The sequence below is a fragment of the Crinia signifera genome, chromosome 1, assembly GCF_055691185.1.
Source record: "Crinia signifera chromosome 1, ASM5569118v1, whole genome shotgun sequence".
Classification (NCBI taxonomy): Eukaryota; Metazoa; Chordata; class Amphibia; order Anura; family Myobatrachidae; genus Crinia; species Crinia signifera.
This window is the reverse complement of record NC_139217.1, coordinates 415,753,395-415,814,342: the sequence shown is the minus strand read 5'-3', so window position 1 is coordinate 415,814,342 and position 60,948 is coordinate 415,753,395. Positions and strand designations below refer to the sequence as shown.

General features: G+C 40.7%; 1 protein-coding gene across 1 annotated transcript; it reads right to left on the bottom strand.

Moving 5' to 3' along the window:
* Positions 1 to 283: 283 nt before the first annotated feature.
* Positions 284 to 15,815, bottom strand: CCNH (cyclin H). The gene is made up of 9 exons (XM_083151824.1): positions 15,609 to 15,815; positions 11,872 to 11,994; positions 9,196 to 9,269; positions 8,426 to 8,636; positions 5,600 to 5,763; positions 5,418 to 5,488; positions 4,408 to 4,519; positions 3,627 to 3,687; positions 284 to 478 (listed from the first exon to the last, which is right to left on the bottom strand). The coding sequence occupies exons 1-9, from the start codon at positions 15,723 to 15,725 to the stop codon at positions 440 to 442; spliced, it is 972 nt and encodes a 323-aa protein (XP_083007950.1). The 5' UTR covers positions 15,726 to 15,815; the 3' UTR covers positions 284 to 439.
* Between the last annotated feature and the right edge of the window lie 45,133 nt (positions 15,816 to 60,948).

The window sequence follows — 60,948 nt, the reverse complement described above, 5'->3', positions numbered from 1 at the left end:
CATGCTGTAAAACTGCAGCCTGCAAAGTCGTAATGCAATAGGACTGCGGCTGATTACTGCACCACTTGATGTGATTTGTAGATAAAGGAATATTATTACTGGGGTGTAGAGTTTTCTGCTTTGTGGCTCTAACTCTATGGAATTCTCTTTCCTGCACGGCATCACACGCAGCTCATACCACCCAGCTAGACTGCATTGCCAAAAAGGAAATATGTAACTGTACTTCAAAGATACCTGAAATCTACATCAATAAGGCTACTAATGTTAAGCAGGGGCACACAAATAATTTTTCTATAAATTGTATTGCATAAAGTATATTACATCCTTCACATAAATACTGACCCCATCTCAGAAGCTTCAAAATGAACAAGGAAAAATAACTTTATTAAAAGTATTTACAGAAAGCTGCAGCACAATGTCCCGGTAACTGCTGTTACCACTATAGAGAATCCAGCAAGTCATCATCAGTCCACTCATCCTATAAATGAAAAACAAAGGCGATGGTTAACTAGGAAAGCCGATGACTTGTCCAGGATCAGCCTATGTCACCTAAACATTTATTCTGCTTATGTTTGTAATATGTTTACTTGCAACATATACCCATTTTACATCGCTATGCCGAGTCAAACAATGAATCTCAAACCCAGGTCATGCGTAATCACATTAAACCCGGGTTGCCCATAATACAGAGGGTGACCCAGGTTTAACCTTTCTTATATTCAGGGTGTCCAACTGGGTTACAAGCTTTGGTGCTTTCACACTGCACCTCGACTCTGGTTGACACGTCAGTAGCCCAGGTCCAAGGTGCGGTGTAATAATATAAATAAAATATCTGTATATATCTGCACATACATTTGAGGTCCATGCAATATGCCTCTTCCATCATGTCTCTCTGCAACTTGCTGTCATTTACTCTCCCCCTGCCATTCCCTCCAAATAAACCAACAACTTTGCTTCTTGGCTTCACTTCCTCTCTTCTGACTTTCCCTCCATTATCTGAGGCAATTGCAACATCCCCATCAATAGCCCAATAAAGTCCCTTTGCCTCAACTTCTACCTCACATCTTCACTTGGTCTCTCCCATGGACCTCCTCTCCCTTCCAGGTGAATGGAAGCTCACTTCGTATGGGCTTTACCCACCGGTTTGATATTTCTGATTTCTCCTCTATGACCACCACCTGCTCTTGTAATTTATCTCTCTGCTTCTCCATCTCTAATGCTTAAGGCTACTATCACTAAGTGTGACACTGAGGCTATTGATGTCAGCTCCCTATTCAACTCGCATCTCTTCCCTATGCGCTCTCTCATGCCCTGAACAAGCCACTTCCCTAACGCTGTTGCTCTACTGACCACTATCCACCTTTGCAGGGAAGATGTCTACCGATCTAATCCCCGGAGATTTAGCTAGTGAAAAGTTACAGGAAATCAGCAGAAAGATCTCACAGTGAGAACCTATGTCTTTAGTCATTGTTGCAATGCTTTAGTGCAAATGTACATCTAGGTCAGGTGTTCTCAATTCAAGTTCACCAGTATCACTAACAGGTCATGTCTCCAGGATTTCTGCACATGTGAGTTAATCTATTGCTAGGACACTAATTACCCCACCTGCTTCCACGGGATGCAGTTTAAATCCCGGCGGTCAGGATCCCGGCGTTCAGAATCCCGACCGCCGAAATCCCAACACTTTCTCCCCCGTGGGTGTCCACGACACCCCTGGAGGGAGAATAAATTAGCGTGCCAAGCGTAGCGTGGCACCGGGCCCGCTGCGTGGCGAGCGCAGCGAGCCCGCAAGGGGGGGCGATCCACGTCCCCCCCTTGTCGGGATTCCGGCGGTCGGGATTTTGAACGCCGGGATTTCATACTGAATCCGCTTCAACAGACAGAAATCCTCAATGGCCTTTTGGGGATACTTGAAGACCACTGTGCTAAATGAATGTCAGAGATGAAAACACATGATAAAATGGGGACTATATAATACCCCTTTTACACCAAAAACCCTGGTCGGACCCTGGTCTTTGAATGCTGGAGTATCCAGGGTCTGACCCTGCTTTATACCCCATTTACACAGCACTTTGACCTGGGTCGGACCTGGGTCTGCACCATTTACACTGAACCTGGGTCAGCCCTGCCTTAAATAATATTTTATATATATATTTATAGAAAAATATATATATATATATATATATATATATATATATATAGAAATATAATATATATAGAAATATAATATATATAGAAATATAATATATATAGAAATATAATATATATATATATATATATATATATATATATATATATATATATATATATATATATATATATATATATATATATATATATATATATATATATATATATATATATCAGGGCTGACCCAGGTTAAGTGTTTTTTTTTTTTTTTTTTTTAAGGTGCTGGGGGTGCCGGAGGGTACCTGTCCTGCCTGCTGTGCTTGGTGTACCTGGGGGTACCGGGGTGCTGGGGGGTGCAAGGGGTGCTGAAGGTACCTGTCCTGTCTGCGGTCGGATCTCAGCGGAGAAGATGATGTGCGCCGTTGCTGTACCACCCCCCCCCCCTCCCCGGCAGACGGTCCCTGCGGCGTGCGGCGTATGGAGTGTCAGTGGCGGGGGTCCCTCTGGCGCATGGGAACTAGTACTAGTTCCTATGCGCTGGAGGGACCGCCGATACTGACACTCCATACGCCGCAGGGACCGGCTGCCGGATGCGGGGGGGGGGGGGTGATACAGCAGCGGCGCACATCATCTTCTCCGCTGAGATCCGACCGCAGGCAGGACAGGTACCCCCAGCACCCCCGTACCCCCAGCACAGCAGGCTGACAGGTACCCCCCTCTCCTCAGCAGCCGCAGGGACCCCCCTCCTCCCGCAGCAGCTGGGAACATCTTCCCCAGCGCTGCACGCTGTGGACCCGCTGCGGGTGCCTGCACCCGCAGCGGGACCATTTACACCGACATTTACACGGGTCCTATCCGTGTTCTACCCAGGTCAGGACCTGGGTAGAGGACCCGTGTAAATGGAAACGGATACCCCCCATTTACACCGCCGCGGATCCGGGTCTGACCCGCCGCTGACCCGGATTTTTCGGCGGTGTAAAAGGGGTATTAGAGATGGGCAGGTTCAGAATTAGGGCCAGATGCACCAGTCTTCAAAAGTGATAAAATGGAGAGTGATAAACAACCAACCAATCAGCACCCATCTTCCATGTTACAGACTGTGTTTGAAAAATGTCAGGCAGGAGCAAATTGGTTGGTTGTTTATCACTCTCCATGTAATCACTTTTGAAGCTTAGTGCAGCTGGTCCTTACTCGTTACTTGTATTTTTCACCTACGTAGCACGATTTTGGATTTATCCAGATTTATCTTATTGGCTATCCAAAACACATGAGAGCCAATAGAATATTAAGATGGCGTTTTTGAGATTTTAGTAAAGTCGAACACACTCATCTCTACAATCTATATATGTGAACAGATGATTTCTGAAATTTGGATTTTTAGTTAGACTGGATTATAAAGCATAGCAAACAGGATGGGTGTTTTGCAAGCAGCCAGGCATGGTGCACCTACTATTCTGTATAAATGGTCATAAACAAGGGAAACAAGTTGTGCAAACCTCTTCCGTTTTGGCCTTTTTTGATATATAACTGTCATCTTCATAGCCCTTTCTCTTCCTCCTAAAACAGCAAAGACAGATGTTATGCACTTGTGGTTTTATAAATATAAGGTCTGTTACCTGTGATACTGGATTACGCCGGTCACCTGTATACTACTCATATTACACTAACAGGAGGGATATAAGGACACATTCAGATATGAGTGGCAGAGACAAAACGGTTCATGACTCAAAACAAGATGCTACAGAGCTGGAGAACAGCGCATCCCAGATAACAAAGGTGCGGATGTTATGTGAACATTACTCAATACAGGTAAACAGCAACAGCATCAACATCCCTGACTCCAACAGAGCAGGTCTCTGGACTGTGGCTCTTCCAGGTAAAAAGGAGAGAGATACAGTATGGAGGCAGAGTGGTAAATGTCCAGGACCAGAAGGTAAGAATTGGACCACAGGCTAGACAGGAATGGTTCAGAACATACACTCAAATTTGAACTTAAAAGTTTCAAGAGCCTGTTACATATCACCACTTCTAAACTTCCTGTTTCACATAAATAATAATAATAATAATGCAAAGTAAAAAATACACCTACAGATGTAGCCATGCTCATTCATCTATGCCACGATGGGCATATGCATCACAGTATGCTGTGCTGTTAGGCATAGCTGCCATTCCCTCCATAGAAGTCTTTGATGTGCAAAAGTGTACACGCCATCCATGCCGCGATGCGTACACATCATGGGATGGATGAGCGTGGATACAACTACATCTGCTACTTACACATTGACCACGGAGGCAATCTCACTGCTGTGGCACTTTTCTAACTTCTTTTCGACCACAGCAACATCTTCGGGCCTGGGAAATTCATATTTCGATACCAGTATCTTCAATCCTGTAGGAGTCATTTAAATATACATATTAGTCTACTGTACTTCTAACATCTTTCCCAACAACAGATATTTAGAAGGGACTTCCTATCATTACACATAACATTCAGAGAGATATTTACTAACACGGTGCAAAGCAACCACACACACTTTTATGGTCTAAATAAAACACTGCCGGTTGGGTGCTACAGATTACTGTGCAGAACATACAATATCTATTATTTTATCATCTATGTGGATGAAGTAGGTTTGAATGCCTCCTCTATACAGATGTGTCCTCATACACCAAAGCTGCAGTCACTCCGACCAGCCCTGTGAGACTCTGCTAGTGTTGGGCCTCCTTTTTGCCCCGAAAACGTGTCTTACTTGCAATGTGATGTGGCCAGGATGCAAAAGGAGACTTCTGCTTAATTTGAAAGCAACACTTGTATAAATGTGTATACAGTAACTGGCTTTTTTTATTTCTTTCTTGAGGAATTATTTAATGTACATAACTTACAAATCTGCTGCTGAACTGTTGCTTTGGCCAATGTAATTTTAGCACAGACATGGTTGAAGATTGATTTTCATAGTGGAGTTTTATTGGTTATTGACACTGCCAATCACAATCATGGTCGGAGGATTAACACTTCCATCACTTAGGTAACTAGGGAGGGGCTGATGGTGAACTACATTTGTCCTTGGTCCTCTGTTATGTTGTATACACTGTTAATAAGTGTTGCTCTTTCTGCATGCTGCTAGTTTACCTCATCAAAAGTATGTTCTTTTGCACATGCGGTTAATGACCTATTTTCGTACTATAAGACGGGATCTGGTTTGTTATTGCCATGTGTTAAATGAATGCCGGCAATTAAATACCCTCGTCATAGGATCATTATGTACATAAAGAAAATGAAAACATACGTCTCATTCCATCCAGTAAATGTGCCATGGTTTCTTTATCATCCTTTAATGAGAGACACTCCAATAAATAACTGGAAGGCAAAGGAGAGATGTTTGAGCAAAAACATTGTCTGTGAAATGCTATGAATTATGATGAAGATTCTAGAAACACCAATGTGTCACATTCCTAGTGGACAGCATACCTTTCCATGTTTAGTCCCGCTCTAGAAGCACTAGATAAGACAGCTGTGAGAGCGATTATCGATGGCGTGAAAAGGAGACAGGCATCAGTTAGTGTAACACGGGTTATGAAGTCATCGGCTGTTTTTCTTAATATTTCTGGATTTTCCAGCATAGGATATCGAGTCTGTAATGAAAATTCGAGTTTCTGTATTACATGCAATGCATTCACCTCTCCATACATATTTCCACAGGACTCCTTAGGAGAAGGCTTGGTTTATTAATTTGGTTTTTAAGAAAAAAAATATTGTTCATTGTAGCACTGGCTACTGGCATCTAGGAGCCTCAGTGCTACCTTAATATCTCCTGGGATAGCTTGGACTTCTTTGCTGGATTCCAAAACTCTCAAATTATTGGCTATGCAACATACAACTACATTCACTTTTGTGCCTTAACAATCCTAAAGTACAGACTTGCTTCCAGTTATCTTTTACATATATTATAGCCCCTTTTTTTTTTGTTCAGGAAACCCACCTTTCAAAAGTGTGGCTACCTAAGATTAGTGTTCATTCTAGCACCCTGAACCTTTCAAAACTCTGCAGTTTCTCTTTCCTGCCTGGGGTATCGCTGTCTGCGTTGGTGCTTCTAGCACAGTCTGGTCTGTATTGAGATACAGGATATAAAGTGATAGAGACACCACAGCCAGAAAAAAGAGGAACTGCAAGGGTTTGGAAAGGTGACTTTTTTGTTTGGGTCCCGCACTGGATACTCCACTATATAGACTCAATTGTCAGGAGTTTAGTGAGTGAAGTAAATAATTTGCAATAGATCCAAATCCTCTCAAAAAGAGAGGGGGATCTTTTAGTATTAATAGGTTGGAGGTGCACCCCAGAGTCAGTGGTAAGTATATGTTAAATAACACAGAGAAAAAGAAGACTCTTTTTGGGGGCACTCTTGAGAAGTAGTTTACATATATTTATGTGTAAACAAAAATACCCATGAACTACCGAGATATGTGGAAAAAGTTTATGTAATATTGGTACTTAAAACTTAGCTTTTAATTAAATGTTTTAATATAAGTGGTAATACACACAATATATAACAATATATATCAACCATCTATGAGCTCTAAAGCCTGATTTTTTGACAAATGTTTTGTTCTGAATGAAGAGCTCCTTTTCGTGCTGACATAATGACATGTGGGCTACAGTGCATCTTTTAAACTTTATTGTTATATATTGTGTGTATTACCACTTATATTAAAACATTTAATTAAAAGCTAAGTTTTAAGTACCAATATTACATAAACTTTTTCCACATATCTCGGTAGTTCATGGGTATTTTTGTTTACATATAAATATATGTAAACTACTTCTCAAGAGTGCCCCCAAAAAGAGTCTTCTTTTTCTCCGTGTTATTTAAGGGTTTGGAAAGGTGCAAGGTGCTAGAATGAACACTATAAGATTGCATGTAAGCATCACACACACACAGGCTTAGTTAGCCAGCTCGAACGACAGAGCTAACAGGGTGAAGCTTTAATTGTACATCTATATCTATCTATCTATATATCTAGCGTCCGTGAGTCTCCGAAACACTGCTATCTGCTGGCAGTAAGTAAAACTACATCTCTATCTCACATACAGAAACACAGAGGCAATCACAAGGTACCAAACTAGTTTTCGAAGCGTTTGCTTCAAGCGGGCTTAGCGAGTAGGAAGTATGAATTGCATGCAACACACACAGGGGGTTATTCTGGTTGATTCGCAGCCTTGCAAATCCACCAAACCCTACCCGGCGAATGTCCGCCCACCCGCCTCCCCCCTCGCAGTATGTATGTATGTATGTATGTATGTATGTATGTATGTATGTATGTATATATATATATATACACACACATACACATATATATATATACATACACACTTCATCATAAAATGAATGGAGCTGACGGATGAGTCCAACAGAAAAGGTGTGAAATGTATTCTAACATTATTGCATGCTCATACTAGTGCTGGATAATTGACTGATTCAGACCTGATCGCAAAAACAAAATCTTTCTCAAATGGACAAAACCATGTGCACTGCAGGTGGGGCAGATGTAACATGTGCAGAGAGAGTTACATTTGGGTGAGTTATAGTTTCTGTGCAGGCCAAATACTGGCTGCTTTATTTTTTACTCAAGATTTTGAATTGGTCATCAAGTCTGAATCATGCTTTTCTATCCTGAAAGTAAAGCTGGCCATACATCTACAGATCGATTGTCAGATTGGGCTGGTTGGAACAAAAACCTGGTAATATCCAAATGACAGTTTGGCAATTTCCCAGCATTTCAAAGCAAACAATCACTTGGCATCTGCTCTCATTCATTACCAGGTTTTTGGTTTTTCAATCAGCCAGATCTGACAATAAACTGTCTATGGATGGCTAGCTTAAGGCACTCATATGTCTGATTCACTTGAATCAATAAAAAAGAATGTTCACAAAAGAATTACATCTTATATTCCAACCTAAAAAGGCAAAGCAGGGTATAAATCAGTCATTGGAGGGAATTTAATTCTGCATAATAGGTTTAGCATCGCGAATTTCAGTAGTGCCAACAAAACAAGTTAATTAATAAATGCAATGTTACAGAACACAAACATAGGGGCAGATGTATTAAGCTTTGTGAAGAGATAAACTGGAGATAAATTGGAAAGAGATAACGCACCAGCCAATCAACTTCCAACTGTCATATTTCAAACACAGCTGATTGGCTGGTGCGTTATCTCCTTCCAATTTATCTCCACTTTATCTCAAGTTTATCTCTACGCCAGGCTTAATACATCTGCCCCATTGTACCCTAACGATACCTTTAAATCAATTAAATATCCTTCAAACGGTCGGTATGGATTGTGCACGATAAGGTGGAAATTCAGCTGCTGGATGAGCAATAACTCATACTCCAGAATGTGTTCCAGGATCCTTTCCTGGGTGGCTGCGTTTTCTGGTAGGTTCCCCACAAACTGGACGCTGGATACATTAAATTCATCTACTTTACAAGCCAGGAAAGCACAGGTCAGCCTGAGGTGCAAAGACAGGACATAGTCATTCAGTTATAGTCATCTTCTACAGTAAGAAACTCAACTTACATTGGGAGCTGTGCTTATGCACACAAACAATAAGAAAGTATAAAATGCAGATAGATCAAAATATATATATAAATATATATATATATATATATATATATATATATATATATATATATATATATATATATATATATATATATATATATATGTATGGATCATTAGGAAGACAGCATGATGGTCGACAAGCATTAAGGTCAACATGACTGTAGGTCGACAGGGTCATTAGGTCAACATGGGGAAGGTCAACATAGGGCACACATTTTATTCTCCCACCACACCCTAGTGGACGGTAGGGCATGAAATACCACCTGTCGACACATGTCGGCTCAAAAGAAAATTGTGAAAAACCCCATGTCGACCTAATGCTTGTGTTGACCTACAGTTATGTTGACCTTACTGCATGTCGCCTAATGCTTGTAGATCTAGTGACCGTATCCCTCAGATCATGCAGTCTAACAGTATTGTTCTATCTATTTCTGTAAGCAGCTTACATTATTATACGTGGGTGATGCTCCATAACTGAATTATTCAGGTAAAAGCGTTTGAAATACATACATGCTGTCCCCTGAAAGAAACAGATAACATTAACAAATGATTAAAACAAGCAAAAAAACACATATAAAATATAGAGCCTGGATGCATGCTGCAAGTCTTTTTACATAATAGGATTTTGTATAATGTAAGATACAAGAAAGCTCAGTGGTCACAAGTAATATGCAATACATGCCTCCGTCATTCCGTTTTATGGCTGTTTAACAGAGGACAGACTGAAACTCACATGGAGACCATGGGGTAAATGTAATAGCCTGTGTGACTTGCAGGCACCAGCGAGTTCCTGGTGTCTTAAAAGGGGCAATCATTAAAAGGCAAAATCAGTTAGGGGATTGCTGGGAATTTGCAGATGCCTATATGTACAGTTCCATAGAAAGAAGGAGGTAGATACTGTACATGGACATCTTACCAAAGAGGAAGGAAGTGTGGCTGTGAGAATACATCATGTTCTCTTTTACCTTGCTCGATCATCTGCATGGCCAAGATGTCCACAAGTGATGCACCTGCGCCTCGCCATACCGACCAGCTATCTCTGAAGCCACATTCACACTACACAATTTTTTTTAAATATATCGCTAAAAAGAACAAAATCTTTTAAACAACTGTAGTGTGTATGCTCAATATAATTAACGATCCCCCCTGCCCCCAATCATCTGAACATGCAGGTCAATTTTGACTATCAGAATCAGCTTTATTGGCCAGGTATACTTGCGTATACAAGGAATTAGATTTGGATTGCTGTGCAACAGCCGGTAAGGTAACAGTACAGATATACATAACACATACAGGAATACGGTAGATGTACCCTGGGGATTATAGACGAAGGGACCATATATTTGCTGGGCAGCACAGTGCCTAGGCAGCCATCAGCAGGTGGTTGTTGCAACAGCCCGGCAGATAACTATATAAGCAGAGACAGTACATTTATCACACAGGGAACATATACCCGCTGAGCTGCACAGTGCCGAGGCAGCCATTAGCGGCACCACTGGTAGCCGCAACAGCCAGGCAGGCAACAGAAAAAGCAGAGACAGCACAGTTATCGCACAGGTAGCATGTTCAGCGAGGTCCCATTGACAAACCTAAACAACATCATTAACTATATCATTCAGCTTAAATGCACTATATTGTCCATCTGTGGCCATTAATGATATTGGTCATGCTGCGGGCCGTCTAGTGTGTTCGGGGCTCAAGCGAGCTTCAGTTCCTCCTGTCAAATGCAGGTGGACATGTCCTAAACAGTATTTTGTAAGTTTCCATTAATTATTTATTAAAGATTAAATAATTTACCTGTACTCTTAATTCGATCCTAGTGTTCATTCTAGCACCCTGCATTTTCCAGAACCCGAGCAGTTCCTCTGCCCTGCGTGGGATGTTGCTCCCTGCTGCGGTGCTTCTACCACAAGTCCGGTCTGCATATCAGTGGTAAAATACAGACCATGCGGTGCTAGAAGCACCACAGCAGAGAGCGACACCACGGTTCAGGGAATAGGAAATGCAAGATTTTTGGAAGATACAGAGTGCTAAAATGAACACATAGGGCCAGATGTAACAAGCTTCAAAAAGTGATAAAAAAAATGGAGAGTGAAACAACTAACTGCCATATTACAGGCTGGGTTTGAAAAATGACAGTTGAGCTGGTTGATTATCACTCACTATTTTATTACTTTTTGAAGCTTCAACTGGGCCTAAATCTTCTTTGAAGTTCAAGTGTAATGTTTGTATCTTCTTAAAGTGTTTATTTCCAACTGTATGGGGGTTGAAAAAAAATGTTCTGGTTTAATACTTTATGGCCTATAGATTACACTAACACAGGAATTAGGTGTAATGCTGCCCATACACTTGTGAAATATGTATACAATCATTCCATTTCAACCAATTCTGGCCGATAAATCGAATGATTGTATGCATTTTTAAGGGACTTTTCGACGCAATGCGCGGCGGGCACGCCGTCGAAAAGTCCCTTAAAAATGCATACAATCATGTTGATAGATATTATGTGCTGCACATAATATCTATCGAATTGTAGGAGCAGTCGCATGTGGTTTTTAACCACATGCGATTGCTCGAATACAATCCGGGGGTGGGGGGCGGAGGGGACGCATTCAGCGGTGTGGGGTTTGGGGAGAGGGGGCCTTAGGGACCACTGGCGGCGTACCTGCATCTCGTATCAGGGGGCGGCGGCGTAGTGTAGCGCTTGCGGGAGTCAGTGGTGGCGGGAGAATTGTTTAAAATACTGGGTTGACCTGTGATTGGTTGAGAGAGCTCAGCCAATCACAGGGCAGCCCAGTGTTTTAAACAAATCTGCCCCCACCGCTGACTCCCGCAAGCGCTACTGCTAGCATAAACTACTCCGCCGCCCCCTACCCGCCCTCTTCCAGCACCCGATGTGCCATCGGAAGATGGCCTGCGACATCGGGTGCCGACTTTTGCATCCAAAAATTTGATCGGATTCGATTGACATCGTACTTCGAATCCCATTGCATAAGTGTATGGCCACCATAAATTTACTGCGTTCTATTAATCCTTTCATGAAAGTAGAATATATTCATGGTGGGTTTTTTTCTATTTTCAAAGCATTATGGAGATGGGACATCTTGTGGTTGGCTACTCACCAGGACAGATTTTGGCATTGCTGGCTTGAAAGCATTGCAGAAATCAATCATTTTTTTCTCATAACTTTTACATATGATCAACTCTTCATCAGCATCCAGACTGAATATCTCCTGCAGTTGTGCCTGCAAAGAACAGCTTACATTAGGTTCCCAAACTTTTTTAAATCATGGTGCCCCTAAGCCAAAGTTTTTCATTGAGAAATTCAGAAAATCAAATCAAGTAAATTGTGTTTATATGTCATCCTTGGGTTCACTTATGCATGAATGTGGTGAGGGACAGGATTCACTTCTGTTTGTCCACATATTTTGACCCTTATTCAGATCTGATCGCAGTACAAATTTGTTCTCAAAATGGGCAAAACCATGTGCACTGCAGCTGGGGCAAATGTAACATGTGCAGAGAGTTATGGTGTGTACACATGGTACAATCCAGAATGAGATTTTGACTATCCATGTCGGCGTGGAGTTGATTTTATATAGTGTGGCGAGCGCAGCGAGCCCCGCGAGGGGACGTGTAATACATGTCACGTAAAACGCGGCCGCTCGCCACGCTTCGGGCTCGGTGGCTCGCCACACTATATAAAACAAACTCCACGCCGACATGGATAGTGGGGGTATGAAAAGGTCGGAGGACGCGTACCGCTGCCCCTCACTACGCTTCGGATTGGCGTTGGTAGTGGGGGTGGCGTGGGGGTGCATTTAACATTGTAAGCACCCATTAGTGTGCTTATACAATTTAAAATCTCATCTCATCGTATGCCATTGTATGGCATATACAATGGTATACAATTTTAAGTTGTATAAGATGCCATAAGGTGGAAATCGTGGGCGCCGTGCTAAGACACAAGTACCCCAGATATCCCAAACGCCACTATTACAGTCGAGGCTTTACAGTTAACCATACATGAGCAAATGACTTCATTAATGCCTCAGTCAATTTGATTTAATCACCAGGACACAAACATGGATAACCCCATACTTTGGGAGCAGGGCCTGGCAGGGATGTCATTTGCCCAAAGATAGCAAATGCCTCAGGTTATAGGGCACAAGGCGCGTCTAAATTGCATCTTTTAACCTTGCCTCCATCATACATATGCTGAGTGTGTACTTTTTTTTAATCAGCATTCTGCCGGCTTCCAAGGGAAGTTGGAGAGTCCCCTACACTTCCAGGGCTGCATGAGGCTACTCTAAAAATAAGGAGCCTCTCACAGCTTCTTGGAGGGTAGGCAAGTATGGATACTCTAAAATGGTTGGGATCATTTGGTCTACAGCATGATGGTCGACAGTCATTAGTTCGACAGTCAAAAGGTCGACATGGGGTTTTTAATTTTTTTTTACCTGAATGTCAACACCGTCGACATGGACACAGTTTTAAGTGCACCGCAGGCCCTCGCATCGCTTGTTGCGCTCACTATGCGTCGGGCATGGTGCCTCGATATACTCGGCACACTATTTTATTCTCCCACCACGCCCTAGTGGATGGTAGGGCATGAAATACTGCCTGTCGGCACATGTCGGCTCAAAAGACAGTGAAAAAACCCATGTAGACCTTTTGACTGTCGACCTAAACATTGTCGAACTAATGACCTGTCGACCTAGAACCATGTCGACCTAATGACTTGACCATCATGCTGTAGACCAAATTACAGCATCCCCTAAAAACCTGGGCTGTAATGATGGTTAGGAAACTCTGTACTATACAGATAACAGAGTCAGAGTTACTTTACCTTAATTCACATTCCAACCAATCAAAACCCTGCCAGAGACAGCTTCTCTCCACAGAAGGAAGTCTGATTGGCTGGTGTCATATAAGGGGGCTTTTTTTTTTTATTTTATTTTGCTAATTGAAACAGAAAGCAAAGCCTTCCATCCATTTATAAATCACTCAACCCATACTAGGGTATTTGAAGTTATATATACACTAATGAGGGGCACCGCAGGTGCAATCTGAGATTTCTCCACAGTAACCCCTTCTGTCAATGGAATGCAGCAGTGAAATGCAAAGTTATCACTGATGAAGGGCTTTACATTAGAACATGAACAAACCCTTTAGGGAAGGTTTGTATGGTATCTCCTCCAGTAGATACTTTTCCTCAGTCCCCTTTTCCCTCTGACAATCAGTAAAGTGCTGGAAAAGAAGACAGTCACCTCACAGTGGAGGCTCAATTAAGAAGCAGGACTGCATTTGGGAGCAGGAGGTCCCCTGGTAAAGTGAATGACACAATGCTGTGTGCACTGCGTTTCTGATGGAGACTAGAGACAGGAGGTTGTACGATAAGGCAAGCCTCAGGTTATTGTAGTTGCACCTTTCTAGGCCAACCGGTACTTACTGTCCCTTCCAGAAGTGCGAGGAAAGGGATGCAGTTAAAATCCCGGCGGTCGGGATCCCGGCGTTCAGAATCCCGACCGCCAGAATCCTGACCGCCAGAATCCCGAACACTTTCTCCCTCCGTGGGTGTCCACGTCACCCCTGGAGGGAGAATAAATTAGCATGCCGAGCGTAGCGAGGCACCGGGCCCGCTGCGTGGCGAGTGCAGTGAGCCCGCAAGGGGGGGGCGATCCACGTCCCCCTTTGTCGGGATTTTGAACGCCGGGATTTCATACTGAATCCCGAGGAAATGCTAGGCCACCTAAAAGCCTCTCCTCTATGCTGATAATAGCAGCGCCAAAGTGAGCTGGATACCTTTCACCAGTTGGGAAAGTCACATAGAATGGCTATACATCATCAGACAGACAGATCACATATGTGACATTGCCATACACTCCCAGATATCTGATCCATGTCTCTGATGCTGAGGATATGTTGAAAGATTTTTTTGACCAACAGGGTGATAATTGCTGCTCAGTTACTGCCATACCTAATCAGGGAATTCCTTCAGGGGCTGCAATGTTTTATATATATTTTTTAATTGTAATAATGCCCAACTATCCAAATGGAGGGCAGCGCAGTATTGGGGCATATTACCAAGCTATGGCATGATGGGGGCTGGATGGTGTTATCACCATTTATGGACGTTACCAATAAGTACCACCATGGGTTGATCCGCAATAGTAAACGGGTGCCAGACGGGATCCCGACTGTCAAAACACTGACAGACGGGTTCCCGACGGCCACCTGCTATTTTCCCTCGTGGCGAGCGCAGCGAGCCCGCAAGGGGCTTAGTTGCGCTCACCATGCTGTCTGGGTCCGGCCAGTCAGGATCCCGACGTGGGGATAATGACTGTCGGACCCCTGTACCACATCCATAGTAAACACAGGGTAGTTGCTAAATCCAAGTGGGCTAAAAGGACATTTCACGCCCAGGTGGGGGAAGAAGGAAAGGGTAGTAACATTCGCTCACCACCGTACCTGAAGCATGGCGAGTGTCCATTTGTGCCCCTTCTTCTCTGATCTTGGTCCTCCCCTGTCACGTGACAGGTCCTTTAGCCCACTTGGATTTAGACCTAACAGTGAGCACAGGCCCCACTATGTGTATGTGGCATATGCATATGTGCACAGCTTGTTAAAGGTAGCTAATAACAATAGCAGAACCGTACATGGTCATCATCAGTGCAGTATGTATGCACTAGCTAAGTATAGTAAATTAATTACTTTATTTACTATGTAATATGGGGCGGGGCTATGGCGAAAGTGGGCGGTCCGTGGCGATGTCGCACATGTGTGCGGTGCAAATACATCGGCAGGTAGCCCTGGTGACATGTGATGTGGGTCTACGTGCATAGCACCAGCAACCTACCTGCCCCATCCTGCCGATCTTCCCCCGGTACCGGCTGTTAGCCTGGGCTCGGAGCCGCCGCGGCTCCTCATCGCTGGGGAAGGTCCAGTGCTTCCTTTGAGTACTGTTGTGGTACATAGCGCTGCTGCGTCTCCCACTCCACACGCGCACGCCTTACACGTCATACCCTGCGCGGCGCTTGCGATGATGTCACGACGTCAGTGCTAGGAATACGCCACACACACAGGGTAGAGACGAGACGAGCGTGTTTGTTTTGTGCAGAAGGCGAAGGAGATCAATGTCATGTGCGTGTGACAGGAACAAAACTGTACACCTGCCCCGCATTGTTGCCGTCACTGTTCCCATCCCATACAGCTATGGCTTCTCAGCTGCCGGCAATGATGGTGCTCGCAGTTCCCTTTCAACTAAAGAAATTACGGTTGCCTGAGCTGCAGTTTAGTTGCAGTGATCGGCTTAGCGCAATTACATGTTGTTGACATGGTGTAATATAAACATACATCTATAATAATGTGATGGTTGGCAGGAGTATCTGATGTTGCAGACCTGTTACTCCAGTGGTCGAAGTAGAAATTTTGAAGTGGGGGGGTTATGGGAAATTTATATCAGGTTGTATTAATGTGTACATACTTTTTCATTAGTGTAGGTGTCATGCCCTGTACTCATGGATATAAAAAAACAGGTCTTAATATGAGAAAAGACACCTAAAGTTTCTAAAATTAAAAACATGCACTCAGGCCGCAATATGAAAAAATACACACACACACGCATCCCAAAAAAAAAATTAATTCATGGGATCCATAGGAAAAAAAATGAAATTAATTGACTACGCATAAAAAATAAAACATGGGCCCGCAAAAGGAAAATAATAAAACACTGACTTTTGGTGTGTACACATGGTGAGATTCCTTTGCTATTCGACTTAAGATTTGATTGATATGCAATCTTTGCTAACTCTGTACTATTTACATACAATTCATGCTATCTACATTCAATGTGCACTATATAGTCATTGCTGCACTGTCTATTTGGCTTATTGATTTCAGCTGAACGGGAGCTCGCATCGGCATTGAATCAGGCAAGAAAGCTTAAAAACATGTTCTATCTCCATACGATGTATATGCGATCCCGATTCGATTTTGACTATATAGTGTAAAAATCTATAATGTCAAATTGGACCGTGTTTACACAGCATTCGTTTAAAAAAAGAAACACAACATTTTTAAAATAATAAAACATGTCAGCTTAAGGGCACATTTAAGCTTACATGTTTTATTATTTGGCCAACCGGATGTGTTTGACAGTGTGTAAACAATAGAAAATAAATGTGTTCATTACAGTGCAGCACGTTCTCTGATTGTACTCAGCGGTACGCAGTAGATCAACCTTATTCTCTTTATCTTTGGATGTGGGTATATCAATAATACAATTCGGGTTGTACTAAAAGAATGATCACAAAAAGGGGATGATCAGGACGATTGCCTGCAGTTCCCATTCACAGCTCTAAAGGTCACTATAATTTTTAACTTCATATGAGAAACTACAGCAAGCACACATAGCTTTTAAATTATAAGTACTTTTTTTTATAACATTTATATAGCATATCTGCACTGATATCTGTGTGTGTGTGTGTGTGTGTGTGTGTCTGTGTGCATATATGATACAATAATGCTTCCCTCCACTGTTTAATTGCTCTGCAAGGCAGAATTCTTCCAACGTTTATTTTGGCATTCAACTTACTGTGCAATAGTCCTCTAACCTAATGTCTCTTAGCTTCTTTAAACTCCTTTGTCTCCCCACCTCCTCAATTACTGACCTTTATTTACTCTTAAGGGGCATACACATGAGAGATCTGTGCTAAGCAATTTTGCTGGTGTCAAAATCTCCCATGGAGAGCACATACGCACGCAGAGATTTGTGCTAAGCAATTTTACTTAAGCAAAAAAAGGCCGGGTAGTTGTGAGAGATTGCGATCAGTATCTCTCATTCTGTACATACAGAGAGATTTGCAGTCATTTGCTAAGCAATCTAACTAGATTTTGAATGCATGCACTGACTTAGTTAGCAAGAGATATTTAATCTCTCGGAGCATACACACTGAGAGATCTGTGCTTACTTTCTAAGCAATCTAGTCAGATTGCTTAGAAAATAGCACAAATTTGCTCTGTGTGTACACCCCTTTACTCTTTACTTTTATAAAATTTACCTCAAAACATCACATCCTACCAGACTCATCATCCCACCCATCCCAAACTCTTATGCAGAGTACACACTATACAATTACGAATATACAATATCATTAAATGATTTCCCTTGAAAGCCCCTGCAAATGATAAAGTGCCTGGTGCAAATTGATAAGAAGATGGTGTCCTGCGCTGATTGTTCCAATATCATTTATTCTTTTTAAAAGAAGTAGCCGTTCTGAGGAAAGGGAGAGGGGAGGTATTCCTCGTATATGATTATCCTCAGCTCATATATGATTTGTTCCTCTGATTTTCCAGTTTGCATAAAAAGGGGAAACCAATATACATATGATCAGTGGACTGTGATATTAGATTGCCACTCATTAAAAACATAGAAAAGGGACATAAGTCATCTCTGAATGTAACCAGTAGTAGCTTACATTCGTCTTACACGAGATAGTGTGTGAACAAGCCCATCAAGGTTTCTTGAAATGATGTTGATTTTGTATTTTAGACACCTCAAGTGGAATGGAACTATATGGTATGCTTACATAAAGCTTATATATAAATTCTTTGTTGGAAACACACAAAGGTATCTTTTGTCCGTCCTGTTAAACCACAGTGCAGTCACCACTCCTGTGATCAAGAAACATACATATACAGGTTGCTCACTTCTTTCTTACAATCATCAGGAGAGATCACAACATATCTGGGTATCTTTGGCATCTCCTTATTTTGGCTTTGTTGCATATGTGGGAAAATAATGTAGAGACTCCCATAGTGCAGCATATACAAAACTTTGGTACTTATGAGTTATCTGGGCGCCCGATTTTTTGATTGTATGCCTTAAGTTAAGGCATACAATCAGATGCGATGCGATATCGCATCGCATCGCATGCGACCATCGGATGCGATGACCCGATTTTTCCATAGGAATCAATGTTAAAATGGACAGAGTCCATTTTAACATGGAATTCAATGGGAAAAAGGGGTCCTCTTCATACCCCTACTATCCAAGTGGGCATGGAGTTGGATATAAACCTGTGGCGAGCGTAGCGAGCCACCGAGCCCGAAGCGTGGCGAGCGGACGGTATTCTATGTCCCCTCGCGGGGCTCGCTACGCTCGCCACGCTTCGGGCTCGGTGGCTCGCTACGCTCGCCACAGGTTTATATCCAACTCCATGCCCACTTGGATAGTAGGGGTATGAAGAGGACCCCTTTTTCCCATTGAATTCCATGTTAAAATGGACTCTGTCCATTTTAACATTGATTCCTATGGAAAAATCGGGTCATCGCATCGCATCGCATCCGATGGTCGCATGCGATGCGATGCGATGTGCCCGATCCGACCCGATTTAGAAATCGGGCGCCCGGATAACTCATAAGTACCAAAACTTTTATTATACAAGATAAAATTTTAAAAGAAGAAAGGGTATTCCCTGTATCATAAATTCAGGAAGTGAAAACTTTTAACAGCATCAACAGAATGATGTTGGAACTCGGGTGTTCTTTATGCGCTGAAAAACATCTTTGACCTTTCTAAATGGATGGGGTGGAAAAGCCTTAATTAAACTCCTCCAACATGTTTCGATGCTCTCAGACGTCTTTTTCAAGGTGGAATGAGAAATGTCCCTGCTGGGGTTTATATACCCATATCCTGGAAGTATATGGGTACTGTTTGATTGAATAGCGGGATTCCCCGCACGTGGTTTAGCTATTTCCGGAAGGGACGCCAACCAAGTGATGATAACCGGAAGTGGCGTCAGCGGAACACTCTGTCATGCAGCACTTTCCACATGTATCGCCGGTGGTTGTTATTTGCCTGAAAGAGATTTGGCAAACATAATACATATATAAGATATTAAAAGACATCAGCTGAGATGTCATTAATAGAAATAGATTTTGATTATAAAATAATAATAAAAAAGATCTCTTAGTATATGGTGAATTCTGTAAATATATCCATAAATAAATCTGTGTTAATAAATCTAATACTTCCATGCATATGATTATACATGCATATATATATATATATATATATATATATATATATATATATATATAACAAGTCAACAGGTCAGGTACTAAAAGATTACATGCCATGACAGCGGCATCCTTCACAGGGAGATACTATACTATTACACTGAAACGGAGACTCTGCACCTGCCATAGAGGTCACATAGACCACACTAATATAGGGACTCTACACCTGCCACATAGGCAAATGCAGGGGGCTTTCTGGTTCCCTCCTCTTGGCAAGTGCCTTAAATTTTGACAACAATAGCACTGGTATATAATATTATCAATAGAGCTGCGACCACATCATGCAGTGTAAGGGACACAGCAGAGCTGCTGCACATGCCTAGTGTACCAGCTTCTTCTATCACATTTACTGTATGTGTAAATCTGAGCCCTTAAACATCACAATGGACCAGAGGGTAGCTGCCAGGAGGAAGAGACAGGAGCCTTACCATTAAGTGGGAGATTGTGAGCTAAGAAAGTGCAGTATAGGTTATATTATGTTTGTGTATTTATTATATGTTTAACCTTTTCCTGACCACTTATTTTATTGAAATTTTTGAAATAGCCTATACTATACACCATCTTTACTGTTAAATATTAAACCTGTATCCATACAGTATCCAGTGTATAGAAATACCAATTTTCAGAACTGTTACCGCTTCCCCAGTGGGAGATTTTGGATTACATTTGGAAACCGCCTCTATAAACTCTGCGTTTGCCACTGTGCCATAAGGCTCAATTAGGAGGCTCAAACAGGAGACTCAAACATTTTTAAGAATGTTCCAAACAGTTTATTTGGTCACACCTAATGTTTTTGCTATCTCTCTGATGTTTTTGCTATCTCTCTGATCTTTTGATTTTCAGCCTAATGATGGCATGCTTCACTGATGGTGGCATCTCTTTGGATCTCATATTAAGATTCAACAGCAACGGATTCCAAATGCAAATGTCACACCTGGAATCAACTCCAGACCTTTTACCTGCTTAATTCATGATGAAATAATGAGGGAATAGCCCACACCTGTCCATGAAATAGCTTTTGAGTCAATTGTCCCATTACTTTTGGTCCCTTAAAATGTGGAAGGCACATATAGAAACTGTTGTAATTCCTACACTGTTCACCTGATTTGGATGTAAATACCCTCAAATTAAAGCTGATAGTCTGAAGTTAAAGCACATCTTATTTGGTTCATTTCAAATCCATTGTGGTTGTGTATAGAGCCCAAAATATAAGAATTGAGTGGATGTCCCAATATTTATGGACCTGACTGTATAATATGTCGGTACTCTGCCTTTGGTTGAGTCACGTATTTGGCAATACTAATTTCAGCATACCACACATAAAAATAGTTTTCCTTTATGGTTTGAGTCTAGTAAGCAATGGCTCATTGAGCATATTGTTCAGCCTTCTGTCCTGCCATAGTGGGATGTAAAATTTCTTATGTCCGCTTTTGTACTACTTTGTCTTAGTTTTACTATAGGTGGGTTATAATGCAACAATTCCTCTGTTCTGTTGTCCTTTGATGATTATTTTCTCTTTTATCCATGTGGTGATAATCTTGCTGGTTAATTTGTTCATCCAGCCATTTTCGCACTTTATTTATTTATTAACAGTTTCTTATATAGCGCAGCATATTCCGTTGCGCTTTACAAAGGGGACAGTGATACAACAAAACAGGGTATTTACAGACAGTCAAAATGTAGGAGGACCCTGCTCGCAAGCTTACAATCTATAGGACATTCTAAACAATGTATGTGTCCAAGGTTATTACATATGCCATATGTGTGGATTACAACGTGTAATCCACAGTCATAGACATTGTGTTGTTTTGGGTAGGCAGCCAGCACAAATTATCTAAGTTCATTCTGTTTCTACATACTTTAAATTGGGACATAAAATATGAATGCAGTAAATTACAATTTGCAGTATTTGGCCATTCTTGCCATAGTCGCTGTTTGAAATTGAATCAAGTTTAATTATGGTCTAGATGCAAAAGCCACTGCCAACGGCAAATGTAGACCTCCACCAGACAGATAGCTCTGTATTTAAAAAGAATAGCAATGAATCAAAGTTTAAACCTGACATGGGATCTGCAAGTTTAAAAAATGACAAGTACCCTCCATTTGCCAGGGCATAAAAATAATGGGTTGGCACAGCAAATCAACTGCTAGAAACACAAGATGGCTTTACAATGTTGGTCAATGCAGAGTTTAAAATGTCTTCTTCAAGCCGAGCATGGGGTTTGAGACATGTTGTCTGAATGTCTGAGTCTTATTGATTATTATTTAATGGATAATTCTCTTTCTGAATGATTATCTTTTTTGGCGTACTTGTGCTTTTTGGAAGTGACAAATCCTCATCCCATAAATCAATGGAATTATTTTCTGATGACAACTCTAATTGGCTAATTGGGTATTGAGTGCAAGCATCGAATCAAGCTCCAGCTTGTTTTTTGGAGGCGCTAAATCCTGAACAAATAATCAATTGACATAATTTCTGATGGCAGTTCTCTATTGTATGGAATTACTTTTCTGGCTAAGCGGGTTCTACTGTAAATACAAGCTTGGAAACAGGTGCTGGCTCTTTTTTAGGAAGTAGAAAATCCTCATCTGATAATTAATGGAATTACTTTCTGATGCAAACACTATATTTGGGTGGGTCTTTTTTTCTGACTAACCAGGTACTAAGTGCAAGCATCGAATCAGGCGCTGGGCCTGTTATAGGTGCAAATGCATCTTCCTTACATGGCTTTTGCAACCTGATTTTCATTCACAATCCCTTTTTTTTCAATTGTTTTTTAAAAGTTAACAATCAGTATGAATATTTTCAATTCACTAAGATTTTGGTGGACTTTTGGACTGCAATGATGTTAAAACAGAGGCCAGAACTTTTACAAAAACAAGTTGGCTTCAGGGATAAAAAGACAGAGTGCACATAATTAATCTAGTTTTTAACTGTGGATTTAGAGAAAACAAATTTCTTTCTATGCATAAATTAGCAAAAGATGTTTGTGGAAAATGTATTACATAATTGCTTATGTTTACTGGTACATGTATATCTAGATCCTGTGATTTAAACTTTTTGAACAATTTTTTTCTATGGGTAGATAATCTGGAAACTTTGTATGTTCTGTTGGCCTTTTCAAAAGATCTTGAAATGTGTCCTTCAGTCGAAATGTCCCAAGACCATTGTGAGCCCTATCAAACTGTCTGCAGATGTTCAAAACAAACTACAATGCTTCCTAAAGGTAATTCTGTCCAATCTGTTGCATCCTTTAAAATGTGATGTATGCTTTCACTGACATTGGTTGAAGTTTTGTGCTCAAATGCTTTAAATTGCGTGGTATAAAACTAACAGGAAAAAAACAGTCCAAGCATCGGTTCATGTTCTAATCAAAATATTCGAAATTGCTCATATTTAAGTATCCATTCTTCCTTGCGGTTTGCATTTTGCAATTGTTCAAGGTGATCTTTTTTTTTTCAATATTCAATTTTTATTAAAGCGTACAGCACACAAATCAAAGTACATCACGCATTTTAACATAGAGACTTCCAGATAGGACACATTGCGATATAGTACATGTCAATACTGTTACTCAAAATAACTCTATCATAGTGCACTGTAAGCCTGTATAGGAACAGGAACATATCTAAGACTAAGACAAACAGGAACAGGAGGAGGGGGGACACATAGGACCGACAAATATACCTCTAGTACCAACTAACTTAAGTATCATGTAGGTAGCTATTGATATTAGTTAGCATTACACTATTGTATTACAGATGATTATCATTGGTCCTTGGTTGTGCCTTGTGAATTGAGTAACGTGGTGTCGGCATCAGCTTGAGGGATAATTGGTAGGCCTCTTCTCTCGCAGTATACGGACCATTTAAGCCACTTCGAATGGATGGAGGTGGCAGAGGAAGAGTATTTACAGTTAGCCGTTTCATACAGGAAATGCCTGTGTACCTTATCTACTATGGGGCGTAAGCTTGGAGTTGTCTCTGACTTCCACAGTTGGCCTATAGCGGCTTTGGCGGAAATCAAAATATGGCCCAGAATATATCTATCGCCGCTCTGGATACTTGTATGATGGTGGAATAGCGCAATTAATGGGACAGCTTGAATCTGGACCTCCAACACCTCCCCAATTAGGTAAGAATATCTCTGACCAAAACGGCCGCAATATGGGGCATTCCCAGAATATATGGAAAATAGTGCCGATGCCGCCACACTACCTCCAGCAGTGCTGGGAGACAGATGGCCAAACACTATGCAGCCGTCTAGGGGTGAAATATGCCCTCTGAGATAATTTATAAAACATCTCTGCATGGGTTAGGCACTTGGACATCTTGAAGCCAGATATAGATATAGACTCCCATTCATCTTCCGATAGTGACACAGACATATCGCCTTCCCACCTAACGTGGGCTGGTAGTTTCTCCTTTTTAGATTTAGTAATGTCGTACTGGTACCATTTGGAAATTCCACCTCTATGGTGCTGGGAGGATAGCCAGGTGTATAATATTCTTGGGAAGGCAGGGAGGGTTGTATTATTTTTTAAATATCTATGAAGCCAGTGGCGTATTTGGAGAAATTTATGAAAGTCCTGCTTGGGAATACCATACCCAGATTGCAAGTCTGCAAACGACGCTAAATTACCTGAGGCCTCGTGATTCCCAGGAATCCAATCTCAAGTTTGGTATAAGGGAGGCTATAGCGGATAGAGATAAATCCGGACCAGGGAGTAATACATCTACGTAATCTGAGATTAGTTTATGCCAAACCTTCAATGTTGCCCTAATGGCAGCCCCTGGTCCCAGCCACTCTGACGTTGCCTGTTGGGGGAGCCAGAGTAAGTCTGTGAGGTTATAATCACCAAGAAATGAGCGTTCTATACGGACCCAGGGTTTAGGGGAAAATGGAACATACCAGTCCCTGGCTTGACTAACCAAATTTGCAGAGTGATACTTCTCAAGGTCAGGGTAAGCCACCCCACCGCAACTTTTGGGTAGAGTTAGGGTCTTCCTAGCAATGCGAGGCCTAACCCCTTTTCAGATGTATCAAGAAAACATTTTATTAAAACTGGTGCTAAGGGATTTAGGTGAGATTCTGGGTATAGCTCTGAAGAGATACATGAGTTTTGGCAGCAGTATCATTTTGGAGGCTGCAATGCGTCCCAACCAAGAAATCTCATGTGTTAACCAGTCATCTATCAATTTCCCAAAAGAGCACAATAGTGGTTTGAAGTTACAATCAAATACATCACAGTCCCTAGTTACCTGCACCCCTAGGTATTTAATGGATCTCAACTGCCAAGTGTATCTATATTGGTCCTTAAGAAGCTGAACTTCTTCCATGGGGATGTTAAAGGGGAGGGCCTCTGTTTTAGATGTATTTAGTTTGTAGTAGGAAATCTTTGAGAATTCGTCTAGCACTGTATGTAATATTGGTAAAGATGTGGTGGGGCTCAATAGGGTCAAAAGGATGTCGTCTGCAAAGAGACTGATTATGTGGTCTAAACCACCAATATTAGGGCCCCTCAAATCCACCTCAGCCCTAATCTTCTCAGCCAGAGGCTCAATGGCCAAAGCAAAAATAAGAGGGGACAGCGGGCATCCCTGTCGGGTACCATTGGTGATGTCGAACCCCGAGGAGAGACAACTATTCACAAAGATCCTCGCTGAAGGGACTGAGTACAGGGCAAAAATAGAGTCTAAGAAACGACTGGCAAAACCAAATCGGGACAGAACCACCCTTAAGTATCCCCCATGTAGTCTGTCAAATGCCTTTTCAGCATCCAATGACAGGATCAATAATGGTTCTTTTTTGTGTTCGCAGTATTCTAGTATATTAAAGACTCTACGGGTGTTATCTGGGGCCTGTCTGCCCGGAACAAAGCCAACCTGGTCTTCGGCTATAAGGGAGGGGAGAAGCGGGGACAGACGATTGGCAATCATCTTGGCAAACAGTTTGACATCCGTGTTTAATAAGGCAATAGGGCGGAAATTCTGAACTGCAGTGGGGGGTTTTCCTGGTTTTGGGAGTGCAACAATCTGGGCTTCTAGCATTTCTTTTGGAAAACACCCTGATTCCGATGCTTTGTGGAAAACGTTCAGCAGTATAGGGGCGAGTTCTTTTTTGTAACATTTATAAAAATTAGTGGGGTATCCATCTGGCCCTAGGGCTTTATCACGCTGTAAAGCGTCGATAGCAGCTTCTATCTCAGTAAGACTCCAAGGAGAGCATAAGGCTAGGGAGTTCTCAGGGTCCTGTCTAGGTAGAGAAATGCTGTTCAGAAAGTTTTGGATGTCTAAATCCAGGGGTATTAATGTCAGATTTGAGGTTGTATAATACTCTGCGAAGGTGTTCGCTATATCATATGGATCAGACACCTTGGCCCCCCTAGAATTATGAATGAAGTTAAGTCGTGCCTTGGCTTGACGCCCCCTCAATTTCCTAGCCAGTAAGCGTCCCGCCTTGTTACCAAACACATAGAATCTCTGGTTAAGGCGAGTCAGGTTACATTGTACTTCTTGTAAGGAGAAAGAATTAACCTTCTCTCTTGCTTTTATAAGGAGTTGGAGTAAGGATTCATTAAGGGGGTCTTTCTTATGATCAGCCTCTAGCCTAGCCACCTCTTGTTCCGCTAAAGCAAAAGCCTGAATACGTGCTTTTTTGATTCTAGCCGCAGCTTGGATAGCCGATCCCCGCACCACAGCCTTAAGGGAACACCAATGGTTGAAGACAGTCGTCTCCTCGGGACAGTTGGAATCTATATACACCGACAGGGAGGAGCGAATGGCTTCACGAGCCTCCAGCTGAGATAGAATGTGATTTCCTAATCTCCATGGGCCCGGGGCAATTCTGCGGTTACTCAGATCCCAGACAACAGATAAGGGGGAGTGGTCTGACCAGGACATGGGGAGTATCTTAACCTTTGATAGGGATGCTAACGTCCATTTATCAGTTAGTACTAAATCTATCCTAGAATAGGTTTTGTGGACATGTGAGTAGAGCGAATAGTCCCTAGTGGTCGGTGTTTAGCCCGCCATGCATCATAAAGGTCATATTCACCTAGCACATTTCTAAATTTAAGAGACTGGTCTGGGGGAGGGCTTGATCTTGGGGCCGTGGAGCGAGACCTGTCCATGTTGGAGTCTGGTACCAAATTAAAGTCCCCTAGGAGCATGATAGCGCCTTTAGCATGTTTATGAACAACATTACATAATTTCCTACAAAAGGGTCTCTGTTTGGAATTAGGGGCATAACAGGAAACCAGGGTGACCTCCTTGTCCTCCAGCTTACCGACTAATATGATTAGATGAGTGAGGCAGGGAGAGCTGTGCTCACTCAGACGGCCGAATCCAAGATGGCCGCCGCGTCTGGAGCCTGGGGAGGTCGCACGGATCTCTCCCCACAACTCCCGTTCACAGGGCTCCCAAGCGGGTCAGGGGGTTAGTTGATGGCAGGGGCACCCGCCGCTTACCGCCTCTAGCAGGGTCCGCTCTCCAGGCCGCCTCTGAAGTCTGTCTCCCGCCACGATGCGGGCGTGGAGCTCCGCCTCCCGGCACAAAGATCTACTCGAGGCCGCGGCTTCAAGGTAGGTGAGGGCCGCAACCCGCAGGGAGAGGTTTCTCCCCCCCCCCCCCAGTTCCGCAGCTCCTCTATCTGGGGAGTGCCTGGGGTGTAGCTGGGCAGCTCCCAGTTGTTTGAATAGGCTGCCTGAGCAGCAAAAGGGCACTTTTAATCTAATATTTGCAGGAGCACTCTGCCAGTGTGTCCTGTCTCCTGCTCGGCTAGGCCACGCCCCCCCTCAAGGTGATCTTTTGATGCTTTGAGGTCATCCTTTTTTCCCCACGAGCACATTTTACCAAAAATGTAACATCTTTTAAGATATGTTTTCCACACAAAACTAGTGGAATGTTATGTACAACTTATTGAAAACACTAATTATTCCTTTTTCAGGATCGGTCACCACAGGGATATGTTTAACACTTCTTAGTTTTAAACAGTTTTAAAGTTCACTTCTAATGTTTAATGGTGTTTTTGAATTTTGTTTTCATGAATCATAAATGCAACTGAAAAAATTGGATTATGCTCTGAAATAGTATTTCTTAGTACAGAATTAGAAACATAGAAATCTCCCAGGTTGAAGATTGTGTTGTATAAAATCATTTGATTAGTGCCTGGATCATTGTCTGCCATGCTTAGATGTTTAGCTAAATGTATTATTTCTTTTTTTCCATATAACAACAAGATCTGGAAAAATATTAATGATTCAAATAAATTCCATTTGGTATACAAGCTGTAGTGTTGCTAACATATCATCTTGGTTGAAAAGATTTGGCATTGCCATGTTGAGTTGGCCGATAAACTGAACGATCTCTGATGTAATGAATTGTTACTATGTTTTTTCTAGTCCCGTAATATATTTCCAAATTTGTTTTTTGAAGTTCAAGCTAAATTCTTTTCCTTTGCCATCAGGATCCTTCAATGAAAAATACCTATAAAACAAGTGAATACAATACAGTTTAAACCAAAACTATACTTTTCTAATGCTTATCAACACAAAAATATAAATAAATAAATCCAATACTTCATGTACACTAAAATCTGAAATCATATTTGTTTTTTCTCTTTGTTCTTTTTACTTATCTTACGATTACAATGCAGATTTTATTTATTAACTTTAATTTTATCTCCAAGGTCACAAAATACAGTCTTATTAATGGAAAAAAATGAAAAATCTATTGACATAGTAAAATATCTAAAATATTTGATTATGGAATGTTTAATTGATATTAATACATTTCCAAACATTTTTATTATTAAAAATGCTATTTGAATAAAAAATTTTATAGTGAAAAATTGTATTTCTACAGTTAGTGTACAGTATGGGGGAAACAGAAGATGATTTTACAATGTTGGTCCATGCAGAGTTTAAAATGTCTTCAAGCCAAATCTTGGGGTTTGAGACATGTTGTCTGAATGTCTGAGTCTTATTCATTATTATTTAATGGAATAATTGAATGAATATCTTTTTTTGGGGGGTGCTTGTGCTTTTTGGAAGTGACAAATCCTCATCCCATAAATCAATTGAATTACTTTCTGATGACAACTCTAATTGGCTACTTAGGTAATAAGTGCAAGCATCGAATCAAGCTCCTGCCTGTTTTTTTGTAGGCGCTAAATCCTGAACAAATAAATCAATTGACATACTTTCTTATGCCTGTTCTCTACTGCATGGAATTACTTTTCTGGCTAAGCGATACTAAGTGCAAGCTTTGAAAGAGGCACTGCCTTTTTTTAAGAAGTAGAAAATCCTCAACTGATAATTAATGGAATTACTTTCTGATGCAAACACTATATTGGATGGGTCTTCTTTTCTGATTAACTGGGTACTAAGTGCAAGCATCTAATCAGGCGCTGGGTCTGTTATATTTGCAAATGCATCTTCCTTATGTGGCTTTTGCGACCTAATTTTCATTCATAATGCCTGTTTTTCAATTGTTTTCTCAAAGTTGAGTCAGTATGTATATTTTCAATTCAATAAAATGTTGGTGGACTTTTGGACTGCAAAGATGTAAAATCAGTTGGCTTCAGGGATAAAAAAGACAGTGCACTTTTTTTATCAAGTTTTTAACTGTGGATTCAGATAAAACACATTTGTTTCTATGCATAAATGAGTAAACTATGTTTTTTACATTATTGCTTATTTATGTTTACTGGTACATATATATCCAGATCCTGTGATTTAACCTTTTGAACTATTTTCTATGGGTAAATAGTCTGGAAACTTTGTTCGTTCTGTTGGCCTTTTCAAAAGATCTTGAAATGTGTCCTTCGGTTGAAATGTCCCAAGACCATTGTGAGCCCTATCAAACTCATACAAGTAGAATGACTGCAGATGTTCAAAACAAAGTAGAATGCTGCCTTAAAGGTAATTCTGTCCAATCTGTTGCCTCTTTTAAATGCGATGCATGCTTTCACTGACATTATTGGTTGATGTTTTTTGCTCAAATGCTTTAAATTGTGTAGTACAAAACTAACAGGAAAATACAGTACAAGCATCGTTCATGTTCAACCCAAAATATTGTATCCTTTCTTCTTTACTGTTTGCATTTTGCAATTGTTCAAGGTGTTCTTTTAATGCTTTGAGGTCATCCTATTTTCCAAACGAGCATGTGTTATTGAAAATTAAACATTATTATTATTATAATTTTATTTTATAAGGCGCCACAAGTGTTTCATTCAATGGAACAGTACAGGGAGACAAAACTTGGCATAACATTGAATAAATAACAAAAATAGAGTACAAATAAAGAGTGCCACAGTTCAATACACATTACAGCTTAAATATAAGTAGTGAGGACTCAATCAACATACTGTAAGAGGCTTGAGGCCAATGATGGAGATGAGTATGCGGACGAAGATGGTCACTGAGTGTTTGAGTATAGGAGAGCTGTGAGTGAAATGTGAAGAGAAGAGGGCTTTAACAACAGGAGGGAAGAGGGCCCTGCTCGGAGGAGCTTACAATCTAGTAGGAAGGGGAGACAGACAGATTACAAGAGGTGCAAGCAAGTGGGTGGTGGCTAGATAGCAGGATGTAAACAGGCAAGGGGTCGGAGAACCAGCTAGTTTATGCAGGACTAGTGTATGTAGTGGAAGGGTATGCTTTGATGAATAGGTGAGTTTTCAGTGCCCATTTGAAGCTTTGCAAGGTCGGGGAGAGTCTAATGGAGCGAGGGAGTGTGTTCCACTGAAGGGGTGGAACCAGTGGAATGTTTTGTACAACTTATTGAAAGCACTAATTATCCCTTTTTCCTGATCGTCACCACAGGGATATGTTTAACACTTCTCAGTTTTAAACCGTTTTAAAGTTCACTTCTAATGTTTTCATGGTGTTTTTGAATTTTGTTTTCATAAATCATAAATGCAACTGGAAAATTGGATTATGCTCTAAAATAGTATTTCTTAGTACAGAATTGGTACAGAATTAGAAACATAGAAATCTCCCAGGTTGAAGATTGTGCCGTATAAAATAATTTGATTAGTGCCTGGATCATTCTCTGCCATGCTTAGATGTTTCTAAATTTATTATTTTTTTTTTCTATACTGTAAAAAAGAGATCTGAAAAAAATATAATGACTCGAATAAATTCCATTTGGTATGCAAGCTGTAGTTTTGCAAACAAATAATATTGGTTGAAAAGATTTGGCATTGCCATTTTGAGTTGGCCTATCAACTGAACGATCTCTGATATATATTGAATCTTTGCCTTTTTTTCTGGTCCCGTAATATATTTCCAAACTTGTTTTTTGAAGTTCAAGCTAAATTCTGTTCCTTTGCCATCAGGATCCTTCAATGAAAAATACCTAAAAAACAAGTGAGTAAAATACAGTTTAAACCAAAACTATACTTTTCGAATGCTTATCAACACAAAAATATTATTATAATAAATCAAATACTTCATGTACACTAAAATCTGAAATCACATATATTTTTTTTTTAATGTCCGAGTCTGATTATTTAATTCTCTTTCTGTATGATTATCTTTTTTGGGGTACTTGGGCTTTTTGGAAGTGACAAATCCTCATCCCATAAATCATTGGAATTACTTTCTGATGACAACTCTAATTGGTTAATTGGGGTATTAAGTGCAAGCATTGAATCAAGCTGCTTGTTTTTTGGAGGCGCTAAATCCTGAACAAATAAATCAATTGACATAATTTCTGATGGCAGTTCTCTACTGTATGGAATTACTTTTCTGGCTAAGCGGGTACTAAGTGCAAGCTGGCTCTTTTTTGGGAAGTAGAAAATCCTCATCTGATAATTAATGGAATTACTTTGGGATGCAATCATTATATTGGATGGGTCTTCTTTTCTGACTAACCGGGTACTAAGTGCAAGCATCGAATGAGGCGCAAATATGTGCAAATGCATCTTCCTTATGTGGCTTTCTGAGACCTGATTTTCATTCACAATGCCTTTTTTTCAATTGTTTACTCAAAGTTGACAGTCAGTATAAATATTTTTAATTCAATAAAATTGAAACACAAGATGACTTTACAATGTTGGTCACTGCAGAGTTTTTATATTATATTAAATATTAATGGTATGAGATCGTTCTGTTTATCGGCCCAGTTGATTTGGCTGATTAAACTGAACGATCTCTAATGTAAAATAACTCTATCATAGTGCACTGTAAGCCTGTATAGGAACAGGAACATATCTAAGACTAAGACAAACAGGAACAGGAGGAAGGGGGACACATAGGACCGACAAATATACCTCTAGTACCAACTAACTTAAGTATCATGTAGGTAGCTATTGATGTTAATTAGCATTACACTATTGTAGTACAGACGATTATCATTGGTCCTTGGTTGTGCCTGGTGAATTGAGTAACGTGGTGTCGGCATCAGCTTGAGGGATAATTGGTAGGCCTCTTCTCTCGCAGTATACGGACCATTTAAGCCACTTCGAATGGATGGAGGTGGCAGAGGAAGAGTATTTACAGTTAGCTGTTTCATACAGGAAATGCCTGTGTACCTTATCTACTATGGGGCGTAAGCTTGGAGTTGTCTCTGACTTCCACAGTTGGCCTATAGCGGCTTTAGCGGAAATCAAAATATGGCCCAGAATATATCTATCACCGCTCTGGATACTTGTACGATGGTGGAATAGCGCAATTAATGGGACAGAGTGAATCTGGACCTCCAACACCTCCCCAATTAGAAAGAATATCTCTGACCAAAACGGCCGCAATATGGGGCATTCCCAGAATATATGGAAAATAGTGCTGATGCCGCCACACTTCCTCCAGCAGTGCTGGGAGACAGATGGCCAAATACTATGCAGCCGTCTAGGGGTGAAATATGCCCTCTGAGATCATTTATAAAACATCTCTGCATGGGTTAGGCACTTGGACATCTTGAAGCCAGATATAGATATAGACTCCCATTCATCTTCCGATAGTGACACAGTCTGCCTTCCCACCTAACGTGGGCTGGTAGTTTCTCCTTTTTAGATTTAGTAATGTCGTACTGGTACCATTTGGAAATTCCGCCTCTATGGTGCTGGGAGGATAGCCAGGTGTATAATATTCTTGGGAAGGCAGGGAGGGTTGTATTATTTTTTAAATATCTATGAAGCCAGTGGCGTATTTGGAGAAATTTATGAAAGTCCTGCTTGGGAATACCATACCCAGATTGCAAGTCTGCAAACGACGCTAAATTACCTGAGGTAAAAAGATCCCTAAGTAGGATCAGGCCTCGGGATTCCCAGGAATCCAATATCAAGTTTGGTATAAGGGAGGCTATAGCGGATAGAGATAAATCCGGACCAGGGAGTAATACATCTACGTCATCTGAGATCAGTTTATGCCAAACCTTCAATGTTGCCCTAATGGCAGCCCCTGGTCCCAGCCACACTGACATTGCTTGTTGGGGGAGCCAGAGTAAGTCTGTGAGGTTATAATCACCAAGAAATGAGCGTTCTATACGGACCCAGGGTTTAGGGGAAAATGGAACATACCAGTCCCTGGCTTGACTAACCAAACATGCAGAGTGATACTTCTCAAGGTCAGGGTAAACCACCCCACCACAACTTTTGGGTAGAGTTAGGGTCTTCCTAGCAATGCGAGGCCTAACCCCTTTCCAGATGTATCAAGAAAACATTTTATTAAAACTGGTGCTAAGGGATTTAGGTGGAATTCTGGGTATAGCTCTGAAGAGATACATGAGTTTTGGCAGCAGTATCATTTTGGAGGCTGCAATGTGTCCCAACCAAGAAATCTCATGTGTTAACCAGTCATCTATCAATTTCCCAAAAGAGCACAATAGTGGTTTGAAGTTACAATCAAATACATCACAGTCCCTAGTTACCTGCACCCCTAGGTATTTAATGGACCTCAACTGCCAAGTGTATCTATATTGGTCCTTAAGAAGCTGAACTTCTTCCATGGGGATGTTAAAGGGGAGGGCCTCTGTTTTAGATGTATTTAGTTTGTAGTAGGAAATCTTTGAGAATTCGTCTAGCACTGTATGTAATATTGGTAAAGATGTGGTGGGGCTCAATAGGGTCAAAAGGATGTCGTCTGCAAAGAGACTGATTATGTGGTCTGAACCACCAATATTAGGGCCCCTCAAATCCACCTCAGCCCTAATCTTCTCAGCCAGAGGCTCAATGGCCAAAGCAAAAAATAAGAGGGGACAGCGGGCATCCCTGTCGGGTACCATTGGTGATGTCGAACCCCGAGGAGAGACAACTATTCACAAAGATCCTCGCTGAAGGGACTGAGTACAGGGCAAAAATAGAGTCCAAGAAACGATTGGCAAAACCGAATCGGGACAGAACCACCCTTAAGTATCCCCAATGTAGTCTGTCAAATGCATTTTCAGCATCCAATGACAGGATCAATAATGGTTCTTTTTTGTGGTCGCAGTATTCTAGTATATTGAAGACTCGGTTGTTATCTGGGGCCTGTCTGCCCAGAACAAAGCCAACCTGGTCTTCGGCTATAAGGGAGGGGAGAAGCGGGGACAGACGATTGGCAATCATCTTGGCAAACAGTTTGGCATCCGTGTTTAATAAAGCAATAGGGCAGAAATTCTGAACTGCAGTGGGGGGTTTTCCTGGTTTTGGGAGTGAAACAATCTGGGCTTCTAGCATTTCTTTCGGAAAACACCCTGATTCCGATGCTTTGTTGAAAACGTTCAGCAGTATAGGGGCGAGTTCTTTTTTGTAACATTTATAAAAATTAGTGGGGTATCCATCTGGCCCTGGGGCTTTATCATGCGGTAAAGCGTCGATAGCAGCTTCTATCTCAGTAAGACTCCAAGGACTCCAAGGAGAGCATAAGGCTAGGGAGTTCTCAGGGTCCAGTCAAGGTAGAGAAATGCTGTTCAGAAAGTTTTGGATGTCTAAATCCAGGGGTTGTGGCGTATTAATGTCAGATTTGAGGTTGTATAACTTGGAGTAATACTCCGCAAAGGTATTCGCTATATCATATGGATCAGTCACCTTGGCCCCCCTAGAATTATGAATGAAGTGAAGTCGTGCCTTGGCTTGACGCCCCCTCAGTTACCAAACACATAGAATCTCTGGTTAAGGCGAGTCAGGTTACGTTGTACTTCTTGTAAGGAGAAAGAATTAACCTTCTCTCTTGCTTTTATAAGGAGTCGGAGTAAGGATTCATTAAGGGGGTCTTTCTTATGATCAGCCTCTAGCCTAGCCACCTCTTGTTCCGCTAAAGCAAAAGCCTGAATACGTGCTTTTTTGATTCTAGCCGCAGTTTGGATAGCCGATCCCCGCACCACAGCCTTAAGGGAACACCAATGGTTGAAGACAGTCGTCTCCTCGGGACAGTTGGAATCTATATACACCAACAGGGAGGAGCGAATGGCTTCACGAGCCTCCAGCTGAGATAGAATGTGATTCCCTAATCTCCATGGGCCCGGGGCAATTCTGCGGTTACTCAGATCCCAGACAACAGATAAGGGGGAGTGGTCTGACCAGGACATGGGGAGTATCTCAACCTTTGATTGGGATGCTAACGTCCATTTATCAGTTAGTACTAAATCTATCCTAGAATAGGTTTTGTGGACATGTGAGTAGAGCGAATAGTCCCTAATGGTCGGGTGTTTAGCACGCCATGCATCATAAAGGTCATATTCACCTAGCACATTTCTAAATTTAAGAGAATGGTCTGGGGGAGGGCTTGATCTTGGGGCCGTGGAGCGAGACCTGTCCATGTTTGAGTCTGGTACCAAATTAAAGTCCCCTAGGAGCATGATAGCGCCTTTAGCATGTTTCTGAACAACATTACATAATTTCCTACAAAAGGGTATCTGTTTGGAATTAGGGGCATAACAGGAAACCAGGGTGACCTCCTTGTCCTCCAGCTTACTGACTAATATGATTAGATGAGTGAGGCAGGGAGAGCTGCGCTCACTCAGACGGCCAAATCCAAGATGGCCGCCGCGTCTGGAGCCTGGGGAGGTCGCACGGATCTCTCCCCACAACTCCCGTTCACAGGGCTCCCAAGCGGGTCAGGGGGTTAGTTGATGGCAGGGGCACCCACCGCTTATCGCCTCCAGCAGGGTCCGCTCTCCAGGCCGCCTCTGAAGTCTGTCTCCCGTCACGATGCGGGCATGGTGCTCCGCCTCCCGGCACAAAGATCTACTCGAGGCCGCGGCTTCAAGGTAGGTGAGGGCCGCAACCCGCAGGGAGAGGTTTCTCCCCCCCCCCCCAGCTCCGCAGCTCCTCTGTCTGGGGAGTGCCTGGGGTCTAGCTGGGCAGCTCCCAGTTTGAATAGGCTGCCTGAGCAGCAAAAGGGCACTTTTAATCTAATATTTGCAGGAGCACTCTGCCAGTGTGTCCTGTCTCCTGCTCGGCTAGGCCACGCCCCCCTCATGGTGATCTTTTGATGCTTTGAGGTCATCCTTTTTTCCCCACGAGCACGTTTTACCAAAAATTTAACATCTTTTAAGATATGTTTTCCACACAAAACTAGTGGAATGTTATGTACAACTTATTGAAAACACTAATTATTCCTTTTTCAGGATCGGTCACCACAGAGATATGTTTAACACTTCTCAGTTTTAAACAGTTTTAAAGTTCACTTCTAATGTTTTCATGGTGTTTTTGAATTTTGTTTTCATGAATCATAAATGCAACTGAAAAAAAATTGGATTATGCTTTAAAATAGTATTTCTTAGTACAGAATTAGAAACATAGAAATCTCCCAGGTTGAAGATTGTGTTGTATAAAATCATTTGATTAGTGCCTGGATCATTGTCTGCCATGCTTAGATGTTTAGCTAAATGTATTATTTCTTTTTTTCCATATAACAACAAGATCTGGAAAAATATTAATGATTTAAATAAATTCCATTGGTATACAAGCTGTAGTGTTGCTAACATATCATCTTGGTTGAAAAGATTTGGCATTGCCATGTTGAGTTGGCCGATAAACTGAAAGATCTCTTATGTAATGAATTATTACTATGTTTTTTTCTAGTCCCGTAATATATTTCCAAACTTGTTTTTTGAAGTTCAAGCTAAATTATTTTCCTTTGCCATCAGGATCCTTCAATGAAAAATACCTATAAAACAAGTGAATACAATACAGTTTAAACCAAAACTATACTTTTCTAATGCTTATCAACACAAAAATATAAATAAATAAATCCAATACTTTATGTACACTAAAATCTGAAATCATATTTGTTTTTTCTCTTTGTTCTTTTTACTTATCTTACGATTATAATGCAGATTTTATTTATTAACTTTAATTTTATCTCCAAGGTCACGAAATACAGTCTTATTAATGGAAAAAAATGAAAACTCTATTAACATAGTAAAATATCTAAAATATTTGATTATGGAATGTTTAATTGATATTAAAACATTTCCAAACATTTTTATTATTAAAAATGCTATTTGAATTAAAATTTTTGGTACTCTTTACTTAGAAGGGCGCCCATCTCGGCCATCTCGGGCATTGAATGCACTAAAAAATCAGGTGCGATGCGACAGACGAGATGCCCGAGATTTCCCATAGGGAACAATGTTAAATGTCTCAATTGACCCGATTTTCCTGTTCAATGCCTCAATTGACCCAATTGTTCCTAGGAAACAATGTTAAATGGGTCACAGAGGCCAAATAGGCACCCTGAAGTGAATAATGGCCACCCGAATTGTTAACGCCACCCCACGATCAACGTCAACCCGAAGCGTGGCGAGCGCAGCGAGCCCGCGAGGGGCGGCGGTACGCGTCCTACGACCTTTTCATACCCCCACTATCCACGTCGGCGTGGAGTTGAGAATAGAAAGTGTGGCGAGGGGACGCGGATACCTTCACAGGTATCCGCGTCCCCTCGCAGGCTTCACAGCTGTCCGCGTACCCTCGCGGGGCTCGCTGTGCTCGCCACGCTTCGGGCTCGGTGGCTCGCTGCGCTCGCCACACTTTCTATTCTCAACTCCACGCCGACGTGGATAGTGGGGGTATGAAAAGGTCGTAGGACGCGTACCGCTGCGCTCGCCACGCATCGGGTTGACGTTGATCGTGGGGTGGCGTTAACAATTCGGGTGGCCATTATACACTTCAGGGTGCCTATTTGGCCTCTGTGGCCCATTTAACATTGTTTCCTATGGAAAAATCGGGTCAATTGAGGCATTGAACAGGAAAATTGGGTCAATTGAGACATTTAACATTGTTCCCTATGGGAAATCTCGGGCATCTCGTCGGTTGATCGCACCCGATTTTTTAGTGCATTCAATGCCCGAGATGCCCGAGATTTTTTACTAACGATGCCCACGATCAAAATCGTGGGCGCCCTTCTAAGTAAAGAGTACCAAATTTTTATAGTGAAAAATTGTTTTTCTACAGTTAGTGTACAGTATGGGGGAAACAGAAGATGACTTTACAATGTTGGTCCATGCAGAGTTTAAAATGTCTTCAAGCCAAGCTTGGGGTTTGAGACATATTATCTGAATGTCTGAGTCTTATTCATTATTATTTAATGGATCATTCTCTTTCTGAATGAATATCTTTTTTTGGGGGGGTACTTGTACTTTTTGGAAGTGACAAATCCTCATCCCATAAATCAATTGAATTACTTTCTGATGACGACTCTAATTGGCTACTTAGGTAATAAGTGCAAGCATCGAATCAAGCTCCTGCCTGTTTTTTGTAGGCGCTAAATCCTGACCAAATAAATCAATTGACATACTTTCTTATGCCTGTTCTCTACTGCATGGAATTACTTTTCTGGCTAAGCGATACTGAGTGCAAGCTTTGAAAGAGGCACTGCCTTTTTTTAAGAAGTAGAAAATCCTCAACTGATAATTAATGGAATTACTTTCTGATGCAAACACTATATTGGATGGGTCTTCTTTTCTGATTAACTGGGTACTAAGTGCAAGCATCTAATCAGGCGCTGGGTCTGTTATATTTGCAAATGCAACTTCCTTATGTGGCTTTTGCGACCTAATTTTCATTCATAATGTCTGTTTTTCAATTGTTTTCTCAAAGTTGAGTCAGTATGTATATTTTCAATTCAATAAAATGTTGGTGGACTTTTGGACTGCAAAGATGTAAAAACAGTTGGCTTCAGGGATAAAAAAGACTGCACTTTTTTATCAAGTTTTTAACTGGATTCAGATAAAACACATTTATTTCTATGCATAAATTAGTAAACTATGTTTTTTACATTATTGCTTATTTATGTTTACTGGTACATGTATATCCAGATCCTGTGATTTAACCTTTTGAAAAGATCTTGAAATGTGTCCTTCGGTTGAAATGTCCCAAGACCATTGTGAGCCCTATCAAACTGCAGATGTTCAAAACAAAGTTTAATGCTGCCTAAAGGTAATTCTGTCCAATCTGTTGCCTCTTTTAAATGGGATGCATGCTTTCACTGACATAATTGGTTGATGTTTTTTGCTCAAATGCTTTAAATTGTGTAGTATAAAACTAACAGGAAAATACAGTACAAGCATCGGTTCATGTTCAACCAAAAATATTGTATCCTTTCTTCTTTACTGTTTGCATTTTGCAATTGTTCAAGGTGTTCTTTTAATGCTTTGAGGTCATCCTATTTTCCCAACGAGCATGTGTTATTGAAAATGTAACATTATTATTATTATAATTTTATTTTATAAGGCGCCACAAGTGTTTCTTACAATGGAACAGTACAGGGAGACAAAACTTAGCATAACATTGAATAAATAACAAAAATAGAGTATAAATAAAGAGTGACACAGTTCAATACACATTACAGCTTAAATATAAGTAGTGAGGACTCAATCAACATACTGTAAGAGGCTTGAGGCCAATGATTGAGATGAGTATGCGGACGAAGGTGGTCACTGAGTGTTTGAGTATAGGAGAGCTGTGAGTGAAATGTGAAGAGAAGAGGGCTTTAACAACAGGAGGGAAGAGGGCCCTGCTCGAAGGAGCTTACAATCTAGTAGGAAGGGGAGACAGACAGATTACAAGAGGTGCAAGCAAGTGGGTGGTGGCTAGATAGCAGGATGTACACAGGCAAGGGGTCGGAGAACCAGCTAGTTTATGCAGGACTAGTGTATGTAGTGGAAGGGTACGCTTTGATGAATAGGTGAGTTTTCAGTGCCCATTTGAAGCTTTGCAAGGTTGGGGAGAGTCTAATGGAGTGAGGGAGTGTGTTCCACTGAAGGGGTGGAACCAGTGGAATGTTTTGTACAACTTATTGAAAGCACTAATTATCCCTTTTTCCTGATCGTCACCACAGGGATATGTTTAACACTTCTCAGTTTTAAACCGTTTTAAAGTTCACTTCTAATGTTTTCATGGTGTTTTTGAATTTTGTTTTCATATATCATAACTGCAACTGGAAAATTGTATTATGCTCTAAAATAGTATTTCTTAGTACAGAATTGGTACAGAATTAGAAACATAGAAATCTCCCAGGTTGAAGATTGTGTTGTATAAAATCATTTGATTTAGTGCCTGGATCATTCTCTGCCATGCTTAGATGTTTAGCTAAATTTATTATTTATTTTTTCCATACTGTAACAAAGAGATCTGAAAAAATATAATGACTCGAATAAATTCCATTTGGTATGCAAGCTGTAGTTTTTCAAACAAATAATCTTGGTTGAAAAGATTTGGCATTGCCATTTTGAGTTGGCCTATCAACTGAACGATCTCTGATATATTGAATTGTTGCCTTTTTTTCTGGTCCCGTAATATATTTCCAAACTTGTTTTTTGAAGTTCAAGCTAAATTCTTTTCCTTTGCCATCAGGATCCTTCAATGAAAAATACCTAAAAAACAAGTGAGGAAAATACAGTTTAAACCAAAACTATACTTTTCGAATGCTTATCAACACAAAAATATTATTATAATAAATCAAATACTTCATGTACACTAAAATCTGAAATCATATATATATTTTTTTTAATGTCCGAGTCTGATTATTTAATTCTCTTTCTGTATGATTATCTTTTTTGGGGTACTTGGGCTTTTTGGAAGTGACAAATCCTCATCCCATAAATCATTGGAATTACTTTCTGATGACAACTCTAATTGGTTAATTGGGGTATTAAGTGCAAGCATTGAATCAAGCTGCTTGTTTTTTGGAGGTGCTAAATCGTGAACAAATAAATCAATTGACATAATTTCTGATGGCAGTTCTCTACTGTATGGAATTACTTTTTTGGCTAAGCGGGTACTAAGTGCAAGCTGGCTCTTTTTTGGGAAGTAGAAAATCCTCATCTGATAATTAATGGAATTACTTTGGGATGCAATCATTATATTGGATGGGTCTTATTTTCTGACTAACCGGGTACTAAGTGCAAGCATCGAATGAGGCGCAAATATGTGCAAATGCATCTTCCTTATGTGGCTTTCTGAGACCTGATTTTCATTCACAATGCCTTTTTTTCAATTGTTTACTCAAAGTTGACAGTCAGTATGAATATTTTTAATTCAATAAAATTGAAACACAAGATGACTTTACAATGTTGGTCACTGCAGAGTTTTTATATTATATTAAATATTAATGGTATGAGATCGTTCTGTTTATCGGCCATGTTGATTTGGACGATTAAACTGAACGATCTCTGATGTAATTAATTGTTACTATGTTTTTTCCGGTCCATAATATATTTCCAAACTTGTTTTTTTGAAATTCAAGCTAAATTCTTTTCCTTTGCCATCAGCATCCTTCAATGAAAAATACCTATAAAACAAGTGAATACAATACAGTTTAAACCAAATGGGAGGTTTATGTCCTCCCCAAGTTCGCCACTTTTCTAATGCTTATCAACGCAAAAATATAATTATAAAAAATCCAATACTTCATATACACTAAAATCTAAAATCATATTTGTTTTTTCTCTTTGTTCTCTTTACTTATTTTATGATTACATGCAGATTTTATTTATTAACTTTATCTCCAAGTTCACAAATTACATGTCTTATTAATGGAACAAATTTAAACCTCTATTAACATAGTAAAATATATAAAATATTTAATTATGGAATGTTTCATTGATATTAATACGTTTCCAAACATTATTTATTAAAAGGCTATTTGAATTAAAAATGTTATTGTGAAAAATTGTAATTATACATTTAGTGTACAGTATGAGGGGACCTAATTGGCAGTGTGGTTTGATGCGCAGGGAAGAGTTCTGGGCATCAAACCGTGAGCTGTCCAATAAAACAGCATTTTCTCCATGTGTTGGGTAAACACAGGGTTAATGAGATTGAACCCTTGCAATAAACCTAACGTGTGAAAAATATGTTTCCCTGCATTTTACACCCCAGAAGGTACCTTCTCTATAAGACTTTTCCTCTCTGCTCCTAAAACTGCAAAGACAAGTTCTGTATTGGGACTAATGCTGCTTTCACACCGCAAAACCTGCTTAGACCAGGTATTTTTTTTAAACGGGTCAGAGCAAGTTTAACCCCTTTTGCATCGCATGTAAATACCTGGTTTAAAGCAGGATTGCGGTGTGAAAGCAGCTGGAAGAGTTGAGCTGATCCACAGATAATCCCGGCACATGGAAGACCTCTCCAGATTGCCCATGCTCTACTGCCTACATCCTGCCCTGCAGGTCGATGCTCTTCACATTCGGGTACAGACAGGATGCCAAGGACAACACAAGAGCCAACATGCTGGGTAAAGTCCTTCTCCAGCAGCCAGCTCCATCCTCCTGTTTGCCCCCATTACATACCGAGTCCATTTTATGCCCGGCTTCTCCCTTTACCAACATCGTGCCCAGTCCAGATCCAACAGAGAGAGGTGGGACAGAAGCAGGTACTGCAGGAGGCAGCAAGTCTGAGCATTAGCTGGACCCCTCAGCCAGTGCAGTGCATATTTAATGAGCCGTCCGCTCATTACATATGCGCATATGTAATGAGCAGCCGGCTCATTAAATATGCACTGCGCTGGTGACCAATAGTGCTCACTGCTGCCTGGGTACCATTTCAGACCCGTTCAGACAGCAAAAAAAACAGGTCTGAAATGGGTAGGACCCTGCTTTTTTACTGTTTCCCCAAAAATTTTTGGGGGGGAAACAGTAAAATCACTGCACTTTTCAGATCGCACATATTACCGTTTTAAAACGGTTAAAAATCGGCAAAATACCGTTTTTTTAGTGCGGTCTGAAAGGGGCATAAGGGGATTATTCAGGTCTGATCGCTGCACTGCTAATTTGCAGAGCCCTGCAATCAGGTAATTGTAGCCCAGCCAGAGTGAAATTCTGCCCTGTGTAAGCCTATGAATGGTTGTGCAAAGCTGTGAAAAGGTTGCTAAAATATTGCAGCTCTGCAGGAAATCCACACGCAAGCTGCTCATCATCATATGATTTTTTCTAGTGTGTGTAGTCCAGGATTTACTCGACGGGTGCGATAACAACAAGCAGACCGTGGCTTGGAGCTGACATCACACATCTTCACCTCAAATGCCTGGGCAAGTTATCACACCCAAATGCCAGCTTCATGTTAATCAAATTGCATAGTTCCCCCATAAACCAATTAGTATTTTATCATTGCCGTAATTATGTCGTTCAATTATCTCCCTGCCTGCAAATTCACAGTCATGCGATCAGGTCTGAATAAACTTCTAAATGCGCTGAGTAAAACCTACTATGTGAATTGTGCAGTGCACACAATTAGATGCTATTTATATAAAACAGAAAATCAGATGGATTTGTTTGGGTTTGGAGGTTGCCAGGAGAGCATCTGATGCCAGAGTGTACAATACCTACAGTAAAGCATGTAGGTGGGGGTGTAATGCTGTGGGACTGTTTCAGGTAGTTTTACAGAATATTCTCAAACCGAGATGGACCGGCCAGCTCAGAGTCCAGATCTAACCCCCACTGATAACCTCTGGTAGGAATTGGAGCAACAGGTGCATTATAGGCCGATGTGACTTTTAGTGTCAAAGTTGGTCACTGTATTTAAGGCTGAATTGCTAAACAAACCGCCTGCTTTTAGCCAGGGACTTGTGGACAGTTTGCCAAGAAGGTTGTTTGCAGCAATCACTTCACATGAGGGATGTACAAAGTACTGATGCCAATAACATCTGACATTAATCTACTTGCTGTCAGTGTCCAATCGCTATTGTTTACATATAGTATGTCATCATCCTGTGTATTCTGAGAACCTGCTTTGTACATTTACCTTCAGTTTGCAGTGTTTCAAAGTTTCCCAGCCTTGCTTCTTTCAGACTGCACCTATGCTGCCATTCCTTCAGTAACAGACTTTGCATTGCTGCAGCACAAATTGTGCACCTGTAGGAACCCTAGCCTGCTGCAGATACTTCTGATCAGCTGTTAGCTCCACCTTTGCCTGTTGCTGAAGTTATGCAATCTCTGCTGTCCACTGATGGTTTCATGTCTGCTATTGCACTCACCACCTGACCAGTTGTACAATCAGTGCAAGGCAAGGCTTTTAAATCTCCTGCTCAAGTAATCAGAGGTTGCCTTGAGCAAACTCGCTGTTCAAGCTTGTTTCCTTGCACCTGTATTGTACCCTGATTGGCGCAATATCCTACCTCGTCTTCCAGTATTGTTGCTATCCATACTTAATTTCTTGATCCTGTTCTGAACTACAATCTGATAATATCTTCCAAGTCGCTATCTGGTCCTCAGCCACTGCCAGCCTCCAAGCCGCTAAACAGATTCCATCAGCTTCTCACCCACTGTGCTGCTTCCAAGCCGCTATCCAGATGCCATCAGTTTCTCATCCGCTGTGCGTGTCTTCCTGTGATTGTCACATCTTTGCATTAGTTTTAAGTGTAAATTTCATTGCTCATAGTATCACAATTTTGGTTTGTAAAGCTGACAGTACGGTAATTATGTACTCTACTCTACTAATCAATTGTTCTTTGTCTGATTCTGATTCGCCTTGTTGTAATAGTCCTTTGCAGTTGCTGGCCTCGTAAGTTTTGATAAAACGAGACCATAAAAATTATTTTTATACAATAAAAAAGTTAACATTGTGTGGTATCTTTTATTTGTATGTTGACTTTTGGTGTAATTTGAAATGTATATAATCATGAAAATTTTTCCCTCAAAGTATTGTGACAACATAATGGACATTTTAACAAGCACTTTGGTGTATCAAAATTCTACAGGTTTTTTTTAAAGCAAAGTTAGCTAAATGGTTTAAATCATAATTAAATATTAAATACCACCTATTCCCTGAGACTCCAGAAGCACCCGACTGCATGTTTATTTTTATGCTTCCAGGTTTGGGACCTTGGCCCCAGGAAACCATTGATTATACCAGTTCTGACCATTATCCTAACAATTGCAAAAAAATTAATACTATCTCACTGGATACATAGAGGCTCTCCCACCATAATGGAGTTGAGAAAGGCCATTTTAAACACAATATTCTATGAAAGACATGCCTTAAGAACAGATCTGGAAAAAGGTGCCCCCCGCTTCTATAAAAAATGGGAGCTTTACATTCTTAATCTAGACCAGCAAATGCAAAACCGAATACAAAAAATATTTGAATCCACCACCTGGTTTCTTCTCCGACAGCTTTCAGCTTAAACTGACTGATACCCTGTATATTGGGGACGGACTGTGTTCAGCGGGAGTTGAAATTGGAAGTCTCAGGGTGAAATTGTGAGTGCTGGGGCATATTGCTTAGAGATGATACAGAAATTGATTCTGATTTTGTCTTTGTCTCCCCCCCCCCTCCCTCTTTACCCACCCCCACTTCCCTCAGTTTCTTATTTAAAAATAGAAGCTATAAAAAAAATTGTCGGTATATGTTGCACGCTAGATGTATAGACTACAGACATATATCTAAACAGGAGTTCCATTTTCTGCGTTGATTCCTAGTCCCTAGCTCCAGATTAACTGCACTGGCTATCTCTAGCCAATAAGAAATGGTGAATTAAAAGAAAGACACGGAAATCCAGAAAAGTTAAATGGAAGTTTATTAAATTAGAAATTTACCCACTTTATAACAACTGAACTATCCTTTACTTATAGCACAATTTAAAGAATCTGTTATGACTGCTCTCCGTCCAAATGCACTAAGACCTATTTTGAAGTCTGTACTGTACTGTCCTCATGTTTTAGACAAAGTATTTTCAATTCTGTATGTTATGCAACTTTCCACTGAAAAACACAAAAAAACTGTTTGCAAAAAAAAAAAAAAATCATAATTACATTTTTTAAGGAATGTTGCTTTAAATTAGAAATATTCTAAAGTAATCATATACCTTTTTTTAATAAAACAAGAAATGTTTTAAATGAGATTAAATAAGTATTTTAATTTCAAACAACAACAAGCTCTGTTGAAAACATTAACGCACTGAAGGTAGCGAGAAAAACATAAACATCAATTAAAAGAAATCACTCAATACGTTGATCCTGCCATGGAACAGCTCCTTCACTATTGATATATGACACATATTAATCACGGACACTTTTAGCATTTGACGTCGCACCATGTGCACAGGATGTCCTTTCAAAATTGTCTAATGGGTAATTTTAATTGATTAGCTCACTAGGGTCGGGGATAGTTGGGATAGAAGTTGCCCTTCTGGAAGATGTCTTCTGCCGCCAAAAATTATGGAGAGCACAAGCCTTTAAAACAATTATATAAATGTTTTCCGGTGCTAAATCAATGGCTGTGTGGAATACAAGGAATCAATTGCATAGTATCCCAAAGGTATTTTCTGGCCCTAGAAAGTATATAAATAAACACTTTTTTTCTTTGGTAAGTGCCCGCTGCGGGACACGGACACTTTTAGCATTTGACATTGCACCATGTGCACAGGATGACCTTTTGAAATTGTCTAATGGGCAATTTTCATTGATTAGCTCACTAGGGTCAGGGATAGTTGGGATAGAAGTTGCCCTTATGGAAGATGTTTCTGCCGCAAAAATGTATGGAGAGCACAAGCTGGTAAAACAATTATATACATTTATTCCGGTGCTAAATCAATGGCTGTGTGGAATCGGTTGCATAGAATCCCAAAGGTATTTTCTATAATTCTACGGGCCCTAGCAAGTCTGTAATGAAACCCTTTTTTTTCTTTGGTAAGTGCCTGCTGCGGGAAAGGTTTCATTAGGTGTTCTTCTAAAGCAAAGGCCTAATCGGAGACAAAAACATAGATTAGGCCATATTTACACATAAATGCATTTGGCAAATGCAGACGGTTTTCTTTAAGCCGATCATAGAACTTTTAGGCTTTGAAAGTTCTACCATCTGAAGATTGCCCATTTGTTCCTTCATAAATGAATTCATAATTGGCATTTGCTATGCCCTTCATTACAATGCTAAAGTAAACTTTATAATTGTAGAATAGTGAGCCACTGTTTGCTGGGGGCTTGATGCGAACATACTTTCCATCTATTGCACCCCCACAATTTGGAAACTGCCATCTTTATTCAAATTCTTGGGCTGTATTTAGCAGGGTTTTTAGTTTCTGCAGATATTTGGAAGTTGGGTAAAAATTTTGAACTTTGTAGAAGGTTTCATCGGCTAGTTGGCATTTAGAGTCCCTCACATAATCTTCCGTATCCTGTACCACCACATCCCCTCCCTTATTTGCAGGTTTTATTGTCAAGGATGGATTACTAGACATTTTTTAAGGGCCTGTCTCTCCTCTAGTAATAAGTTGTATAAACAGGGATGTATTTTAGTCTCACATAATACTCAAAACTCTTCTAAGGTAGTGCTATAAAAAGTGTATATTGCACTTAATTTTTGATGAATGGGGAAAAATTGGGATTTTTTTTTCTTAACAATTCTCCAATTGATATAAAAAATAAAATGTTCTTGTTTTCAATATTATTTGTGTCCACACTTTCCAAGAGCAATACATTTAGTATCTGCAACCCAACATAATTCGTCTGTTCTAATCTGATATCCTTATTGTGTGTAGTAGTTCCTGCAGTTTTTGATTCAAAGATCCTCGTTCTACTGAGCCCTCTAACAAACCTGTTCAGTTCAATAAAGAGCTCAAAAAAGTTGGGTGAAGTGGTGGGTGCAAACGTCATACCCTTGGAAAGTATGGACTCCTCAGTTTCAGTTAATTTCTTAGACGAGAAATTAAATATTCCTACTGGATTTAGTGGAACCTTTGGTTCTTGTTTGTGTTTCTTCCCCACCTCCCTCTTGGTCTGTATCTCTTGCTGCTTTTGGGGTTCTGGCTAACGGCTCATGCCGATTTTGATTATGGAACTGACTGCCTGATGTTTCTAGGGACTATGGCAACAAAATGCAATAATGGATTCGGGCATAATGTACACAATAGCCAAATACTGAAAACAAATTGCAAAGGATGTCAGCATGGAATTTGTGAAGGCAAAACAAAAACAAATATTGAAATCAGTCTTCTCTTAGAGCACCAAAAAACTCAGAACTGCAAAACAATCAGGAGTCAGAGCAAATAAGGAGAATATACCAATGCTATGGAATTAAGCATACAAAAGTTCACGGTGCAGTCCAACAAAGAGAAAGTTCCCAACAAAGAGAAAGTTCCCAGCATTTTTATACACAAGACTTACATTTAAATATAAAACCAAACCGGAGAGGAGGTTCCCTCAGGGTGCATGCCACTGGATGAGGGGCTGGGTTGGGTTTGGGAAGTGGGCTGTTACGGAGGATTTGCTATCGGGTAATGATAGGGTTGATGATGTGGGTAGGTTTAGGGAGGGATGCTTTGGAGATGCGGGCTTGTGGGTGATGTAGGAAGAAGTAGATCGTTTTTCATAAATGCCACATAAATAATTCTGTTGTTCAGGCTTCATCTTGCACATCTCCCCCGCGATATAAGTGCCATAATTTTCTTCAAAATCTGGTGGCTTACCAAGAACCTCCGCTGCATGCTTAAAAAAATGTTGAGAGCTGCAAGGCACAGAAACGAGTTCTTTGGTCTTCCGTTGCCTTTTGGAAGGACGCAGCTGTGAAGACTCTGCCTGTTCTTTCACAATCTTCTCCTCATCTGGATCCTGAGTGGCTGTAGGATCCACTTCCAGGTCCTGAGTAGTTTCCTGAAATTTGAGTAAATAAACAAAAACTAAAAACTTTGGCAAAATTTTAACATCAATACAAACCCAAATAAAAAATAAAAATTTCCAGCTCCGCACTCTCCAAAATCTAATCGGACAACTCCACTGGAACCTCCACTAATGAAGAAGCTGCAGCTGCACTACTCAGTGACTTCCTCTTTGATGGCTGCTCCACCGTGAACATCATATGTTCCTAATAGCACAGCATAGATATATACACATCATCCATCCCTGCTCCTGAATGCTTTGAATCCATATGTTTTCTGTGCTCCTTTGCAAAAACTGATTTCAAATTTACAATTTTTTTTCTTCAAAAAATCCACCGGCATCCCTTTTAATTTGTTTGCAATATTGAGCCAGCGATTCATATGCCGAAATCCACCTGGTCTGGTTGGCATAGTCCTTATGCCTAAGTTGCCATAGGCATTCCTGCTCCCGATACCTTTCAAAAAATTCAGACCAGAATTCAGTCTTCTCATCTGTAGGTTATGAAATTGAAAAATTCAATAAGATGCTTATAGATCTGCATGTTTCGTATCAGCATGTTCATGTAAATCATCATCCTCCTTACCAGTTTAATCACTGGTTATGTTTTTTTTCTAGATGGTCGCTATGACAACTGGAGCAGGATGACTAAGGAAATGCTGCTCCAACTGTGACTACAGATTTTTCTAAAGTTTTGTACATGTTGAGTATGGATAGTCATAGAATTTTCATGTATGTTTTGTAGGAATACAGACTTGAAATCTTCCCATTGTGATAATAAAAGATCTTCATCCAACTAGTTTGGAAAGTAGACTCAGGACATCATAAAGAAAATGAATATGTTGACAAAAAGGCATTTCAGTTGTTTAAGATGTCTGTCAGAATTTGGCCCACTTTATGCCAATTGCAGTATTTGACTGTCCACTTACAACAGCATTTTCTAAATCCACAATAAAGGACTGATATTACTTACTGAATTAATTGCATTCTCATGAGATAGCCATCTTGTGTGGCTTGTCTTTTTTTTATTTTTGTTCCTTTTTGCTAAAAACTTTTTGGGTTTCAGCTAAGCTGTTGCTTCAGACAGAGCTGTATTTATAATACTTATAATTGCTTGTTAAGACTTCATCCATTTTTTAAAAGTGTCCTAAAGAGTCAAAGTTATTCGGTGAAAGACCAAAACCGTGGTTGTGACAATGGATTAAAAAACCTTCTAATTTCTTTATTTTTGCTACTACACCATTATGTTTACCAACCATTGAACTGGCACCATCACTTCCAAATCCAAATAATTCCTCATACCTCCACAGTCTTCTATAGTCTGTGAAAGAGCATTGAAAATAGTTTTAAGATTTTTCCATCTGGAATTTCAGTATTGTTAATAAAAGATACTGTAACTTTTTTGTCTTTTATATATTTTGCAGCAGTTGCCAAGTGCTTTCTGTTGCTGGTGTCTGTTGGTCATTATTGAGAAGGATAGACTCTTTTGTAAGTGCAACATAACTTGCTCTCTTTGCACACTGGCCATTGAGTTCACAAAATCGTTAACTGTATGGTAACTAGTATATGAGGCATTTTTTGATTTTTTTTAAGTGGGCTAAAACAGGAAATTTTAACTCCTCAATACAAAAATCAATAAATGGTTGAAAGGTAGTGGTATATGTTAATTAATTGGGGACTAACACACCCCTACTTGAATAGCTAAACTAAGGATTCTCTTTCACCATTTTTTTTTTTACAGTAAATCCATGGGAATTTTGTTTTCCATTTAGACTGACAGCCAAGTTTATGTGTTGATTTTTGTGAGAATCGCTATCCTCAATGTCATTGTGTCTGTATTTTCACTAGAAGAACATCTTCTTTCGGATAGCTAATCCGTAATGATAACAGGTGAGTGGTCACTCTCTACATTCTGCTCACAGTTGTCAAGTATCACTGTGGAGTGAGAAGCACATTTATATTATCTTCACTGATTTCACATAGCACCAATGCTGAATCATCTACATTAGAATTTATGTTTATTGAGTCCAGCGAAGTAGTGGAAATGATCGGTTTAGAGGTGCTGGGTACAATAGCTGGCTCTGCTGCATATACTTTATGAAATTCATTATAAAAAAAAATAGGTTTTGTTATTATGTATTACAGGTTTGGGCTGATAATTGCTGTTCTTTAACTTTCGTTTTAAGAGTAGGCATGTCTCTGCTAAAGAAGGGGAAGGGGCAATTTTAGAACATGCCAGACATTCCAGGCCAAGAGCCTGTTCTCACTCTCAGATTCTGCTTAATTGGAGGCTGGGATTGAAACTGAGGAAAGTCGTAAGAGCCGCTGTTAGTTTCCTGAGGAGCGCCAGGAGTCAGAGATGGATGCACCAGTTCAATGGTTGGTAAATGTGATGGTGTACGAGCGAGGTTGAAGTTCAGTTGTGCTTTATCTAGAAAACTTTAAAAAAGAATAACAAACCCAGAGCCCGTCTTCACTTTCAGATTCTACATACTCACTTGAGGCTGAGATTGAAGCTGAGGAAAGATGTACAGTAGGAGCCACTGCTGTTTGGGATTCCATCTGTGGTGAAGCCTGAGAAGCACCAGGAGTCAGAGATGGATGCACCAGTTCAATGGTTGGTAAACTTGATGGTGTACAGGTGAGGTTGACGTTCAATTGAGCTTTATGTAGAAAACAGAAAAAAATAATAACACACCTAGACCTCCTAGACTGTCTTCACTCTCCGCTTCTGCGTTCTCACCAGAGGCAACTGGAGGCTGGGATTCAAGCTGAAGAAAGATGTACAGTAGGAGCCGCTGCTGGTTTGAATTCCATCTGTGGTGAATCCTGAGGAGTGCCAGGAGTCAAAAGATGCAGAATAGCATCTAATTCTCACATCCAGAAATGTTTTGCCATTGCCTGCATTATGCACTGTCAATGGATACTGTGATAATAACTTTGCACAAATAAAAATTTAATCTACAAGAAATAATGGATAATTAGATTTTAGACAACATATGAATGAGAACTTGGGGTTATTCAGTAAGGATATCAAACAATATCTTTCTCTGATGGACAAAATGCAGTGGAGGCAGATGCAACATGTAATAGAAAAAAAGATGTATAGTCTGGCACTTGTAAGTATAAGTATACATGGTAAAACTGTGCCAGGCAGACCAATGAATAAATATAACACATACATTTATTACAAAATACATACATTTATTATTCAATTAGACATAAATCACTGGGCAGTAATGAAAATAATGGTCACAATAAAAGTTAAAACATAAAATAATAAGATTAAATCTATTTGAACCATCACTGGTTTAGAACATTTAAAGGTAAGGATGACAATCTTAATGACCCTTGTCCTTATTATATGTTAGTAGTGTCCCTTGATGGTTAGTAAGGATTAGTAAAACAGTTATCCCTTTGTGGTTAATAATGGTTAATAGAACAGTCCTCCAATAAAGAGAATAGGTAAGATGATAATCATACCACTGTCTGGCCAGACAGTAGTAGATGCTGCTTGCTGGACAGTGCCTCCCAGCTGCTGGTTCTGAACCTTTTTTATGCAGCTTTCTCTGGAGCATTCCCATAGCAGTTTATTTGGTGTAGACAATGGAAAGAGATATTCCAGAAAATATGGCGTTTTTTAAATGGTTAACGCATTTCCCCACCTGTAGTAACGTTCAGCGGCTTCTTTAGAACAAGTGGTGTACTGCTTTGTATTTTATGCCCCTTATGAAGCACAGATACTCATTTATGTCCAGGTCCTCCTTATCGCTCTATGCTACATTAGAGTGGCTTTCACCCCAGTCATGGGCCTTTGATGCATACTCCCGGTTTCATGCGAGTCACGGAGTGTCATACCTTGTTTTCCTTTTCATTATGTGACGCTTGTTTTCCTTTTCATTATGAGTGCTTAGTTTCTATGCGTTAGAGTGGTGGTGTGCTGCGGGTTTCTACACCATCTTTAAATTTTCCAATGCTTTATCTCATCTCAATTAGCCATCAAATGCTCTAATGGCATATTCATTCTTAAATGGCCATTTTTATAGGGAAACTGTCCTTTTTATATTAAGATCTAATCCGATCGTTTAGAAATGGGGCTGAAATCGCCGCTGTCTTTGCCCCTTTTCATATACAGCAGTGAATGTCTACAAAAAGAGAAACAAAGGATTCAGCACCTAAAATTAAAATAAAAACTAAAAACCAATTACATGTATAGTTTATGTCAGAAATGTAAAATACACATTTTAATCAAGAGATCATGGGTATATAAAAAAACAGTGAATGTCTAGTAAGGCATTGTACTAATTTCACTAACATGCTTCAAGTTTTAAATCCCTCCACCATGTAAAATGCTGGTAAAACTATATCAAATTTTACATTGTAAAAATGTATGTAATGGCAGTGAAGCAAAATGAGATTAAAGAAACCCTCACCACCAGTGATTGATGGTTATATACTAAAAGAGGGTCAGGGGAACAAGTACAATCTCCTGGGGTAGATGGTAATGTGCAGCAGCTGAGAGGTCACAAATCAGTCCAATAGTGCACTGCAACTGGCCTCAACCAGTTTTATTAGTCAAACAAAACAGAAATAAAGCATCAAAATAAATCCTTGCTGTCTGTCTCTAACCAATATACAGGATAATCTCCTAACTCACAGAAAATAATGGCAGTGGGATACCAGTCAGTTTGTAGTAGCAGGTTGTCTCCCACATAAAGAACTGTATAGTGTCTCCTTTCCCCAGGCAGAGACTAAGGGGTCTCCCAGTCTGACAAAACTCTCCCAGCTGGAGGTACTGATTTTCCCGCTGTGAGGCTAACAGCCCAAAAACCCAAACTGAGCCTAATGGATATTGAACTCTCCCTCGCTTCAACTATCCAACTCCAGCATCCTATACTGGTTCCTATAAAGCTCCCAGTGGCTCACAACAGAACCAGAACGTCTCCTGGGGTTTTTAAAACACATATGTCAGAAACCTAGGGGAAATATACCTGCCTTCCATCACTATACCAGTGACCCTGTCACATACTTATGTACATACATACAAACATCCACACAAACATGCACAGACATACTGGGTGACATTTAATGAGATGCGAAAATGTGATTTTTGCGATTTTATTCGCCAAAACAGACGAAATCGCCATTTTTCCTGAATTCGCATATTTAATGAGAAGCGGAAAACTGAAAAAAGTGGTGCTACTTTTTGTGCTACTGTGGGCCTACTAGGCCCTTTATTGCCGCACATGCTGGGACTTGTGGTTCTCCAAGTCCCTGCATGTGGTGCAGGCTTGCTGGGACTCAAAGTTCCACAGCACTATACAATAGTTTCTCTATCTTTTCACACAATTATCAGCTCGATGCCCACTGCCCAGGGGCATCAAGGACAGCCCCGGGCTTCGGCATGGGCAGGTAAGTTCTGGAGGGGGGGTCCCCTTCTTTGGGGGGGGGGGGTCCCCAGGACCCATGCCCATGCTGACCGGTCAGGGGGTGAATGCTTTGGCCGGGGGGACTTGTATAAAAAGTCTCCCCACGGCTGTGGCATTACCCTGCTGGCTGGTTGGGCCCGGTGCTGGTTCTTGAAATGCGGGGGACCCCTAATAATTTTGTCCCCTGTACTTTGGGAACCAGGACCGGCCCTTGAGCCTGGTGCTGGTTTTATAAAATCCTGGGGACCCCTATTTGTTCAGCCCCGTGATTTTATGAAACCAGGACCGGCTCTTTGAGCCCAGGGCTGGTTATGCTAATGAGGGGGGACCCAACGCCGTTTTTTTTTTCACTTTTTTTTTAACAATATCACACACTTCTGAAAATGTGTTGATTTTCATGACTGACTATATCGCACTTTATCACGCTTTTTTGCCGCGAATTCGCATCTCATTAAATATGCGAATTCACAGCAAAAGTGAGATTTTTTAAAAGTGCGATATAGGGCGATTTAGGAGAAAATCGCATTTTGTAAAAAAAAAAACAGTAGTTTCACTAAATCTCGCCCCTGGGGCGAAATTTAATATGGTGCGATTTTGCAGTTTTTTGCAATTTTTTTATTGTAAATGGCCGAATTCACAGGTTTTTTTTTGCAAATTCGCACATTTAATAGGTTGCGAGTTGCGGTAAAACTTTTTACCGTAAACTTGTGAAAGTTGCGATTTTGATTCTCACTTTAATTCGCATCCAGATGTTTTACCATAGTAAAAGATATAAATCGCATATTTAATGGGATGTGAATTAGGAATTCGCATCCCAAAAGTGCCTACAAATCTCAAAATAAATAGACCAGGTTCTGATGGGCGATTTGGCCCCAGATCAACAATGAACAAAGTGAGAAATTATTAATAGCCTCACAGGTGACCCATATTGGAATGTGAAAATACCCTACATATACCCCTAGATGATTATGGCCACCTGTAAGGTTTTCTGAGGGAGATTTAGCAGAGTGGACTGGAGATTGTTGTTTGTGTGGCCACATGTTGACATTTTGCATGTCGATGTAGTAGTTGTCCACCATCATGCTGTAGAACCAATGACCATATGCCCTACTAAGTTCCAGTGTTATGAAATTGTATTGCCACCCAGGTCACATCATTAAAATGTTTAGCAAATGTGAAAATAATGAAACATTATTACGTGTGGTAACGTTTTTAATGGAGTGAAAAATGTGGAAACATGTAAATAAACATGAAAAGCATAAAAAAATGCAAATTTGTGCGACACACAGTAACAGCATACTACTAGTGTCATTACTAGTTGTGTCTAAATTTATGTTTTTTTGCCCTTCCCACGGGAGCTAACACCCTTCCCTGGACTGCTCAGGCCACCCCTGGTGCGTACACTCCTACGAGGAGGACTAGTCGGTGAGCTGCTCATAGGGGTGGTGGAGAGGTTGCTTGCTGTAGAGGCAGCTGGGGCTAAGTGACTGGGGTTGCTTTGGTAAAAGTGTGTCTGAAGAGACACTAAAGCCGATGTTTGTGCAATCAGTGCTTGCGTCTGGGCACATATGTTGGCATTTACCTGCTCTAATGTGGTGTTTTGGGCCTGTATGGCCTGGCCTATGTCGCCAAGACGCCTGTCTAGTGTGGCTACCATCCTTATTTGTGTGCCTACACTGACACGTACACTGTGAGCCACCTTCTTAATTTCGTGGCGTATGTTACGGACATATTCCTCAATATGTTCCATTTGAACAGTTTGGGTCTGCATAAAATGGATCTGCTTCTGTTTGAAGCTGTGCAGGGAGTGCGCCAACTCATCTGCCGTTGTGGGGATGGCGTTTTGGCCCAGTGTGGTTTGGGGCACTTGTGGCTGGCTAGATGGCCTTTGAGTGATGGGTGCCTGATCTCTTTGATCCTCAGCCTCAAAGTAGTCAACAGGCTCCAGGATTATGTCAGTATCCTCATCTTGCATTTGTAGGTCCTCTTCTGGATGCTCTAGCTGGTGTGATGGGCCTGTGATTAATGGGACATTGGTTAGTATTGGATCTTGCATGGGCCTTCTGTTTCAGTGCAGTTTTAACAACAAGGTAGCTGCATGGCGCATTACTTTGCCGAAAAAGTGGCCTTTTTTGGGCCAACCTAGTGAATGGCCGAGGTTACATGCATACTGTGTGTGATGTGGTTTTGATTAAAATCCCATAGGCAAACTCACCTGCAGCCTCAAAGTCACCACTCATTTGCTGGGAATGACGGCCCACAGCACTCTCTGTATTTTGAGCTGCAAAATAAGTACACAAGTTGGAATATTGCATTGTGGACCATAATTCAAAAACAATGCCCTTGTCCAAACCTAAACAGAATATGACCACACATGGCTTAGGCGCAAATAAAATGTACCACATTATGTGGTGGCTATATTGTGTAATCTGCATTTTCACCATTACATGATTAATTTGCAATTCCCTCTTTTAAAGCCATCATGTAAGCTATTTGAAAATTAATGCATGTGCAAAATGCATCACACCACCCTACTTTGGGGGTGGAACATGCCCTGATTTGTGTTATACCAATAGCATCAGTTGTGGAACTACTGAACCCAGCATACCACACAATAGTGAAATTATCCAAGAACACTTTCCCAATGGCACCTTGCTGGGATGTGTAGTGCCACAACATCACATCTATGCTGGGAACATAAAAACACAACATAATATCATTTTTACATAACAATGGTAAGTTGTAGGGGTACATTTGGTTTCACTTACCAGCTTGAGGTGGAGTTTGAGGGCGATCCGTATCCTCAATATGTAGTCCTGGTAGGACCTCAGGGGGTATTATGCGGCGGAGCTGGTTTTCATATGGATGAAAGCGCACTTCTACTCTTGGTCCTCCTCCTGTGCGACTTGCCTCAGTTTTTTCCAGGCCCATTTTTAGCTTTAATTGCCGCTTAATATCATTGAAACGTTTTTTGACGTTGCGCACAAGGCGCTTATGTGTACTCACAACATTTACTGCTGTGGTAATATGTTTCCACATGGCCCTTTTTCTCTTAGCACTGGTACGGTTGTGGTGGGATCCCAACAGCCGGTCGTAAAGTGGCACCATCGCCCTTACAAGGGCCTCGTTCTCCTCGTAGTAGAAGCGGACCTTTCTCCCACTGGGAGTGCGTCCCAGGTGCCTCACCCTCCTCCTCCTCCTGTGCTTCTCCCTCCACATCATCAAAATACTCAAGCTGCAGAACCTCCTGGGACTGGGGGACAGTGAGCTCTGCATGTGAGGGGGCTACACTTGAGCCAGCAACAGCCTCCACCATCTGGGAGTTAGACTCCACCTGCATCATCCCTGCTACAGGCTGCGCTGGCAGAATGCTGGCTCTTCCTCTGCTGCCTCTTCCTCTGCTGCTTGCCACACTGCTAGCTGTGTAAGGAACACTGCTGCCTCTCCCTCCAGGACCAGAGAGTGGACCTCTGCTGCTTCTCCCTCTGGCTGCTCTGCCACTGCTGCCTCTGCTTACTGGTCTCCTCTCCATCTTGCTCTCCTTACTACCTATCAAAGGACAAAATGGACCCTGTGCCCCTTTATATAAGGTGTGTGATGCTTAATGTAGGGGACTTTGGTGGGCCAATAGGTCAGGGGGTTGTATGTAGTGCAAAGGCACTGTTGTAAATCACATACCTGTTGGTCTGAAATTCGCACGTGATCAGCTCCGCAAATCACACTTTTAAGGGTCATCAATGCGCACCATATTGCACTATATCGCATTTCTTTGCCGTGAATTCGCATTTCATTAAATTTGCGATTTCACATCAAAAATGCAATTTATAAAAAATGCGATATAGTGCTATTTGTAGGAAAATCGCACTTTACAAAAAAATCACACTTCACTAAATTTCGCACACTGTGCACACATCTGTATACAATAGAGTAATACACATAAGCAAAATAATGAATAATTTTTTACTGCTGTGCAAGAACTATTTAATACTGTAAACAGATGAGCATGATGGCAGTTTTGAAAAGCTGCAAGGATCATGGCCAAGTTACGATGCTTTTGTCACCATGCAGAGGTAGTGCAGTCTCTTATCAAATGGTGGGAGGAGAGTTTTTTCCATTTTAAAAGTTTCTGTTAACCAGTTTTTAAGAGTTAATTGTATCCGTTTTGCATCGGGAACATATACAATATGTTGGTATTCTGCCTTTTGGTGAGTCACATATTTGGTGATACTTATTTCAGCATACCACACAAAAAATAGTATTCCTTGATGGTTTATGTCTAGTAAACAACGGCTCAATGAGAACCTTCTATACTGCTGTAGTGGGATGTAAAACGTCTTAGTTTTACTATGGGTTATAATGCAGCAATCCCTTTGTTATCCTTTGATTGATTAATCTCTCTATTTTCCCATGTGGTGATAATCTTGTTGGTTAATTTGGTCATCCAGCCACTTTCACACTTTCAAACTGTCAAATCATTTGATGTGTCCAATGCCATTACATATGCCATATGCGTGAATTACAAAGTGTGATGCACAGACATTGTTTTCTGCAGTCACCACAAGTCCGTTCTGTTTCTACGTACTTTATAGTTGGGACATGAAGCATGAATGCAGTAAATTAAATTGTTTAGTATTTGTCAATACAGTACTTGCCATAGTCACTGTTTTAGTAGTCTTGAGGTGAAGAACAGCAACTGCCAGAGGCCAATGTAAACCTCCACCAGACAGAGATAGGTCTATATTTAAAGGGAACAGCTATTCATCAATATTGAAACTGACATGGGATCTGCATGTTTTAAAGAAGACATTCAGTTTTAAAGATGACATTCTAGACAAGGCATGGTGATAATAGGTTGGTACAGCAAAACAAATGCTGGAAACACAAGATGACTTTACAATGTCGGTCAACGCAGAGTCTAAAATGTCTCCGTCAAGCCAAGCATGGGGTTTGAGACATGTTGTCTGAATGCCCGAGTCTGATTGATTATTATTCCAGGCATAAATCTCTTTCTGAATGATTATCGTTTTTGGGGTATTTGTGGTTTTTGGAAGTGGTAAATCCTTATCCCATAAATCAATGGAATTACTTTCTGATGACAACTCTATAAACGATAGGTCATCTTTTGGTGCTAATTGGGTACTAAGTGCAAGCATCAAATCAAGCTCCTGCTTGTTTTTTGGAGGTGCTAAATCCTGAACAAATAAATTAATTGACATATTTTCTGATGGCAGTTCTCTGGATGAGCTTACTTTTCTGGCTAAGCAGGTACTAAGTGCAAGCATGGTATCAGGCGCTGGCTCTTTTTTGGAAGTGGTAAATTCCCATCTGATAAATTAATGGAAATTTTTCCTGATGCAAACACTATATTGGATGGGTCTTTTTTTCTGACTAACTGGGTACTAAGTGCAAGCATCGAATCAGGTTCTGGGCCTGTTATATGCATAATCGTCTTACATGTTTTTTTGCGACCTGAGTGTCATTCACAGCTCTTTTTTCTCACTTGTTTCCTCAAAGTGGACAGGCAGTATGAAAATGTGCCATGTATAAAAATTCCAGTGGCTTTTGGAACACAATGATGTGAAAACAGAGGCTGGAACTTTTACAAGAACAAGTTGGCTACGGGGACAAAAATACAGAGCGCACTTCTTTTATAAACCCTTTTTTTTTACCAAGGATTCAGGGAAACCAAATTTCTTTCTATGCATTAATTAGCAATAGATGTTTGTTTAATTTTTTTATATGATTGCGTATTTATATTTACTGGTACATGTATATCCAGATCCTGCAATTCAAGGAAATTGCACGCTGCCTAGGCTGCATGCATACCCAAGGAGCGCAGTTGTACTCAGAAAAAAATAACAATAATAATTTTCCTTAATGGAATTATTTATTAAAAAACAATATATAACAATTTATACATAGAATAAAAATTCATTAGAAGTGCACTTCAAACATAGATCAGACAGACAGGACAAACAACATAAGACAAACGGATGCTTGGCATATATGGTAACTAATATGCTTATTTCTCAATACAACACTGACAAGGCAGATTTGTGTGCATAGTTACCAGTCCTGCTCTTTAGATAGAGCTTCAAGCTGCACAGAAATGTCCCCACTCTATGGGCCTTATTTTGGTTCATTCTTTCTGACAAAATCCTTCTTAGATGGGCAAAACCATGTGCACTGCAGGTGGGGCCAATGTAACATGTGCAGAGAGAATTAGATTTGGGTGGGGTTTTACTTCAAAGTGAGATCTATATTGCAGTGTAAAAATAAAGCAGTCAGTATTTTCCCTGCACATAAACAAAATTACTCACCCAAATCTAATTCTCTCTGCACATGTTACATCTGCCCCCCCTGCAGTGCACATGGTTTTGTCCATCTAAGAAGGATTTTGTCAGAAAGAATGAACCAAAATAAGGCCCTATGTGTGTGGTCAGGGCTCAGTCCTTCCTCTACTCAGCTGGATATTCTCAATTGCTGAGGAGGGATGCAGCTGCAGCCAAAGCAGTGTACCCACTTTGCAGACAATTTTTAGCAGCAGTATACAGGGGTCACTTTGCGATATCCTGGCATCAAACACAGCTCCAAAAAACGCGTTTCTCCGCCTCTTAGCAGTCATCAGCGGCTTCCTCAGTTTGTCATTTCCAGATCCTGTCATTTAACTTTTTGAAC

Coding starts and splice junctions, on each gene's coding strand:
- CCNH (XM_083151824.1), bottom strand. CDS start 15,725: ATGTACCACAACAGTACTCAAAGGAAGCACTGGACCTTCCCCAGCGAT. Junction 9,270..11,871: donor CAATGCCAAAATCTGTCCTG/GTGAGTAGCCAA, acceptor TGTTTCTTTCAG/GGGACAGCATGTATGTATTT. Junction 8,637..9,195: donor CATCACCCACGTATAATAAT/GTAAGCTGCTTA, acceptor TTTGCACCTCAG/GCTGACCTGTGCTTTCCTGG.